Source organism: Macrotis lagotis, chromosome 1, assembly GCF_037893015.1.
Source record: "Macrotis lagotis isolate mMagLag1 chromosome 1, bilby.v1.9.chrom.fasta, whole genome shotgun sequence".
Lineage (NCBI taxonomy): Eukaryota > Metazoa > Chordata > Mammalia > Peramelemorphia > Peramelidae > Macrotis > Macrotis lagotis.
This window is the reverse complement of record NC_133658.1, coordinates 909,794,335-909,851,210: the sequence shown is the minus strand read 5'-3', so window position 1 is coordinate 909,851,210 and position 56,876 is coordinate 909,794,335. Positions and strand designations below refer to the sequence as shown.

The window sequence follows — 56,876 nt, the reverse complement described above, 5'->3', positions numbered from 1 at the left end:
AAGTCCAGTCTCCATGATTATGATCATAAGAGCTGCTACAGTGCTCTTGACCCTTTAATTTGGGTTTGCTGCTTGCTGTCTTTTTTGTTGTTGTTGTTGCTTTTGCAAGGCACTAGGGTTAAGTGACTTACCCAAGGTCACACAGCTAGGTCATTAATTATTGTGTGTCTGAAGACAGATTTGAACTCGGGTCCTCCTGACTTCAGGGTCGGTGCTCTATCCACTAACTGTACCGACTTGCTTTCTTTTCATAGAAAAAAAATAACAGCAGAGCAAGCCTAAAATTATTTTGGATACACGCATCCCCTTCAGGGAGGCAGATGGACTGAGTGCCTCACCCAATGGCTTTTAAGACAATAAAAATCCAAGGTCAGCAATACTAAATATCTATTACACATTCATTAAATGCATCATCTAGATTATGAAAAAATGAGCATATTTAAAATAAAAGGGTCTAGAAACTTACCTGGTGTTTCTAGTGACATATAGAGAAATTGGAACAGTAAGCCCTTGTGTACACACTCAAACCCAGTTTGTGAGGAACTGGGCAATCTGAGGTCAGGCACAACTTGCCATGCCTGTATATCTCGTTTTTTTCTTGTATTGAGGCAAAATAAGTAAATATTTTTTGTCTATGAAAATGACTGAAATCAAATAGAAATTATATGTATATAACTCAGAGCAGTAATCAAGTATTAATATTTACTCACTTTTGTCATTATTATTTTTAATGTTTTGTAGCCTCCCCTCCTCCCCTGATCCTATGTACCTGGAAGCAACCTATGACAGAAGATGCCTGGGAAAGTCCAGAGGGCTCAGGCCTATACTTGGGGACACACTCAAGAGACCTCTCTGAGAGCAAAGAGGATTCAAAGCAGAGGTGATAGGGACAGTTGGGTAGAGAGCCAGATGGCCCTGAAGTTAGGGTTCTTTGGTTTGAATGCTGCTTCTCCTACCTACTGCTGCAAGCACAGCATTTAGGACACATCCCTTTGTTGACAATATTATTTTATGAAAGTAAAAAAAGTGCTTATAAAAGTGTGAAATCATAAATTCTATGGTAGGAAGAAGAGTTAAATAACTAACAAGGGACAGTTTTCTATGCTCTTATGAGGGTCTTAAGGCCTAGGCAAAGGCAGAGGATGCTCCTGGAAGAAGGAATAGTGTTGACAATTAGATGGGACCATGTTGGGAAAGAGCATGCAGATTGCATATGATGATGAACCCCCCCCCCCAGCCATAACTTGGGGATGAGATTGGGCATCTTTCTTGACCTGGGGTCTAGCTCACCACTATCTTTTCTTTCCCAGCCCTGACACAGAAACCAGATATCTATGTTCCCCATGCCCTGGAACCTGGGCATCCTGTGACTTTGAACTGCACATTTCCTGGAGTCTGTAGCCGGGGACACCACCCATCTTCTCCTGGAGGGGGACAGCTCTTTTGTCCCAGAATCCTAACCACATGACCACATCTTTCTCAGAGATTTCTCTGACTCCAAAGTTCCAGGACCATGGCTTTAACCTCACTTGTCTGGTAACCTTCCGTAGAGCCAATGTGAGCACAGAGAGGATCATCCAACTCAACCTATCCTGTGAGTACAGGTGGCAGGAGACCCAGAATAGAGAGGGGGTGGTCCAGGACTTGACACAAAAAATGTCAGTGAATGACATTTGGAACCCTTTGGAGTTCAGGGAGGAAAAGGGCAAACATACTGGAAAATTCTTTCATTTCTGCCCTAGATTCTGGGGTTAAAGGTCCCTATTTCATCCCAATGCTGAGGTAATAGCATCAGATTCTTATCCAAAAGTCACCAGCAACTTTTCCTTTTAGATACCTTGAAGAATTTGACCATGGGAAAACAGACAGATGTTATCAGGGATCTGTGGTCAGGAATCTCAGCTCTTTAGTGGTCCATGGAACTGGAAGAGAGGGAAGACAGGATTATTTTTTCCAGGGTCTGGTTCTACAGATGGAGAAATGCACCTCACCATAGAATAGCAGTAATAATAATAATAATAATAATAATAATAATAATAACGATATGAATATTACCAGTCACCATGAAAATTAGCACCATGCTCATCTTATTTATTTAGCACTTGAAGATTTCCAAGTCTCTTCCCTCATCCCAGTCCTATGAGTAACTGAGCACAAGAATTATTCATCATATTTTACAGTTGAGGAAACTGAGGTCTAGTCCAAGATCTTCTACATATTAAATAGAAGAGTCTCCATTTTAACCCTAAAGTCAAGTTCATGGCTCAAATTATTTTAGTATCTTCACTTTGTCTCAGGGAGTTGTACTCATGTGCCACCTCCTACAGAAAAGCCTTCCTAGATCACCTCTTGTCATGCTCCTTCTCTTCTCAGACAAGCCGTTATTTACTTTGCTGCCTAAATGGCACATTCTTCAGGATGGTCCCTGAGGATGGAGGGTTGTTGCTCATCTTGTCTTTGTCCATCTTGGTCATAGCCTTGCCCCTAGTAGGGGGTGTGGAGTTAGGTGAGGGTATTGATAGGTGCTCATGGACATTAAATTCCACAGTAGCAAGTGGAGATGAGATGACAGATAGATATTAGCGCTGAGATTCAAACTTAGTACTTTAGAAATCAGGGGTATGCTGTTATTCTCCACATCAGGGGTTCTTAACCTGGGTCCATGGACCCAGAGGTATCCTTGGATAGATTTCAAAGGGTCTGTGAATTGAATACTAAAAAATTGCACTCTTATTTTCACTGAACATTAATTGGAATCTAGCATTTGCTTTCAGTGTCTAAAAACATGATTCTGAGAAGAAGTCCATCTTAAAATATAATTCTGAGACGTGCAAGGCTCACCATCAAACTGGCCAAGAGGTCAGCAATCCAAAAGGGGTAAACCCTGGTCAATCCCTGTGGGAGAAGCTGACTTGGGCTTATTCATTAGAGTCCAGGTGGGAACTCTCTGGAGCTGCCCAGTCTGAGATTAAGGGCCCTTGGAGAATACTCCTGCCAAGTACAACATCCCTTTGGGGCACAGTATGGCACCCTGAGCCTCTATGTTCAGAAGAACGAGTAGGGTGGTGGTGGTGGTAAGACACCTGTCTCCAGGACAGGGATGGGTTGGAGAGGAAAGAGTCAATAATTATTTATCAGAACCCTACTTCTTCCTCTCTCTGTCTTTGTCTCTCTTGGTTCTTTCTTTCTCCTTCTCTCCCATTCTCCTGCCTCAACCCTAGTGCAGAATAAGAACTCATAGCCTCTAAACTTCACTCTGCTCCAGGGAGTCCTTATGGCAAATGGTTTTCTCCTTACTTATGGCCTCACCTGGCTCTATTACTCCTGGTGAGTAGCTGCCTCTCTACCATATGACCCAGGATCCTGGCCCTTGACCCTTAGTTTATGACCTTTCCTGAGTTTTTAAAAAATTTTCCAGAACAGGCAATATAACCTCTGTGTCAGATCCCATAGTTCTATAGTTCCATCAGAAGGTTGAGAGTGGGTGGAGTGGGGAACAAGAAAATTCACCTAGGAAGGATGTCTGAGACGTCTCTACTGAACTAATCTTTCCTTTAGGCCTTGCATGTTGGACAGGACAGGACAGGACAGAGAAGATGGTGCTGATGTATATCATGGAAAGTTGGAAACCTGAGCATGGATGCTAGGGAGATACCAGGTGGGGAAAACACCCTAACTGGAGACTGGTTCAACAGGTCACAAGTACAGGACCAGAGATCCAACCTCAATGTCATTCAATCTCCTTAGAGACCACCCTATAGCCAACAAAAGTCCTAAATAATTCTTCAACCTATTACCTTATCTTACTTCAGTATGATACAGGGTCCCTATTCTCTGCCACCATTCAGCTGATAATGATGTCCTCCTGTCTCTTTCCACATGCTCCAGATGTCATTATAAGCACATGAATTGGATTTGAGTGGGGGAGTGCTGTGCTAAGTCACCAACCTCACATTCTCCTCCAGTCATCTGGCAGCTAGGTGATGCAGTGGATAGACTACTGATTTTGGAGTCCGGAAAATGAGTGTTTGAATTCAACTTCAGACACTTGCCACTGACTAGCTGAATGACCTTGGGCCAGTCACTTCACCTTGCTTGTTTCACATCCAGGTCCATATCTGGCCATCCTGATTCATATCTGGCCACTGTACTCAGATGACTGTGGAGGAGAAAGTGAAACTGATGCCTTAGCATAGCACCTCCCCCCACTCAAATCCAATTCATGTGCTTGGCATGGCATTGCCTCCTTAATGTCATGGTCTTCTTTGAGAAAGAGAGATTAAAAAAACATCACATGCTCCAGACCAAATGCAGACATCATCTTCCATTACCTTAGAGAAAGGAATAAATGGCATTTTTTTTTTCAAGAGTGCATGTTACAGCTGGAAAGGAATCACAGACCACTGGTTAGCGAATCTTCCTCCTGTAATTACCCCTCCTCCTCTGTTTCCCATGGTGTAGACAATTCCACTGTTTCTTTCATAAATCAGTAGTTGAGAAGATGCCAGGCTTCTCCATGACTAATGAGAAGTCAAAAAAGGAGTCAGGACAGAAAACCTCCACATTAATTAGAAGATGCCAAGGCAATATAGAACTGAGGGGCAAACGAAGGAGAAGAGACCCATGCCACTTAGAAAGCTCATGAATGCTCATTGTGAAAAGCAGCCACACATCTGGAGATGGATGAGGGCTAGTCTAGGAACTTCTCACAATCACAGTCATGGGACATTTGCTAAAGCAAGAACCTGAAATATTACCCAGGGAACATTGGAACTTAGAACCAAGATGAGATCCATCTACTTCTTGATGGTGGCAGCATCATTTCCTCCTCATTGATTGTTTTCCCCTTAAACTTTAGTCATACATAATTCAACTGGAACATTACATAACATAACCATGAATTTTGGTCATTGGTACATTTTAATCAGTATCATTAGAAGTTGGAGATAGGGGAAATCATGCTGATTCTGTGGCCATGACCCTTCCTGTGAATAACAGACACATTCCAATTTTTTTCCAGGGTGTATGGCACATCATAGAATGCTTCTGACTCTGGAAAGGTTACTTCTGAGAGAGACATGAAATCATATGAAAGACACAGTTTAGAAGAATATCAGAGCGTGCAGAGATATTCTCTAATTGGTTCTGGTCACCTAACCACATCATGAAGAGTGCACTCTCTGATGTTCTACGGCAGAAATGTCTTACTTAAAAAGGACAAAGGGGGCTGCTAGGTGGTACAGTGGATAAAGCACCAGCCCTGGAGTCAGGAGTACCTGAGTTCAAATCTGGTCTCAGACACTTCATAATTACCTAGCCGTGTGGCTTTGGGCAAGCCACTTTACCCCATTGCCTTGGAAATAAAAAAAAAAACTTAAAAAGGACAAAGCTTAAGAATGGGCCAAATAGATCAACAAATAATTGGGCAATGTTTAAAAGAATAAAAACATAAAGCATTCTATATGATGTTGATCTAAATTAATATGTGACCCACAGGGATCACTTTTTTAGTTTGATTCTACTGGTCGGAAGAGGCATTGTTAGTTTTCACCTAATCCCTTCAGCTCATTTGGATGGATTCCACTCATGGTATGCCCTCTGAGGCATGCCATTCTGTGTGATGGAGCTCTATCTCCTTGTCTCTGCACATGATATGCTCCATTCTTGTTAAATTAATTATCTCCAATGATGTGAGTTTTGAAAACTTGCAGGGGTGTCCCAGGTTTACAGGACTCTTATTTCTAATTAATGCAGCATCCATGTCCCTAGAAGCAGAATGATATTCTAGAATTAATTTTCCTGGACCTAGCCTAAGGGTAGATGAAATGAGGATTCCTATACCTTATCTGGACATGAACTTGGTAAAATCAATGTCAGGTAGGAACTGAGCTAGTGATGATCCTGCTCTACAAAGGGCACCAAGACGTTGTAGGGAACTGTATGCTCCAGAGCTATTTGAGGACAGATTTGTTCTTTGGTCTTGATATATCTTTCCTGTAAATAGTCTTCAGCAAAACTCAACTGATGTTAAGTCATTAAATAGAATGAGGCTACTAGTCACTAATAAAGATGCCTAATAGTGGGGGAAACATCACTTATGGAGTTCAAGTCAAAGAGAATAGAAAGAAGACAAACCCTACCCTGATCCCTCAGGCTATCCTAAAATACTGAAGGAACAGATGTAAACTTCTTGGTTCTGAGAAAGTGAGTCAGAGTGAATTCACTACATATCTAATTTCTGCTAGTAGGAGATGAAATTGGAGGATGAGTGGGAATTCTTTTGATAATTTGTCCTTTGATTCATTAATTCTATGGAATTATGATATTTAGTTTTAATTGCTTTTAAAATTATGAGTCCTTTTTTGAATATAATTTTATTGCTTTATGATCAAATTGCTCAGAATGTTTGTTTTTCTACATTTTTGTGAAGCTTTATACCTCAATAATTAGTCAGTTTTTATAAAGGTGCAAGGTACAGCTAAGTAGTAAATAATTCATTTCCATTCCAATTCCATAACCATTGGGTATTCATTATTTTTATTTTTTTAATGTTCTTTTTAGAGACATAAGTTCTTTTTTATATCTTTTTCTTATATCTGTCTAGGTCTCAAGGGATTACTTAAAAGTCACCCATCATTATATTTTTCTTACCTAATTCTCTTTCCAATTAATATCCATTTTCTTTATGCATTGTGAACCCTAAAATTATAAGAACCTCAAAAGTAAAGCATTAAAATAAATAAAACAGAAAAATACACATTATATATGAAGTTTTATTCTCTGGAATTTACCAAACAAAACCTGTAGGTAATGGAAACCATCCCATGATGGTCACCAAGAAATTGGGAAAGTAAGTAAATCTTATATGATTTGGAAAATGGGAAAAATTCTTGACCTTCTTAGTGGCTTGTGCATAGAAATTTGCACAATATCTCTAACTGAAATAGATCACAAAAATGATCATCTCTATATCTCTTTCTGAATTTTTCTCTTGTCTCTTCCAGGGAGGATGCTCCTTCCACCCTGTTCTCCTAGATTTGAGATTAAAACAGAAAGTTTAATTTCTAACTAACTAGGGAAGGTAATCTGATCCAAGCTTAGTGTTCTCTAAAGGAAATTAATCTTCTATCACAATATACTCATTATTTATTTATTCATTTATTTATTTGTTCATCCATTTATTTATTTATTTGGTTGGTTTTTTTTTTTTTTAGCATTTATTTAGTTAGTTTTTTTAGGCTTTTGCAAGGCAATGGGGTTAAGTGGCTTGCCCAAGGCCACACAGCTAGGTAATTATTAAGTGTCTGAGGCCAGATTTGAACTCAGGTACTCCTGACTCCAGGGCCGGTGCTCTATCCACTGCGCCACCTGACCGCCCCTTATCACAATATCGTAATGAGAAAGTATTATTACTTTCACAATATATAAATGCTATGCTATTGGGTACATATTTAGAGTATTGCTACTGAGCAAATTCATTTACCATAGTACCACTGAAAATAATATATTCCCCCACTTAGTTCTTCTGTATTTACATTAGCCCTAGGTGATAGTATGACTGTACCCCCTGCTATTATTTTTGGAGACCATCAAAGTCAAGTGATTTGTCCGGAGTCACACAATTAGCAAGTGCCTGGGACTGGATTTGAACTCAGGAAGATGAGTCTTTCTGACTGGAGATCTAGCACTGGATATACTAGGCTGCCCTGATTACTATAAAACTACCTCCTATGTTTATTGCTTGCTGCTGAAACTTTGCATTGAGCTTAGTAGGATGGAAGAGTTAGGATTTTTTTCTTCTTTCTGAGTAAGTTGTTTTGGTTGATTTTTAGCAACTACCCCATGGCTATCAGCGTTGGCTTCCTGACCTCATCACCCTACCAGTAATATAACAGCAACCTCTGCAGATTCTGTGCCTGCAAACCCAGGCTCTCAGGGGATCTGTGTCTTCCATGGAGAGTAGAAAGAACAAGGCTGGGGGGCGGCTAGGTGGCGCAGTGGATAGAGCACCGGCCCTGGAGTCAGGAGTACCTGGGTTCAAATCCTGTCTCAGATACTTAATTCCCTAGCTGTGTGGCCTTGGGCAAGCCACTTAACTCCATTTGCCTAGCAAAAACCTAAAAACAAAAACGAGAACAACAAAAAAAAAGAACAAGGCTGTCTCATAGGGTGTGAAGAGAAGCTCTTAGCAAAGAGCATGGGAGGAATGTGGGTATGATTTGACACGAAACCTAGGAGAAAATCTGGAAGGAGAAGACAAATTTCTAGCTAACTGGACATCCCAGATGACATATGGAAACAATTTTGAGTCATAGATGGCTGGAGAAATAAACATATAACTGGGTTTTCCGAACTTTTGCAAAATGAAAAATAAATTCATTTTTACATTAATCAACTAAAGTAGATATAAAACTGCCAAAGTTCAGGCAAAGAGAGAGTTAAGAGAGTAAGAAGCCTTGGAAAAAACTTACCCAAGGACCTGTCTTGTTCCCTCACCTCAAGTAGTCCAAGGGCAAGGTACAGAGAATAGAGGCTCTGAAATCACAAAATTCATCTATTCACTTCTTATCAACTCCCGAGACTTTCCCTTCTCTCACCAGTCCCACCTCATCCCTCTCTCAGAAATTGACTTCTGTTCTTCACAAAAGATTAAGAAATAAGTCTACTTTCCTTCTAATTAAATATACAGAGGATCACTGAAAGCAGAGTAGCTGTAAAAGGGGTTAGCAAAGAGCACTTTGGGAACAAATCATCTCTTGACAGGTATAATGATTTCAGCATATTGGGCAGGTGTTTTTATTCTGCCTGAAGGTCTTTCAAAGGAAAGGAAATTTCCTTATAGTCAGTCCTTCAGGTTAGCAATACCTAGCCTAGTGGGCAACCAGTTAGTGCAGTGGATAGAGCACCAGGCCCAGAGTCAATGGGAACTGAGTTCAAATCTGACCTCAGGCACTTGATACTTTGGCAAGTCACTTAACATTGAATGCCTAGTAACCAGAACCATCTCTAGGTATCCTGATTTATATCTGGTCATTGGATCCTGATGGTTCCAGAGGAGAAGGTGAAGCTGGTGACTTTGTACAAGTCCTCACTCAAATCCAATTTACTCACTAGTCATAGTATCACCTCCCTGAAGTCATGAACAAAGGACAAACAAAAATGCCTGGCCATTTTCAGTGCTATCAAGTTGTATAAAAGAAAAATAGAATTGAACAGGTGCAAAACGATTCTACACTTCTGCACTGAATCCTTCCCTGAAACTCTTCTAAAAATACCTTTTCTTTAATTCAATAAGACCTTTAATAGATACCTAAAATTAACTATGGCAGTCATTCTCAAACTCAGACCCATGCTCATCCTTTCTTCATCTTCATCATTCACCTAATTCCAGTCCAAATCAGTCCTCATCTTCTCCAGCATTGAAAATCCACTGGTAATGTGGGTGGGAGCCAGGACATGGTGGAGATGCACTCCTCATTACATTTGGAAGGTTCACTAACTTTTGTTGGTGATTTTATTCCCACACAGAAAAGGAAATGCTGAGAATAAGGAGTCCTAGAATGATAACTGTTAGCTGAGAAGTTAATATTCCAGTCTTACTGGGATATTTGCAAACTTTCTTGGCAAAGTCACCTTACCAGCAGTTGAGCCCAGCAGGAAGGTTCTTGGTTCCAGGGGTCCCCCCCCTTTCTGTGATTCTTTTCTCTCTTCCAACTTGCCCCTACTATAGTGGCTGCTGCAGGTTTTCTGAAGGATACCACCCTGCTGCTTGAGCACCGACCGAGCAATGGGAAAATGCCAATAGGCTTTTAAGATCTGACGAGGCCTTGTCCCAAGGCAAAGAGGACACAAATGGGCAGCTTTTGTGTAGTCTTGCTTTCCCTCCACAAAGGAAATCTGGGAGAAGGGTCCAGAGGTGTTTGGGATCACTCCTTGATCAGCAGTCAATTAAGAGTCAGCATGAGGAGGAGCAGTTAGGTGGCATAGTGGATAAAGCACTGGCCCTGGAGTCAGGAGTACCTGGGTTCAAATCTGGTCTCAGACACTTAGTAATTACCTAGCTGTGTGGCCTTGGGCAAGCCACTTAACCCCATTTGCCTTGCAAAAAAAAAAAAGAGTCAGCATAAGGGTAGCTAGGTGGTACAGTAGAGAAAGCACTGGCCCTGGAGTCAGGAGGACCTGAGTTCAAATCAGACCTCAGACACTTAATAATTGCCTAGCTAGCTGTGTGACCTTGGGCAAGTCACTTAAATACCTCTGCCATAAATACAAAAAAGATTCAGCAGGACTAACAGTAAGCATTCAGAGCTCTAAAGTCTAGAGAGGGGAAGAGAATGACCCTTTTGTCACACATTCCTAAGAAAGTTCCACATTGGGGACTCTTTTCAAAGGCAAATTGCTCATCTATGATTTTGGAAAGTATCATTCTCTTAAGACAGTCTAAAATCACTCTGTCCCACTGCTGAATGATGCTGTATAGGGAGGACCCTACAAGCCCCAGATGACTAGGCTACAACACCCAGATGTAGTTCAGACCAGCTGCATTCTAACCATAGTTCCCCTATTGTGTGTTTCTGAGGAAGTTTTTTTTTTTAACCTAAGAATAAGACTTGGAGTTGATTCCTCTTAATTTTCATATTGATTGGCTGGCCTTGTTTTTCTAGTCTTTCAGGATCTTTTTAGATTGTGTTTCTATCACCCAAAGTATCCACAGTCTCTTCTAGGTTGGCCTCATCTGCAGATCTGATTAGCCTTTATCCCTATCATTGATAAAGAGATTCAACAGCATAGTTCCGAGCACAGACTCTTGAGGCTCCCCTCTACAGACCTCCCTCCAAACTGAGCTTAAACTATTAATAACTAGTCTTCCTGGCCAGCTCCTAATCTGCTCACTTTACTCTCTTCCATCCTTAATCTCTCTGTCTTGTCCACCAGAAAAGATCAAGAAAGATATTAGAGAATGTTTTATGACACACTGGGATATTTTGGGGGCAAGGCTTTTACCGCAGTGTGGACGTAAATGAATGCATGTGATCTAAAATCCTTTTAAAAAGAAAGTAAAAGCTGGGAAAGCTATATAGAGCTCAGCCTATCTAGCAGCATTATGCATGTGGGAGCTCCTTCTTAGTCTTTTAGTGATGACTGCTTCCTTTTCCAGATGATCACTAGTCATCCTTTTGATAAAGCTTCAATCTTTCAGCAAGTCTCCAACTTCATCAATGTCAGACTTCCTGTAGATTTTAAGCCATTTCCTCCTTCTGGCTGGTGTGACTCTTGCCCATGTTGTTATGGAGAATACATGAAATGTGCTGGCAGGCTTCCTTAGGTTTCAAAATGGAGAGCACCTGCCATGTTAGAGGTTTTTTAACTTTCCAGCACTGGCTTCCTCTTTCAATTACCCTTTGGAAAGTTAAAGCTAGGTGGGGGGAGGAGACTGTAGAGCTACTACACAGAAGAAGCCTTGGGACCTTAGGAAGTAACTTGTCCATTAGCCAAGACCAAAGATGAGATTGCAGCTTCTGCTGCCCCTGTTGGTCCTCTTCTGGAGGAGTGAGTGGAATAGGGGCTTAGACTGGGAGGTCTGGTTGGAGGAAAGGGGGGACAGGAGCATTGAGTAGGGGCTGGGGCTAATTGAGGGTAGTTGGAGGAGAGGGGATCAGGAGCAGGGAGGAGAGTAGGGGCTAGGGCTGGAAGTGGATTTGGAAATATGAACAGTGAGTGGGGTGATGACTGATTTGGGGGATGTGGTTGGAGAAGGGTGGAGAGGCAGTGAGTGGAGAGAAGGGTTGAAGCTGCTGACTAAGTCTCTCTTTGATCTCAGGGATGCTGGCCCAGACACTGCCTCAACTACTAGTTCCCAGTTCAGTGACGGTGAGTGAAGGGCTGTGTGTCACGGTTCTCTGTGAGATGATCCTTTCTTCCCATTTGCACACCTTCAGTGCCAGCTGGTTCCGAGAAGGGGCAGACACTGCCAGAGACAAGCCTGTGGCTACAGATGACAAAAATCGGGATGTACAAGAGGAGACCCAAGGACGGTTCATCATCCACTGGTCCCCGTGGGGATTTCTCAGGAACTGCTCCCTGAGCATCACTGATGTCCGGAAGGCAGACAGTGGCAGATACTTCTTAGAGGTGTTCACTGAAGAGTCATTGAAGTTCAGTTACTTGGATTTACCAGTTTATGTGAATGTGACAGGTAGGCCACTCCTCACCACCAAGGTGGGTCCAGGACATCCTTGGGAAAGCGTCTCCTCTTCTGGACCTCAGAAGCAACCAGCGTGGTGGGGTCTGCGACTGGGAAGATAAGAACAATATCAGAGTCGGGATCTGTACTGTATGAGACTAACAGAGGCAACTTATATTCACCATCAATTCTAGCATCTTTTTGTGTAAGAGGTAGCGTTCTATGGTCTATAGCTCTATGATCTATGCTAGCTGGCAGGATACCCACTCCTGGTTTAGGGATCATATGTTGCCCATCTCATATCAGCTTTCTTTACATGCACAAAGAGATAAGCCTTCTGACTGATGCAGAATGTTAACTATAAGTGGAAGGAGAGGGAGAACGAGAGAGACAGAGACAGACAGACAGAGACAGACAGAGAGACACACAGACACACACAGAGACAGAGACAGACACATAGAGACACACAGACACAGACACACAGAGAAAGAGAGAGAGAGCTAAAGACTAACACAGAGGACAGAGAGAGAAATGAAATTATAGACTCCAGTGTATTCCTGGTCTTCTCTTTATTTGTAACCAAAGTCCATTCTCCATGGTGAAGATCACAAGAGCTGCTCTCTTTCTCTCTGACTCTTTAGTTAGGGCTTGCCACTAAGAGTAACAAGAGTGCACATATAAACCTGTTGGGGCCAGGGAGGTAGATAGACTGACTTTCTTATCCAGTGGATTTGGGGCAATTAAAATATCTAATGCATATGTAGGAAATGTGCCATCTAGATGAGGAAAAATGAGCAAACATTAATAAAAGGGTCTAGAAACATGTCTGTTGTTTGTAGTGACATACAGAGTAATTGCAACAGCAGGCCTTTAGTGTTCACATTCAATTCAGTTTGGGAGGGACTAGGCAATCTGAGGGGAAGCCAGCTTGCTACTCCCTCATCTCACATCTTTCTTTGTATTTGGGACAAAAATAAGTAAATTTAGGTGTTTTGTCTATTAAAATGACTGGAGTCCTATAGAAATTACATATATAACTCAGAGCAGAGAGCAAGTATTAATATTTAATTGATTTTATCATTATTTTTCATTTTTCAATAGCCTCCCCAGACCCCATGTACCTGGAGGCAACCAATGACAGAGGATGCCTGGGAAGATCCCAAGAGCTCATCCAGAGGCTCAGGGCTGCACCTAGAAACATACTCAAGAGATATCGCTGAGAGCAAGCAGAATTAAAAGCAGAGGTGATAGGGACAGTTGGGTAGAGAGTCAGCTGGCTCTGAAGGGAGAGGTCTTTGGTTTGAATGTTGCTTCTACCTACTACTGCAAGCACAGCCTTTTGGACACATCCCTTTGTTGACAATATTTTTCTTTTTATGAAATTAAAAAAGGTGCTTAGAAAACTGTGAAATCATAATTTCCATGGTATTGGAAGAAGAAATAAATAAGTAACATTCTCCTATGGGGAGAATGGGGCTTTGGGCATAGGCAAAGGCAGAGTGCTCCTAGAAGGGATAGTGTTGACCATTAGATGGGACCATGCTGGCAAAGAGCATGCTTGACCTCCAGGCCATTTACTTGGGGTTGCATTGGGCATCTTTCTTGACCTGGGGTATAGCTCACCACTATCTTTTTTTCTTTCCCAGCCCTGACAGAGAAACCAGACATCTACATTCCACAAGCCCCGAAGGCTGGGCATCCTGTGATGCTTAACTGCACATTTCCTAGGATCTGTAGCCAGGGGACACCACTCATCTTCTCCTGGAGTGGAACAGCCCTTTCCTCTCAGAACCATAAGGCAACCTCTTCCCCAAAGATCTCTCTGACTCCAATGCCCTGGGACCATGGTTCTAACATCACTTGTCTGGTAACCTTCCCTACAGCCAATGTGAGCACAAAGAGGACCATTCAACTCAATTTCTCCTGTGAGTACAAGTGACAGGAGACCCAGAAGAGAGTACAAGGGAGAGGGAGTGGTCTAAGACTTGAAACACAAGATGTCAGTGAATGACTAAGACATCTGAAGCCCCTGGGGGGGCAGGGGAGCAAGAGGTAGACATACGGGAGAATTATTTCAATTCCTTCCCTTGACTCTGGGGCTGAAGGTTACTCTGTCACCCCAATGTAAGAGAATAGCATCGGGTTCTATCCAAAAGTCACCAGCAACTTTTCCTTTCAGATACCCTGAAAAAGCTTGACTATCTATGTTTTATGGAGAAACCAGGCAGGTATTATCAGGGATCTGTGGGCAGTGATCATGGCCCATTAGTAGCCCCTGGAACTAGAGCATATGGGAGACAGGATTCCTTTTGCCAGGACCTGGAAGATGGAGAAATGTGCATCACCATTGAATAGCAATTTATAGCAATAATAATGATAACAATTTTAATATTACCAGTCAACAGCATAATTAGCACAATCCCCATCTTATTTATTTAGCACTTGAATATTTCCAAGTCTCTCCCCTCATCTCAGTCCTATAAGTAACTGAGCACAAGAATTATTCATCCTATTTTACAGTTGAGGAAACTGAGGTCTAGTCCAAGGTCTTTTGCATGTTAAATTAGTAGTCTCCATTTTAACCCGAGTTTTCTGAAGTCAAATCCACAGCCCAAACTATTTTAGCATCTTTATTTTGACTCAGGATATTGAACTCATGTGCCACCTCCTACAGAAAGCCTTCCTAGATCACCTCTTGTCATGCTCCTTCTCTTCTCAGACAAGCCGTTATTTACTTTGCTGCCTAAATGGCACATTCTTCAGGATGGTCCCTGAGGATGGAGGGTTGTTGCTCATCTTGTCTTTGTCCATCTTGGTCATAGCCTTGCCCCTAGTAGGGGGTGTGGAGTTAGGTGAGGGTATTGATAGGTGCTCATGGACATTAAATTCCACAGTAGCAAGTGGAGATGAGATGACAGATAGATATTAGCGCTGAGATTCAAACTTAGTACTTTAGAAATCAGGGGTATGCTGTTATTCTCCACATCAGGGGTTCTTAACCTGGGTCCATGGACCCAGAGGCATCCTTGGATAGATTTCAAAGGGTCTGTGAATTGAATACTAAAAAATTGCACTCTTATTTTCACTGAACATTAATTGGAATCTAGCATTTGCTTTCAGTGTCTAAAAACATGATTCTGAGAAGAAGTCCATCTTAAAATATAATTCTGAGGCATGCAAGTTTCACCAACAAACTGGCCAAGAGATCAGCAATCCAAAAGGGGTAAACCCTGGTCAATCCCTGTGGGAGGAGCTGACTTGGGTTCATTCATTAGAGTCTTTGTGTGAACTTGGTAGCAGCAGAGCTGATTAGTCCAGGAAGCTGACCATGATCATCTGAGGCCAAGGGTTGGTCCTGGGGTCTTGACACATTTCATATCGTCTTTGCATCAATTGCTAAAGAAGACTTTTGATAAATCACAACCAGTGTTGGCTAGTGTGGATGGTATGTGCCAGGACTGGGCTGAACATAGTCTGTTGGCAAAGGGAGAGAGGGAGACAGAAGGCAAAATCTAGCTTAGGGGTCATTGCAATTGATAGGAGAAACAGAGGGAAGTCTAAGTAGGCAGCTTCTTTTGCCTGTAAGTCATATTACCTTATATCAGTTTCTTCTATGTGACTGTGGAAAAGTCTCTTCTCTCCAGTCCTTGGTTTGTGTCTCAGTTCTCAAGTCAATGACCTTTTCAGTAATGATTGCAGGAGAACTGACTCTTACTTACTTGTCTGAGAGAGAGAGAGAGAGAGAGAGAGAGAGAGAGAGAGAGAGAGAGAGAGAGAGAGAGACTGCAACTTGTCTGCTGGACTTGGGAGGGTCTATCTATGAGCAGCTGTCTAGTCTCACACTACTACACTCTCTGGAGCTTCCCAGTCTGAGATTACAGGGCCGTGGGGAATATTCCTGTTAAGTCCAACACTCCTTTGGGGCACAACATACCAACCTGAACCTCTATGTTTAGAGTTGAGTAGGAGGGCACTGGTGGTAAAATACCTACCTCCAGGACAGAGTGGGGTGGAGAGATGGAGTGGAGAATTATTGAGCAGAATTCACTCTTTCTTCTCTCTTTCTCTCTCTCCTTCTCTCCCATTCTCTCTCCTCAGCTACACTGCAGAATGAGAACTCATGGGCTGTAAACTTTACCCTGCTCCGGGGAGTCCTTATGGCAACTGGTTTTCTTCTCACTTATGGCCTCACCTGGCTCTATTACTCCTGGTGAGTATAGCTGCCTCTCTACCATATGACCCAGGATCCTGGCCCCTGACCCTTGGTCTTGACCCTTCATGGATTTTTAAAAAATTTACCAAAACAAGCAATATAACCTCTGTGTCAGATTCTATAGTTCTATCAGAACACTGAAAGTGGCTGGGGTGGGAAACAAGAGAATTCACCTAGGAAGGGCTGTCTGAGACATCTCTACTGAACTACTCTTTCCTTTAGGCCTTGCCTATTGGACAGGAGGGGACAAGACAGAGAAGATGGTGCTGACCCAGATGACTCTGGAGAAGGAAGTGAGGCTGGGGACTTAGCACAGTCCCCTTTCCCTCAAATCCAATTGATATGCTTGTCATGACATCACCTCCCTGATGTCATGGTCTTCTTCAAGAATGAAGAACCAAAAAAAATACCAAAAAAATCACATGCTCCAAACCAAATGCAGAAGTCATCTTCCATTAGCTTAGAGAAAGTAATCAATGGCATTTTTTCAAGAGCACATGTTATTCAAACCTGGAAAAGAATCACAGAGCAATGGTTTTAGTATCTTCCTCCTCCTCCTCCTCCTCCTCCTCCTCCTCCTCCTGTACTACTGCTACTGTTCCTCTGGTTCTCTTGGTGTAGATCTTCCATGGTCTCTTTCAAAACTCAGTGGCTGAAAAGACCCCAGTCCTCCCCATGACCAATGAGAAACCTAGGAAAGAAGTCAGGACAAAAATTTTTCACATTAATTAAAAGATGCCAGGGCAAAGAAGAACTGGGTGGTAAAGGAAGGTGGAGAGACCCATGCCACTCAGAAAGCTCGGAGAAGTCTATTGTGATGCACAGCCCCACATCTGGAGGTCACAGTCTTGCAGCAGTGGCTAAACAGAGAACCCACAATTTTACCCAGGGAACACCATGCACTTAACAGTTAGAGTGGATGAAATTCCACTTCTGATGACTTCAGTGTCTTTTCCTCCTCATTGATTGCTTTCACCTCATATTTCAATCATACATAAACTACCTTAATATTGCATAAGGACAACCATGTTCTGTCACAATGTCCCTTCCTCAGAATAACAGACCCATTCCATTTTATTTTTATTCTAGGGGATATGGCAGGGGGTAGAATGCTTCTGATGCTGGAAAGGTTGCTTCTGAGAGAGATACGATAACATTTGAAAGACATCATTTAGAAGAACATCAGAACATGCAGAGATATTCTGTAAATGGTTCTGGTCACCTAACCACATCATGAAGAGCAGACTCTGATGCTCTAATGCAGAACTGTCTTATTAAAACTTACAAAAAGTAAGAATAGTCCAAATTGATCAAAATATGATTAGGAAATGTTTTAATAAAATAAAACAATGCAATTTATATGATATCATTCTATATTAATACATGGCCCACAGGGATCTCTTTTGATTTTGATACCATTGGTTGACAAAGGCATTTAACAAAGGTCTGTTAGTTTTAGCCTAATCCCTTCAGTTCATTTGGGTGGACTTCACTGATGGTATACCCTCTGAGGCATGTCATCCTGTGTGATGGAGCTCTGTCCTTGCCTCTGCATGTGATATGTTTTGTTCTTGTCAAGTTAATTGTTACCTACAATGTTATGAGTTTTGAAAACTTACAAGGGTGTCCCAGCTTTACAGGGCTCTGATTTCTAATTAATGCATCATCCATGTCCCAAGGAATAGATTGATGTTCAGGAATTAATTTTCCTGGATCCAGCCTAATGGTAATTAAAATGAGGACTCATATATCACATCTGGACATGAACTGGGTAGAATCAATGTGAGGTGGGAACTGAGCTAAGAATGATCTTACTTTACAGAAGGCATGGAGATGGGGTAGTGAAGTGGATGCTCCAGAGGTATTTGGGGAGATATTTGTCCTTTGGTCTTGGTTATCTGTCCTGTAAATATTCTTCAGCAAAACTCAATTGAATTAAATACATTAAATTTGTATTAAATACAAAGAGGCTGCTACTAGTCACTAATAAAGTCACACAACAGTAGGGGAAACTTTGCTGATGAGGCTCAAATCAAAGATAGTAGAAAGAAGATAAATCCTAATCCCTCAAGTGACCCTATAATCCTGATGAGACAGATATAGACCTTTCTTGGTTCTGAGAAAGCGAGTCAGAGTGAATTCACTACACATCTAATTTCTGTTGAAGGGAGGAGGCATAGAAGGATAATTTATACTTGTTTTGGTAATTTGTTTTTGATTCATTACTTCCATAGAATTATGTTATTTAGTTTCCATTTGAGTTCTTTTTTTGAATATAAATTACTTCAGATGTCTGTTTTTCTAATTTTTGTGAAACTTTATGCCTCAGTATTTGGTCAGTTTTTATAAAGGTGCATGCACAGTTGAGTGGTAACTTATTTCTTTATGCTCCAATTCCATAATCACCAGGAATTCATTATTTCTAATCCTTCTAAAGTTCTTTTTAAGTTAATTAACTTATTATAGGGGGTATCTTTTTGCTACATTTGTCTTGGTCTCAAGGGGGACATAAAAGTCACCTACGATTTTATTTTTATTTAATTCTCCAATTAAATTCCATTTTCTTTATATATTGTGAACCCTAAAATTATTAGATCCCCCAAAACATTAGCATGAAAATAAACAAAACAGAAAAATATACATTATACATGAATTTTGCTTCTCTGGAATTTTCCAAACAAAAACGATAGGTAATGGAAACCATCTCATGATGGTTACCAAGAAACTGGGAAAGCAAGTGAAATATTATACCCTTTGCAAAATGGGAGTAATCCTTAAACTACTTAGGGGTCTGTGCATAGGAATTTGTACAATATCCCTAACTGAAACAGATCCACAAAAAATGATCATCTCTCTATCTCTTCCTGAATTCTTCTCTTGTCTCTATATGGAAGAATAGTCTCCTTCCATCCTGAGCCTCTTTCTTCTAGATTTGTGGGTAACACAGAAGGGTTAATAGCTAACTAGCTAGACAAAGCTATCTGATCCAGGTTAGGATTCTCTAAAAGGAATTTATCTTCTGTCACATATAGTTATGAGAAAGTTTTATTGTTTTCACAGTACATAAATGCTATGCTATTGGGTACATATTTAAAGCATTGCTATTGAGCCATTCATTCTCCACAATGCCATTGAACATAATATATTTCCCTGCTTAGTTTTTCTATATTTACTTTAGCCCTAACTGATAGTATGATTGCACTCCCTGCTTCTATTTTTTGGAAGCAATCGGAGTCAAGTGATTTGTCCAGGGACACACAACTAGCAAGTGTCCGAGACTGCATTTGAACTCAGGAAGATGAGTCGTCTTTCTGACTCAAATCCTAGTACTGGATGTTCTGTGGCTTCCTTATTTATTATGGCACTGCCTCCTATGTTTATTTCTCAATGCTGAAACTTTGCATTGAGCTTAATAGGATGGAAAAGTTAGAATTTTTCTTTCTTGAATAAGTTGTTTTGATTGATTTTTAGACACTATCCTTCTGGCTATCATTCTCGGCTTCCCAACCCCATCACCCTACTAGCAACATGAAAGCAACCTTCTCAGGCTCTTTATCTACAAACCCAGGCTCCCAGAGGCTCTGAGTCTTCCATGGAGAGTGGAAAAAACAGGGCTGTCTTATAGGGTATGAAGTGAAACCCTTAATAAACAGCATGGAAGGAATGTGGGTATGATTTGAGATGGAACACTTAGGAGAAAGTCTTGAAGGAGAAGACAATCTCGAGCTAACTGGATATCCCAGATGACACATGGAAACAATTCTAAGCCACAACTGGCTGGAGTATCAACATATAACTGGATTTTCCAAACTTCTGCACAATTAATGATTCTACATTTCCTTACTAAGTCCTTCCCTGAAGCTCTTCTCCTAAAAATACCTTTTCTTTAATTCAATAAGACATTTAATAGATACCTACAATTACTAGACCAGTCATCCTCAAACTCAAATCCATACTCAGCCTTTCTTTATCTATATCCAATTCAAAACTAAACCCAGCCCCCATCTTCTCCATCATCGAAAATCAACTGGCAATGTAGGCAGGAGACATGACAAGGGGGAGATGTACTCCTCATTCAATTTGCAAGATTCATTCATCTGAGCACTAAGGAAGTTCTTGGAGTGGACAGAATAGGAAATTTCAACAGGGAGCCAAGACTGGAAGTTAAGAGAGGAGAATGGGAAAAAAAAAGGACTTCCAGCCACTCTAAATGAGTTCAAGTCTTGGACAAGTTCAAGACATGAGCAAATCACACTCTGGACATGGAAAGAAGCATAAAAGGAGATTGAAGACAGCCTGTCCATGCCTGTGAAGGACACAAGAGATTTGGAAAGACTCCTCATAGAGGTAAATCTGAATATAGGCTTCAAAAAAGGGAAGAGAGTAGTTTCTAATCTATAAGTTAGTGAGGGTGTCTTCTTTTGCAAATCTCAAGATCCTATCAAAAAAGGGATAATCTATTCATATTCACAAAGGAAAGAATTAAGACATATCAGAACTGGACTGGGCCCTAGAGGTCATCTAATTCGCTATTCATCTGACCAAGAGTCTCCTCTATGAGATACCCAGCAATCAGTCCACCAGTCTCTGCTTAAACATTAACAAAAATAACTGGAATTTTTGACTATAACTATTGCAAAGGCATTTAAATCTCTTATCTCATTTTCCACATAGCTCAAAGAGATAGGTCCTATTCATGTGAACACTTAACAGAGGTCAAAACTGAGGTAGAGGGTAAGACTTTCTTGGAGTCACACAGTTGATAGCTCTAAAGGACCAGGAACTCAAGGCTTCCTGACCCCTGTTCTAACACTATCCACAGTGCTGACTGCCCAACTGCTCTCCCCACCAAGAAGTTCCAATGAGGAAACCTGCCATCAGCATCAGGAACAGCTCCTTCCAAATTTGCATAGTTCCACTTATGAGGATACTTGTCACTTTGATCCAAAACCAACCTCTCTGTGATCGGCACCTATTGATAAATTCTCCTCCATCTTACAGGCTTGAGTAGAGACATCTTCCAATGTCTATCCTCCTCCAGGATAAATAAACATCCCCTGTTCCTTCCACTGCCCCTCCTAATGACTGAAGCCCAATCTCTTCACTGTTCCTGGTAAAGAACATTCTTTAGCTAAAGCTCCTCCCTGATGTCCTGCCTCACCCAGGAGCTAGCCAGGTCTCCTGTGGTTGGTGATCTTTATTAATCCTAGCTCCTGACCTTCCTTGGTGATTTACCATGAGTTCATTACTCTGGGATTACCTGTATCTTCAATAGGAAAAATAGTCTCCCAGTGTTTCAGATGCCAGAGGAATAATTCTATTTTTCACTGTGTTCTAAGGGATCTTCCAACAAAGAAAAGATGGTTAAAAAGAAAAAGAGGGCCCAGGGTTCAAGTTGCACCAAAGAAATCACTCCCACTCTTGGGTATCTTTCAAATGTCATCACATTCAGTTGCGTGAAGTTTTCTAAGTCCAAGGCAAAGTTTGTCCAGTTCTATTGACCAAGTAGAGTCTGATATGGCAAGAGTGGTCTTATTCCTACAGAGAAAAAGGACCGCTGAGAATAGGGAGTCCTAGAATGATAACTTTGGGTGAAAAGCTAACATTCCAGTCTTATTGAGATATCTGCAAAGCTTCTGTTCAAGAGTTACTCATTAGGAGTCTTTCACTGTCATCTTAGCAGTGACATTTCATGTCTCCTGAGTTGAGTCCATTCAGTACTTAGGAAGTCTCTTGTGTTGAGGGGTCTCCCCCTCTCTGTGAGTCTCTTTTCACTCTTTCAGCTTGCCCCATGCTGCAGGGCTTGCTGCAGGTTTTCTGATGGATGCCACCCTGTTATTCAAGCACTGATCTGGTATGAAGGCAAAGAGGACACAAAGGGGCAGTTGTCTCAGGCAGCTTAGCTTGCCCCCCACAAAAGAGAAGTGGAAGGAAGAAGGGTCCAGAGATGTTTGGGATCACATCTTGAGGTTCAATTCAAGCTCAACAGACAGTTAAGAGTTAGTATGACTGACAGGAAGCATTCAGAGCTCTAAAGTCTGGAGAGGGGGAGGGTAGAGGGGGAGAGAATGACTGTTCTGTCACACATACCTAAGAAGGCCATATTTAGAACTCTGTTCAAGGTCAGCATACCCAGGAATTCTCAACTATGATTATAGAAAGTATTATTCTCTGAAAGCAAATAGAATCACTCTGTCACACTGTTAAATTATACTAAATTGTCAAGAGCCTTCAACCCCCAAGTGGCTATGGTACAGCACCAATATTTTTTTCAGAAGAGCTACAGTCTAATCATAGTTCCTCCATTACTTGTTTCTCAGGGTTTTTTAATAACTAAGAATAAGATTTGGAGTCTTTTTCATTTTCATCTTGTCAGATTCACCTCATTTTAGATTTTTAGTTATACCACCCAACACATTAGTTGTCTCTTCTGGCTTTGCCTCATCTGCAAATCTGAATAGTCTTTATCCTTACTGAAAAAGAGGTCCAACAGACTAAGTAAAGATTCCTGAAATTCCTCACTAAAGACCTCTTCATACCAAATCTAAACTAGTAATAACAACACTTCCTGGCCAGCTTCTAATCTGCTCACCATACTATCTTCTTTCTTAAGTTTCTCTGTCCTGTCCACTAAAGGATCATGAGAAATATTGGCAAAGCTTTCCTACAATCTGAGTTATTTGGGGGTCAAAATTTGCCTTGTAGTGGGGAGAGAAAGGAATGCAAGTGATCTGAAATCAAAAGGCAGCAATAAAACTTTTAAAAAGAAAATAAATTCTACAGGGTTCTGCAGATCTAATAACCTTGTCAAGGGACAAGGAAGGAAGAAGGTATATGGGAATTACCTATTCTAAGAGGTTTTTTGTGATGATTGCTTCCTTTTCTAGATGGTCACTGGTCATCCTTTTGATAAGGGTTCAATATTTCAGCAGATCCCAGATCCCCAATGTCATCAAGGTCAGGTCTTCCTGCAATGATGAAGATTACAAGCCATTCACATCCCTGGTTTGGTGTGGTTCTTACCCATATTATCTCAGAGAATTCATCAAATGTGCTGGCAGTCTTCCTTAGGTTTCAAAATGGAGTGCACTTGTGTTAGGGTTTCTGCCTCCTACTCTGACCTCTTTGTCAGCACACCTGGGTAATAATTATTTTTTAAACCATTGTTTTTATACAAGTCGATTCCCTAAGAATAATATGCCACATACATCTTGTGCCCTCTTTATTATTATTGTACTCTTTTATTATTATTCGAGTCACTCATGAATTTGATTCTTTGGGGATTGGGCTATTGGCTCCTTGATCTACAGCCCATATAACCTTTCACAAAGTATCCTCCAAACTATCCTCCAAAATTTCTGAGACCGGAAATTGGGTGTATTGATTCCAGAGCAGCCGCAGAAACCCACAGCTCCCTCTACAAAGAACCACAGAGTCTGTCCTCTCAGAACTAAAAAACTTTGGAGAAAACCCAAGAATGGAAACTCATGTTCTTGGAGTTTTATTTTTTGGAATTAATCAGGGTTGTCTAGGATCACCCTGCTACTAAATGTTTAAGGTTGAATGTGAACTTGGTGGCCTCCTGACCCCAGGGAAAATGTTTTATCTACTGAGCCAACTAGGTCCCCCTTCTTGAAACTTTTATAATCTTTCCAACCTTGACTTCCTCTTTCAAGTTCCCCTTTAGACTGAGTTGGGTGAAGAGAGTCCAGAGGTACTACAGAGAAGAAGTCCTGGGGCCTGGGAAGTAATGTAGCCCTAGCTGAAGTCCAAAGATGAGGTTGCAACTTCTCTTATTCCTGTTGGTACTTTTATGGAGGAGTGAGTGGGGTAGTTGTAGCTGAGGAAGGGGGAAGTTGAGGTAGGGAGACAGGAGGATTCGGTGGTGCAGGGACAGGGAGTAGGGAGTCAGATTAGAGGAAGGGGCAGGAACAGTAAGTGAGTAGGGACTGGGGTGGGGGTTAGTGGTGGAGGAGGGACAGGAGAAGTGAGCCAGACAGGGGCTGGGAAAAGAGGGTGGGCTTGGAGGTGGAAGGACAGGCAGTGGCTAGAGAGAAGAGTTGAAGATACTAACTAAGTCTCTTTTTGAACCTAGGGACCTTGGCCCAGGTGCCTAGGCTGCAGGTTACCAGTTCAGAGACAGTGAGGGAAGGGCTGTGTGTCACTGTCCCCCGTGAGACAATCTATCCTTTGCCCTATTTTCACACCTTCACTGCCAGCTGGTTCCGAGAAGGGGCAGACACTGCCAGAGACAAGCCTGTGGCCACAGATGACAAAAATTGGGATGTACAAGAGGAGACCCAAGGGCGGTCCGCCATGCCCTGGAACAAGCAGGGATGGGTCTTGGACTGTTCCCTGAGCATCACGGACATCCAGAAGGCAGACAATGGGAGCTACTTCTTAGAGGTGCTCTTTGGTAAATCATGGAAACACAGTTACTTGGATTTACCAGTTTCTGTGAATGTGACAGGTAAGCCACTCCTCACCACCAAGGTGGGGCCAAGACATCCTTGGGAAAGCCTCTCACTCCTGGACCTAGGGGGCACCAGCGATGTGCGGTGGGCCCTGAGACTGGGGAGACACGAGCAATATCAGGGTCAAGATCTGAGCTGTATGAGCCTACTAGAGGCCTTTCTATGAACTGCAGGTGTGAAAGGGAGCAGTCTGTGTCCTATATGTTCTATGCCAATTGGCAGGGGACACATGCCTGGTTTAGTGACCATATCATGCCTATTTCATATCAGCTTTCTTTCTCTCTCTCTCTCTCTCTCTCTCTCTCTCTCTCTCTCTCACACACACACACACACACACACACACACACACACACACACAAAGAGGTAATGCAGAATGTTAACTGTATAACAGCTTGAGGAGAGATAAAAACAGAGAGAGAGAGAGACAGAGAGAGAGGCAGTCAGAGAGACATACAGAAAGACAGACAGACAGAAAGAGAGACAGACAGACACAGATACACAGACACACACACACACACACACACACACACACACACACACACACAGAAATTAAAATACAGGCTCCACAGTGTTCTTGGTCTTCCCTTTATTTATAAACAAAGTCCATTCATTTTTCCTTGTGAACAAAAATCTCTGTAACTTTGTTGTAGAAGTCCTCCATGTCTCTTTTCAGTTTTCTAATTATCTTGGTCTCCGTGGTGATGAGCACAAGAGCTGCTGTAGTGCTCTTTGCTCTTTCTTTACTTTGGACTTGCCACTTGCTGGTTCTTCATAGAAAAAGAACATCAGTGGAACAAGGCAAAAGCTGATGGGACACACACACCCCTTCAGGGAGACCAAAGGACTGAGGGCCTCACCCAGTGGTTTTTAGGATCATCAATAGTAAATACCTCTTACACATTCATCAAATGAATCCTCTTGACTAAGAAAAATGACATGTAATTAAATGATCTAGAAACATACCACCGGTGACATAAAGAGAAATGGTAACAGCAGGCCCTTAGTGTACCGCACTGTTTGCCACTGCCTCACCTCACAACTTTCCCCATATTTGAGGCTAAAATAAGCAAATTCAGCTTTGTCTGTGATAATAATACTGAAATTACATAGTCTAAATGAGTGAGCAAGTATTCATATTTATTTTGTCATTTCTTTCTTTACTTTGTGTAGCCTCCCCCCTGCTTCCCCGACCCCATATGCCTGGAGGCAATATATGAAAGGGGATGTCTGGGAAAGCTCCCAGAGAGCTTGTCCAGGAAATCAGGGCTGCAGCTGGGGTCACACTCAAGAGACCTCTCTGGGAACAAATGGGATCCAAGGTAAGGGTTATAGGGACAGCAACCAGGTAGAGAGCTGGATGGCTCTGAAGTTAGAGGTCTTTGGTTTGAATGCTGCTTCTCCTACCTCCTTCTTATAAGCAGAGTTCTTTGTCCAAATCCCTTTGTTGACAAAAAATTTATTTGTAATTTAAATATTTTACTTATTTGTTTTTTCAACTACATGCAATGGCAGTTTTTACTGACCATTTTTTTTTTTTACAAAAACTGGAGTTTTACATTTTTCTCCCTTGCTCCCTTTCCTTTCCCGCCCCTGACAGAGAGCAATCTAATATAGGTTCTACATTTAGGACAATAAATTTTTTAATGAAGTTAAAAAAAGCACTTAGGAAAATGTGAAATCTTCATTTCCATGGGACTGGAAGAAGAGCTAAATCACAGAGAAGAGACATTTTCCTATGTTCCTATGAGTGACTTAGGGCTTGGGCTAAAGCAGAGGATGCTCCTAGAAGAAGGACAGTATTGGGGATTAGATGAAAGAGCATATGGGCAGCTAAGTGGCACAATGGATAGAACACCAGCTCTGGAGTCAGGAGGCCCTGAGTTCAAATCTGACCTCAGACACTTAATAATTACTTAGCATTGTCACTATGTGCAAATCACTTAAGCCCATTGTCTTGCCAAAAAATAGAGCATGCAAGCTGCATGCAGTGCATGATCCCCCAGTCATCCCATATGGTTCCAATAGGCATCTTTCTTGACCTGGGGTCTAGCTCACCACTATCCTTTTTTCTTTCCCAGCCCTGACACAGAAGCCAGACATCTATGTTCCCCAAACCCTGAAGGTTGGGCATCCTGGGATCTGTAGTGGGGGGACACCACCCATCTTCTCCTGGAAGGGGGTAGCCCTCTCCTCCCAGGATCCTGTCCACACAACAACTTCTTTCCCAGTGATCTACCTGACTCCAATGCTCCTGGACCATGGCTCTAACATCACTTGTGTAGCAACCTTCCCTACAGTCAGTGTGAGCACAGAGAGGACCATCCAACTCAACTTTTCCTGTGAGTACTGGTGACAGGAGCCCCAGAAGAGAACTCACTGGAGAAGGGGTGGTCCTGGACTGGAGTCACAAGATGCCACTGGAGGACTAAGACATATGGGGACCCTGGAGTGGCTAGGTGGCACAGTGGATAGAACGCCGGCCTTGGAGTCAGGAGGACCTGAGTTCAAATCTGGCCTCAGACACTTAATAATTACCTAGCTGTGTGGCCTTGGGCAGGCCACTTGACCCCATTGCCTTGCAAAAAACCTAAAAAAAAAGATGGGGACCCAAGAATAGAAAGAGGGAAATAAAGGGGTAGACAGACTGGGGAATTTCTTCATTTCCTTCCCTTGTTTCTGGGGCTGAAGGTCCCCATCTCATCCCTCTGCTGAGGGAAAAGCATTGCTTTCTACCCCCAAACTCATCAGCAACTTTCCATTTCAGATACCCCGAAGAACTTGACCATCCAAGTTGCATGGGGAAACCAGACAGGTATTATCAGCAGTCTATGGGCAGAGTACTCTGGGATCTACTGTGGGACATGAGAGATAGACATCCTCTTTCCTGTTCTACAAATGGAGAAATGCCTCTCACCAAAGAATAGCAATAATGATAATGATAGTAGTAGTAGTAGTAGTAGTAGTAGTAGTAGTAGTAGTAGTGGTAGTAATAATGAATACCAGTCACCATTATCATTAGCATTATCCTCCTCTCATTTATTTAGCACTTGAAGTTTTCCAAATCTCTTTCCTCACCCCAGTCCTATGAGTGACTGAGTGCAAGATTACAAATGAGGAAACTGAGGCTCACAGCTAAAGGCCTTGCCCAGGGTCTTTTGCATCCTAAATAGCAGGATCTCCATTTAAACCCCAGTCTTCTGAAACCAAGTCCATGGCTCAGACTAAATTAGTATCTTCATTTTGTCTCAGGGGGCTGAGCTCAGTTGCTACCTCCTTCAGAAAACCTTCCTTGATTACCTCTGTCATGTTCCTTCTCTTCTCAGATAAGTTGCTATTTACATCAGTGCATAAATGACACATTCTTCAGGATGGTCCCTGAGAATGCAGAGTTGTTTCTCATCTTGTCTTTGTCCAGCCTTGTCTCTATTGGGGGGCAGGGGTGGGGGATGAGGAGGTAGGTGAGGGTATGTGATATGTGCTCATTAACATGAAATTCCACAACAGCAGAATGAGGTGTCAGATAGATGTTAGAGCTGAGATTCAAATTTAGTACTTCAAAAATCAAGGGTATCAGGGGTGGCTAGGTGGCACAGTGGATAAAGCACCAGGCCTGGAGTCAGGAGTACCTGGGTTCAAATTTGGTCTCAGACACTTAATAATTACCTAGCTGTGTGGCCTTGGGCAAGCCACTTAACCCCACTGCCTAACAAAAACCTAAAAAAAAAAAATTAAGGGTATGCTGTAATTCTCCAGATTGCCATCCAGGGGTTCTTAACCTGCTAGCCATGGACCCCAAGGAATCCTTGGCTAAATTGCAGAAGATTTGTGAATTGAATAGTAAAAACTCAGATTCTTATTTTCATTAAGCATTAATTGGAATTTAGAATTCCTTTCAAATGTTTAAAAATATGATTCTAAGAAACAGTTCATCTAAAATTTTGATTCTGAGGAGTCCAGAATTCTCCAAGGGGTCAATGGTTTTCCCTGTGAGAAGAGCTGACTTGGGGCCCATTCATTGGAGTCCATGTGTGAACTTGGTAGCAGCATAGCTGCTTAGTGCGGGAACCTGGGTCAGGACCTATCACCATATCATGATCATCATGAGACTAAGTCTTAGGATTCTGGCAGGTCCCACATATTTCCATGTCCAGGAATTTTGACACATTTCATACCATCTTTTCCTCAGTTCCTAAGGAAGGCTTTAGCAAAAAGACAACCAGTGTCTGTGGGCAAAATGGATGCATCTGCCAGGTCTGGGTAGGACATGAACTGTTGGCAAAGGGAAATAGGAAGACAGAAGGCACAATCTGGGTCTGGGATCTTTGGAATAGTTATTAGAAAGAGAGGGAAGTCTAGGTAGGGAACTTTCATTTCATTTACCTGCTATTGCCTTACATCAGTTTCCTCTGTGTGACCTTGGACAAGTCTTTTCTCTGCAGACCTTGGTTTATTTCTCAGTTCTAAAGCCAATAACCTTTTCAGTAGTGATTCCAGGAACTGGCTCTTACCTGCTTCTTCCAGAGAGAGAGAGACCCTCCTTTTTTGGTATGCATCATGGACAGCAACTTGTCGGCTGTGTCCACCTGGACTTGGGAGGGTAAACCTATGAGCAGCTCCCCAGCCTCTGACTCCCAGGCTCTGTCTCTGGAGTTGCCCAGTCTGAGAGTAAGGGACAGTGGGGAATACACTTGCCAAGTCCATCGCCCCTTTGGGACACAGAGTGCCACCCTGAACCTCCTTGTACAGAGTAAGTAGAAGTGCACTGGTAGAAAGACACGTACCTACAGGACAGGGTGTGGGTTGGAGAGATTGAGTTGAGTTGAGCATTGTTGACCAGAACACCACTTCCTCCTCTCTGTCTCAGTTTCTGTCTGTCTCTGTTCCTCTCTCCCTCCCTCCTCAGCCCCAATTCAGAATAACAGCTCATAGCCTTTAATCCTCACCCTGCTCCAGGGAGTCCTTATGGTAATTGGTTTTCTCCTCACTTATGGCCTCACCTGGCTCTATTACTCCTGGTGAGTATAACTACCTCTCTCCCATATGACTCAGGATCCTGGTCCTTAGCTCTTGGTCATGATTCTTCCTGAGTTTTTTTTTTTGTTTGTTTTTATAGGTTGTTTTTTTTTTTTTAGTTTTTGTAAGGCTATGGGGTTAAGTGGCTTGCCCAAGGCCACACAGCTAGGTAATTATTAAGTGTCTGAGGCCGGATTTGAACTCAGGTACTCCTGACTCTAGGGTCAGTGTTCTATTCACTGCACCACCTAGCTGCCCCATAGGTTTTTTTTTTTTTTTGCAAGGCAATGGGGTGCTAAGTGACTTGCCCAAGATCACACAGTTAGGCAATTATTAAATGGCTGAGGTCAAATTTGAACTCAGAACCTCCTGACTCCAGGGTCAGTGTTCTATTCACTGCACCACCTAGCTGCCCCCTTCCTGAGTTTTTAAAAAAATTCTTGGAGTAGGAGATGTAATAACTGGGACTTCCTGAGGATGGATCTATATTTTGATGAGAAGGTTGGGAGTGGGCAGGGTGGGGAGCAAGAAGAACCAGCTGGGAAGGATGTCTGAGAGCTCTGGACTAAACCACTCTTTCCTTTAGGCCTCGCAGCTTGAATAGGACAGGACAGAGAAGATGATGGTGCTGACCTTCACTTAGAAAAGCCACCAACCTGAGCATGGATGCTCAGGAGATGATAGATTGAGAAAACACTCTAACTAGAGATTCACTGAGATCCTTCAATGGATCACTAGGGCAGGACCAGAGTTCCAACCCCAATGACATCCAAGCCCTTAGAGATCACCCTGTAGCCAACAAAAATCCTAAATAAATCTTTATCCCATTCCCTTGCTTCACTTCAGTCAGATAAAGGACCCCAATTTCACTGCCAGCCTTCAGCAGATAACGCTCCTGCCCCTTTCCACAACCTCCAGCCCAGACATAAATATCCTCTTTCAAAGACATAGGAAAAGGAATCAATGGTGTTTGTTTGAAGTGTGCTTATACTCAAAACTGGAAAGAAATCACAGAACCATGATAAGAGAATCTTCCTCCTTCTGTTGCTACTCCTCCTCCTTCTCAGTTTCCCTTGTTGTAGACAATTCCAATTGTCTCTTTCATAAATCAGTGCCTGAAAAGACCCCAGACCCCATGACCAATGAGAAGCCCATGAAAGGAGTCAGGACTGAACACCTCTGCATTAATTAGAAGATGTCAAAGCAAAATAGAACTGAGGGGCAAAGGAAGGAAGAGAGACCCACACCTCTCAGAAAGCTCATGACGTCTCCCGGTCACAGTCATGGAATATTTGCTAAATAGAGAGCGTGCAACTTTAACCAGGGAACACCACACATTTACAGTTAGAGAATCAAGATGATATTCATCCTCTTCCTGGTGGCTGCAACATTATTTCCTCAACATTGATTCCTTTCCCTTCATAATTTAATCATGGAATATTGTATGAGCATAGCTATGAATTTTCAAAACAATTTGTCAATGGTACATTTTTTTTTTTTTAGTTTTTGCAAGGCAATGGGGTTAAGTGGCTTGCCCAAGGCCACACAGGTAATTATTAAGTGTCTGAGACCGGATTTGAACTCAGGGACCCCTGACTCCAGGACCGGTGCTCTATCCACTGCGCCACCCCATCAATGGTACATTTTGATCAATATTAAAGGAAGATGGAGATAGGGAAATTCAAATTGCTTCATATTGCTAGTATCTGAGACTAGATCTGAACTCAGGTCCTTCTAATTCCAAGCCCTTCCTCTGAATAGCAGACATATTGTAGACTGCCTCTGATGCTGGGAAGGCTGCTTCTGGGAGAGACATGATACTATTTCAAATGTTGTATGCTTAGAATGACATCAGAACAGGTAGAGTCATTCTGTAAATGTTTCTGGTCACCTAAGCACTTGGTGAAAAGTGAATTCTTTGATGGTCCACAGCAGAAGGGTCAAACTTAAAACTGAGAAAGCTTAAGAATGGACCAAATAGATCAAAATATAATTAGGAAATGTTTGGAAAAAATAAAAAATTAGTCCATGATGTTAATATGTGGCCCAGGTATCTGTTTCTACTTGAATTTGATAACACTGGTCTATAGAGGCATTCAAAAAAGACTTCCAGTTTTTACCTAATCCCTTCAGCTTAATTTTGGGTGGATTCCACTCATAGTATCCCCTCTGATGACATATCATCCTGTGTGATGAACCTCTGTCCTTGACCTTTGTAAGGGATATGTTTAAGTCTAGTCAAATTAATTGTTGACTCTAATGTGAGTTTTGAAGAGTTAGGAAGGTGTTCCAGCATTACAGGGGTCTGGATTGTTTTAATTAGCTCAGCATCCATATCCCAAGGAGCAAAGGAATTAACTGAAATGAGGACTCATGTATCATATCTGGATAGGAACTTGGTCGAATCAGTGTTAGGTGGGAACCAAGGTAAGAACGATCCTACTCGACAAAAGGCAGAGAGGTAGTGTAGGGAAGAGTGCTTCAGAATTATTTTTGGAAATGTTTACACTTTGACCTTGATATATCTTCCAGTAAATATCCTTCAGCAAAATTCAATTAATGTTGCCATTAAATAAAACCAGATCCTAATCACTGACATCTAACAGTAGGGAAAATATTGCTGATGGGGCTCAAACCAATGACAGTAGAAAGTAGATATATCCTAATCCCTCAGGTTAACCCTAAGATCCTGAGGGGACAGATGTGGAATTCATGCTTCTAGGAAAGTGAGTCTGAGTGAACTCATTTTTCTGTTTGTGGGAGGTTGAATAGAAGGATCGTTTGGAATTGTTTAAATAATTTGTTCTTTAAACTCATCAATTCTACAGAATTCTGTTATTTAGTCTTCAATTACTTTTAAAATTTGAGTCCTTTATTGAATATACTTTTATTGTTTTATGATTAAATGTGTTTAGTATGTCTGCTTTTTCTATATTTTTGTGAAGCTTTATGCCTCAACACTTGGTTAATTTTTATAAAGGTGCAATGCACAGCTGAGTAATTAAATTCTTTTAAATTCTGATATAGTACTCATCAGTTATTTGTGCTTATTAAGTTCTCTTTAGATATGCAACATTTATCTTTTGGCTTGATTTGTCTAGGTCTCGAAAGTTGCCCTATTATGGTTTCCTTCTCTATTTCTCTCTCCAATTAAATTAAATTTTTCTTTAAATATTTAAGATATATTTAGTATCTAAATTGGGAATACATATGTACATTTTTACATACATATATAAAGTATTGCTATTGAGCAATTAATTAGGATATTAAATGTAATCTATTCCCCTCCTTATCTCTAAGACATTTACCTTAGCCTTATCTGAAAGTATGATTGCAACTCCACTTCTATTTTTTTGTAGGCAGTCATGCGACTTGCCAAGGTCATACTGCTAGTATCTGAGACTAGATCTGAACTCAGGTCCTTCTAACTCCAAGCCCAGGGTCCTATTCACTGAACCATTTAGCTGACCCCTCCTTCTTTTTTGAATTTAACTGAAGCATAATTGATTGGAAAATGCTATCCACATCCAGAGAATTATGAAGTCTGAATGCAGATTAGCATTTTCATTTTCATTAAAATTCAATTCAATTCATTTCTTAAAAATTTTAATTAAAATTTTTTTAAAAATTGTATTTTTTCCCTTTTGTTCTCTTTCTTCTTTCACATTATTTCTAATGTGAAACTTACGTTTGGTATCTTTAGTATGATTTTATGTGTATAACTTTTATCAGACTCACTGTCATGGGTAAGAGGAAGGAAGAGAGGGAGGGAGGGACAAAAATGTGGAACTCAAAACCTTATGAAAAATAAGTGTGAAAAACTATCTTTACAAGTAATTGGGGAACAAAAGATTTTGCTCCAGCCTTCTAGCTTTAACTCTATGAGTCTTGTACTTTAGGGATATTTCTTGTAGACAGCATATTGGCAATTCTGCTTTTTTCTTTTTAAACCCTTTTTTCCTTTTTATGGGTTAAGTTCATCCCATTCATGTTCTAAATTATGATTGTTCATCATTTAATTACTTCAACCTGTCCTCATTCCTTTTTCCTCTTTTTTTGCTCCCCTTTTTTCTTTACAAATGAGATGGCTATGTAGAACGGAAGGAATTTGCCTGACATGTAGCTTTTAAATTACACTAATTAGTTTCCTCTGTCTCTACTCTTCTCTCAATTTTACCCTGCCCTTGCTCCCAGGTCTTTACTCCTTTTTACTCCTTCATGTTCCTCTTGCCCACACTTCAGATTGTTTTTGCTTATGACTATTCCCTACATATCCTACTTTCCTCCTTAAACCTTATCTATACCTCTCTTTTGCTCTTGCCCCCTCCTATTTCCTTTTGTGTCTTACTTGTAGACTAAAATCTCTACGTATTTAAATTCAATCTTCCTTTATTCAATAAAAATAAATTGCAATGCATAGTATACCCTTCCTCCCCGCCCCTTCTTTCAAGGTTGTACAGCTTTATCTTATATTCATCTATTATGAAATAGAGTTTTTCATTCTTTTTCTCCCCACAGCAAAATCCCCAGTCCCTCCCCCTTGTGCCTCTCCATAAGACTAAAACCCCAGAACAAAACCATACCCCAGTCATTTTCACCTTTCTCAACACCCTTCTAGCTATTAAGAGTTCTGAGAATACATTAATTTCCTATCCCCCATTAACATATAAACAATTCTTCAGTCATTTCACTGATGTCCAACTCTTTATGACTCCATTTAGGATTTCCATGACAAAGCTACTGGAGTGTTTTTCCATGGTATAATGGTACATACCTGGAATATTTAGTTCTGGGAAAGGATGAGGCTGACAAATACTGGAGCTAGGGAGTGATGAGCCACAATGTGTTAAACTTATTGGGGCTCCAATTACATCTAGATCCAAGGGTGAGCCCCTGGGGTAAAGAAGGGGAACCAAATTGCCAAAAAGAACTATAATTAATCCTGGGCAATAACACATTATCTCCTCCCTCCCCTCCTCCAATCCTACCTTCTTTCAATTTTTCCCATTATTTCCAAGCATTAACATACATAAGAGCCCATATGTAATGCAGTAGATTGAGTGCCAGGCTTGGAGTCTTCCAAGTTCAAATCCAGTCACAGATGCTTATTAGCTGCATGACTGTGTACAAGTCACTTAACCCTCCTTGACTCAGCTCCTTATTTGGAAAAAGTGCTGGAGAAGAAAATGGTGAACCACTCTAATATCTTTACTAAGAATATCCCAAATAGGATTAGAAAGAATCAGATAAAACTGAAAAATAACTAAACAGTTAAAAAATTATCATATGTCTTTGTAATCTCGGTTTACCAGGAGGTTGAGGTTTGGGAATCTCTTGAATGTGGGAATTTTGAATTCTGTTGTGTTATCCAGATAAGCGTCCAAGCTAGTGTCATCAGTATGGGAGGGGAAGCCATCAGGTGGTCTGTGGAGGGACAAATTGAACCAAGTCAAAGAAGGAATGGGTCAAAGCTTCCATGCCAACCAATAGTAGGTCCATGAGCAGCTTCTTTATTAGCAGGATGGACAAAATGGAGAGAACTAGTCTTTAAAACAGCAACAAAACTTTTTCCTTTGGCACCTTGAATGGTCAAGAGCACCACCCTGCTCCCAGTCATGCAGAATCTCACTTTTTTTGGTATCTTCAACACCTCTCTCCCATTCACTCCACATTTCAGATTAGCTGCTAGATATTGTCATTTGACAACAAAATGATATAATAGCCAACATTTATACAGCACTTCAAGGTTTGCCCTGTACAATTATTAGGGCATTGTCTCCTTTCCCTTAGAAAGTGAGTTCCTTGTAGACAGGAATTCTTTGTGACTTACTTTGTGTTCTGAGTCCTTAGAATAATTCCTGGTGTTGAATAGATACTTAATAAGTACTTCCTTCTTATTCACTTACTGACAGATTGGCTGCCACCCTATTTCAGTCATAGAATGGCAAAATTTCAAGATGCCTCACAAGAGAGCTCAGTACCCATCTAGCTCAAATGACACACAAAGAAACCCTACCTTTATTCCACCAGACACAGGTGCTCATCCAGTTCCTGTAAAAAGTCTTCCAAGGAGTGGAAAGCACAGGTGGACCTGTAACTTTTACAACATTTGTATTCTTTATTTACAGAAATCCAAGGGTAGCAGGCAGATTGTTCAGCTTTCAGATGACAAAAAACTTGGAAAGAAAAACATAATTCATAAACAGAGTTCAGATTCACAAAGTTCTTGACAAGCTCAAGTCTTGGTCAAATTAAATCAGATAAAAAGCATTGGCTACTAATATGAAATCTTATACTTGTATCTAAAGAATAAAACCAACTTTATAGGAATCAAATGGAGGAGACACAATTGTACAACAGTCCATGGGATAAATACCTGGGGTTCTTTTTTTTCCTTTTTGGTTTTTGGAGGGAAAACTGAGCCAACACACAATTGGAGCAGACAACGAATGGGTAGAGATCTGGTGTACAGCACTTCATTTGCTCATCTAGTCCAAAACACTGGCAAACACCAAGACTGGTTTGATGAAAATGATGGGGAAATACAAAAGTTGCTAAGTGAAAAACGAGAACTCCACAGGAAGATAGTTCATCTATTCCTAAGAAGGCAGTATTTAATTACTTTAAAAGTAAAGTCCAAGCAAGCCTTAGAGAGATGTAGGATTCTTGGCTCAGTAAAAAGGTAGATGAAATTCAATTTTATGCAAACAATAACAAACCAAAATACTTTTATGATGCTCTGAAGACTATTTATGGGTCAGAGACATATGGCGAATCTCAACTACTCAGTGCTGATTAACCACATTGATTAATCATAGGGACTTGATCCTAGAGTGATGGACTGAACCCTTCTATAGTGTTCTTAAAAGACCATCAGCAATCAATACGGAAGCCACTGACTACCTACCTCAAGTTGAAGTCAATCACTCCCTAACTTAAATTCCAACTGAGGAACAGGTTTTGAATGCCATTAGGCTCCTTTCAAAGTGGCAAAGCACCTGGTGCTGATTCTATTCCAGCTGAGATATATAAGGTGTGTGTGTGTGTGTGTGTGTGTGTGTGTGTGTGTGTGTGTGCACGCGCACATGAGCACACACACACATGAGGGGTGTCCATTTCTTATCTAAAAACTGACTGAAATTTTCCAGGTATTATGACATGAAGGGTTTCTTCCCCAAGAATTCAAGGATGACTCCATCATCCATCTCTATAAAGGTAAATGGAATAGATTGTCCTGTGACAATAATAGAGGTATTTCTCTTTTAGTCGTTGATGATAAGATTCTTGCCAGAGTGTTTCTCAATAAGCTGATCTTTCTAGAAGTCGGTTCCCTTCCTGAGAGCCAGCGTGGCTTCAGAAATGGTAGAGGAACAGTTGTTATGGTATTTTCTGCCCAATAACTCCAGGAAAAAATGCCTGGAACAAAACAGAGGTCATTTGTAGATCTGACCAAGGCCTTGGTATTGTAAATCATTAGGGTTTATGGAAAATTATGTCAAATCTGGTTGCCAAGAAAAGTTCATCAGTATGCCCAGGTTCTGGATAGTGGGCGATGTTCTTGAGATTTCCCAGTCACCAATGGAGTAAAACAGGGATGTGCCCTTGCACCCATACTTTTTTAGCATGATGCTTTCAGTCATGTTATCAAATGCCTTCAATGAGGATGAACATGGCCTCAGGGTCATCACTAAGGGCAAATTCTTTAACTTGAAAAGGCTAAAAGCCAAGACTGAAGAGGGAGGGTTTGTGCATGATCTTGTCTGTTTGCAGATGATGGTGCACTCACTGCAGCCTCTGAAACTGAGATGCAAAAAAGTATGAATCAATTCTCTGCTGCTTGTGCTCATTTTGGTCTAACAATTAATACCAAGGAAACCCAGGTGCTCCATCAGCCTGCACCATACCATCCATGTACGGAACCATAGATCACTGCAAATGGAGAAGTTTTGAGTACTGCGGACAAGTTCACTTACCTTGGCAGTGTCCTTCCTAGGTAGGTACAAAATGTTAATGAGGTTGATAACACAAATTGCCAGAGCCAGCTCAGTATTTGGTAGGCTCCAAAAGAAAGTGTGGGAGAGAACAGGTATTAGACTGACTACCAAACTGAAGGTCAATAGAGCCGTTGTGCTGACCTCATTGCCATATACTATGAACCCTGGACAGTACCAGATCCATGTCAGGAAACTGCATCACTTCTATTTAAATTGTCTGAGGAAGATTCTGAAGACCACCTGACAGGAGAAGATACTAGACAGTGAGGTCATTTATTGAACTAAACTGCCCAGCAATCCAATATTACTGCAGAGAAGCAACTGTGATGGGCAGGACACATTGTTAGAATGCCAGATGTACACTTGCCAAAAAAGCTATTTTATGGGGAACTCATACAGGGCAAGAGCTTGCAAGGGGGTCAGAAGAAGAGATACTGAGACATCATGAAGGTCTCATTGAAGAACTTTAGGATCAACTTTACAGCATGGGAGTCACTGACACAGGACCACCCAGCATGGTGTGCCCTCATCAATGAAGGGGGATGCACTCTATGAGGATGGAAGAATTGAAGCATCTCAAAGGAAACATGTCATACATAAGTTTGGAGTACCTACTCCAGGTGTTCACAAGGACTATTTGTGCCCAACTTGTGGTAGAGCCTTCCGAGCTCATTTTGGTCTGATCAGCCACAGGCAGATACACAGTAATTTATCTCAAACATAGTGATGTCATTTTGGTCTTCTTCGATAAGGAAGGACAAGAACCAACCTGGGGTTGAAAAAGGAAGGTTATTGGCCTTCAAACTCATTAGAACAAAATTCTTCTGAGGTTCAAAGGCCTTTAGAAGAGCTAATGGTACCAGCTTGGATAATGTCTATAAATGGGAGTAGAAGTTGCAAGGAATAGATATATATGTCTTTTCCTTTCCAACCAAAACCAAACCACAGGATGCTGAGAGTGACTTAAAGCTGCATGGGCAACCCCCGCCCCCCCAACTAAGAACATGGAGTTCAGATAAGGTGATTAAGCCACTTGGAGAAATAAAGAGCTTGGAGAAGGTGGGGTCAGAGTCAATAATATCATGCCCTATGAGATACTTTTATTTCCACATATGAGTATAAAACCACCCCCCAGCTCCTATAAATGCACACAGGAAAACAAAAGCATTTCAGGTAGGAGGGAACATTTATTTCACTTCACATAAAAAACAGATGGGCAGTGAGATGGCACAATAGAGTGCTGAGCCTGGACTCAAATATTTATTAGCTATGTGACCTGGGCCAATCACTATGCCTCACTTCTTATAAAATGAGCTGGAGAAGGAAACAGCAAACCACTCTAGTATCACTGCCAAGAAAACCCCAAATGTGGTTAAAGAGAGTTATACATGATGGAAAAATGACTTAACAACAGCAACAAAAAAGCAGATGAGTCAAGGAGCCCATAAATAGATACCAAAAAAAATTACACATGAAGGCTTCCCAATAGCCCATTAAATGGAAATGACTTTGGATCATTTCCAGTTGGGTAATACCCTGATATTCTGGTTAAAATTCTTTTCTCTCTCTGAGACCAGTTCCTCCAAGATTCATAAGGCCACTAAGAGGTTTCCCCATCCCTCAGAAGGCCAGCATCCTTTGGGGTTAATGGAGAGGAAATCCTTTTTTTTTTAAAATAAAGATCAAAGTTTATTACCTTCAATTTTTAAAAGTTGTCTTATGTATTAATGTCATTTCCCCCCCTAATGTTCTTCCTTCCTTTTGGATCTGATTCTCCTCTCACATGTTCAATATCAATTTATTTGTCATGGTTATAAATGTGGAGCCCATTATTAAGATTGTTTTGTTAGGGGGAGGGGCATAGGAAGGAGAAAAATTGGGTCCAAATCTCCACCCAACCTGTCTCTTCCCCTGGAGGCTCAACTGCCGAGGCTGAGTCCCCAGCTCCCAGTCTGAATGCTGTCTCCATTCCCCAGGAAATCCTTGGCATGTCTTAGATGAATTGGTTCACAAGTCTGTGGTGGAGACATTTGTTAGGTGTTATATTACTGGTCCTGAGCAGGTTAATTCTGCTACCTGCGCGACTCCCATGTATGATTCAATTAGTAACTCCAATAGTACACGAATCTATTAGTAAAATAGGATGGATACACATCTCTGGTAATGAAGTGCTAAGGATTGCAAATTAATGCTAAAGCAATTTGAGGGAAGGAAAGAACTAGTGAGGTGTGGAAACCAAACTCTTATTATAAAAGAAAATGGGGGAATTTGTGAGAAAATGCTGTTGGTTGGGTTTCCACAGATCACTATCAGAACAGTATATCACAAAAACAGGGGTCTCTGAGTGATTGATGAAGTCCAAATGGTACAGCATACATGCAGGAATGTGAAAAACAGGATGAGAAGGAAGGGGAGGGGATCAATCCTGTCCAGTCATAAAGCCAGTAGAATGCTTTTAGTTCTTCTTGAAGGTGCTGGCTCAGGTTGGATAGGTTCAAGAGATGGGCATGAACTTCTCACTAACACATATGCTTAATTAGCTTCAGGCACATTAACTTATATATCCCTTGAGGTTCAGCAGCATAGCCTGTGCAAGGGAGGAGGAACACATCAAGGAGTGATATGAGGAAGGCGTATTAGGTAGGCTGTAACCCTGAAAGGTTTAGACCATTTCTGGATGGGAGAGTTAGGGCTTTGCTGATCATATTTAAGGCTGGATCTAGTTTCTGTCCAGTGTGCTCCTCGCTGGAGGGTGCACCCACTTCTCACAAGAACCACAATGAACAATTTTTCTTTCACTCCAGATAAAGTTTCATTATTAGGAACCAGGCACTCCATTCAGCTCTACAACTGGGAAAACAGTGGTCAGTGGCAGCTCATCCCATACTAACTTCCCAACTCTGCTGAAAAGGGGTTTCTGGGGTTCTGGTTCCAACATAATCAAATGCCTTTTCTGAGGATGAACGTGACTTCTGGGTCAGCTATAGCCCTGATGGTAAATTCTTCAATTTGAAAAGGCTACAAACCAAGACCAAAGTGGAGGGAGTGTGGATGCATGATCTTCTGTTTGCAATGATTGTTCACACGATGTAGCCTTTGATGCTGAGATGAAACAAATTATGGATCAATTCTCTACTGCTTGTGCTGTCTTTGATCTAACAATTAACACCAAGAAAACCCAGGTGCTCGATCATACAACACCACACCACCCAAATGTGGAACCCTTGATTACAGCAAATGGAGAAGTACTGTGGACAAGTTCCTGTATCTTGACTGTGTTCTTTCTGGGAGGTTGATGATGAGGTTGACACTTGCATTGCCAGAGCTAGTTCCTTGTTGGGGAAGCAAAGGGTGGGAAAGAAAAGGTATTAGAAAATCTATAGAGTTATTGTGCTGACCTCATTACTATATGCCTGTGAAACCTGGATAGTCTATCAGCACCATGTCAAGAAACTGAATCACTTCCATTTAAATTGTCTTAGGTTCTGAGCATTACCTGGCAGGAGAAGATACCAGACACTGAGATCCTTTCTCAAGCTAAACTACCAAGCATTTCAACATTACTACAGAGAGTGCAACTACAATGGCCAGGGCATGTTGTTAGAATGCCAGACATATGCTTGCCAAAAAGAATATTTCATGGAGAACTCACACAGGGCAAGCACTCACAAGAGGGTCAGAAGAGGAGACACCAAGACATTCTGAAGGTGTCTCTTAGGAACTTTAGAATTCATTGTACAGCATGGGAGACACTGACCCAGGACCATCCAGCATGGTGTGCCCTCATCAGAGAGGGTATTGCACTTTATGAGGAAAGCAGAATTGAAACAACTCAAAGGAAACATGACATATGAAAGTTTACACACCCCAGGTGTTCACATAAACTATATGTGCCCAAGCTGTGGTAGAGCATTCCAAGCTCCTGTTGATGTGATCAGTCACAGTCAGACAAACCATAATTTGTCTCAAACACAGTGATGTCATTTTGGTCTTCTTCAATAATAAAGGATAAGAACCAACTAGTTGTGTGATCTTGGTCAAGTCATTTCCCCAGCTTGTCTCAATTTCCTCATCTGTAACATGAACTGGAGAAGGAAATGCATGACCATTCCGGTGTCTTTACCAAGAAAACTCAAATGGGGTCATGAAGAGTTGGATATCACTTATGAAGTAGACAACAACATATGTGGCCAAATCAACTCCCAGGTCTAGAAGCCCTTTCTTTCTTTGCAAAGTTCTCATGCATCTCTAATTAGGTGCAGTGTCTGTACTGGGTGGGCCACTTAACTGAGACTCCAGGGTAATTTTTAAAATACATACCAGGAATTCTTCTCTGCTGAGAGGGGACATGTAATTTGAAGTTTATTCCTTGGGTGACTATCTTTATCAATTCATATCTAACCTTAAGTATGTGTCATTGCTCCTGGTTCAATGCAATGTCTACAATGGATCCTGTAGTCAATTAAAAAGGAGAGAAAGTTCCATGCCACCCTAAATCCTTAGAAATGTGGACTGATTTATTATATATAGTTTCAAGAGGTATAACTCATTCATCCAATCACAAGATGCTTCCAGTATAGTGACTTTCCTTCTGTCTTTGACCAGGGTCTTATAATCCCCTGGAGCGGGGAAAATAGAAAGGAGAAAAAGAAGGAAGGAGAAAGAGGAAGAGGAAGCAGAGGAGAAGGAGGGAGGGGGAGAGAGGGAGGGAGGGAGGGGGAGAGAGAGAGAGAGAGAGAGAGAGACAAAGACAAAGACGGGGAGAGAGGGAGAGGCAGACATAGAGAGGAGAGAGAAATACAGGGAGACAGAGAGACCCAAAGACAGATAGACAGACAAACATACAAAGAGAAATAAAGAGACAGAGACAGAGCTAAAGAGAAAGAAACAGATACATTCACATATTATTGTAGGGTTGTATAAAAACCTTTAACACACCTTGCAAGGATATACTGATTCATTTACTAATTGATTGTAAGACTATATTAGCTAAGGTAGAAACAACTCCTTCCTTTAAGCTGACTACATTTTCAGCCTTCTAAGACAAAATCAATTGGTCCTCACCTTTCAAAAGGAAAAAGAACCAGCAAGAGTAAAGGTTACTCTAAACATAATTGTCCTTAACTAGAGGAACTAATCTTGAAAATAGAAATAATGGGAACTGTGAGACAAAGTAATGAATCCAACTTGGAATCTGTGAGATAGAAGGAAAGGCTAGATATTTACTAACATTCATCATCCATTTCAGGAGAACAGACTTCCAAAGTTTCAAAGAAAGGAGTCCATGACTCAAAACCCTCCCAGAGAAGGCAGTCCAAGAGCAAAAATCTCTCAAGAATCAAATTCCGAAAACAAAAAGAAATGTTTCTTCACAAGGTGCTTCCAGAAGAAAAGGAAGTTGTTGAAAGAGAGCAGTGGCGCTGAAGAGAATTTTTCAATTGGCTTAGATTTTTAAAAATTTTCTTATAAGTCTTTGTTTCTATACCAAAGTCATTTCTGGATATTTTCCCCACATCTTCACTTCAATCCGACCCATTGAACCCTTGCACACAGCTCAATAGCACAATGGATAAATGGTTGAACCCAGAGTCAGGAAGACCTGAATTAAAATTCTGTCTCAGACTCTTACTAGCTCTGTGACCCTGGGTAAATGACTTTGTGTCTGCCTCAGTCTCCTCACCTGTAAAATGATGTTAATAATAGCATCTACCTCCAAGCTACCCTGGGACAGGTTATCCTGATATCCAGTAGCTGATATCCTCAGCTACACTTAGATTTTGTTCATGCCAATGAACACTCTCAGGTCTAACCAGCAGGGGTTAGATGAAGTTTCCTCAGTAGTATAGATCAGTAATTTACTTCTGCTTCTTTTTCCTTGTTTGCCATCCTGGAAGCAGAACATCCCCAACTTCCCCATTGTGGCCTTTGGAAAGAGTCCTTTCCCTTGGATTTGGGACTGTCATAGATGAGCTTGAGAACTCCCCTCCCTAGTTCCCAGAAATTTTAGCTTCTTTAGAGGCTGGACCCCATTCCTCTTTCATCTAGTAACTTCCTTAGGCCTGTCCTTCTGAGCAGGCAGACTGACATCTTCACAGATGCTGGGGTTGGAGGAGGTCCCAGGATGGAGCTTGGATTCCTCCTCTAGTCTTATCTCTTCAGGAATGCTGGTATGCCTACTGCTGCCCGTCATCTGGGGAAGTAAGTAGTGACAGACTAAAATTGGGTGAGGACAATTGTTGAGGACTGGATGATGGGGGCTGGGACCTCAGGGCCTGGGGGAAGGCTCCTGATCTTCTCTCTCCCCATAGGACTTCCCCAAGAAGAGGCAAAATTCAGTGTGAACATCCCTGAAACTGTGATGAGCCAGGAGAACTTGTGTGTACAAATTCCTTGTTCCTTCTCTTACCTTGGGAAGGACAAAGTCAAGAACCAGATTTTCCTAAATTGGCATTGGAATGAAAGCCTAGTGGCTTCCAGTAAGCAAGGGATTCCAATATCTGAAAGATTTAAATATCGCTTCAAAATTATGGGGAATATTCAGAACCATAACTGCTCTCTGTACGTCCAGAATGCTCAGAAATTGGACACATGGAATTATATACTCAGCTTGAAGAAAAGACCATCAAGAAGCATTTCTGAAAAGAAGGTGTTTGTTAATATATCAGGTAAGTGACTCAAGGCTTACAGGCAGCTGAGGGAGCCCAGAAAAGGAGGAAGAGAGCTAGGAAGATGGGAGATAAATACAGGAAAGGATCCATTGATAACATGAAGTGATTGCACCCTTGAGGTATGATTCATTCCTCTTTTCCTCCAGAGCTGACACAGAAACCAGATATCCAAGCACCAGAGACCTTGAAAACTGGGGTCCAAGGGACTCTGATCTGCAAGATGCCAGGGGCCTGTGATGGGGAGAATTCCCTCATCTTTCTCTGGAAAGAATCTGCCCTCTCCTCCTCCAGACCTGGCACTTTGTTGTTTCAAAGGTCTCCTTTATTCTCAAACCCAAGGACCATGGCTCCAACATCATTTGCATTATAACCTTCTTTTTTCTTTAAAATTTATTTTATTTTATTTTTTACTGATGTTTTACTTTTCCAAATACATGTAATGAAAGTTTTTTTAACATTCATTCATTTGCCTATGTATATTTTTTCTAATTAAAGATTTTATTTATTTTGAGTTTTACAATGTTTACACTGTTTCCATGGTATACATTGATCCAAATTGAGTGGGATGAGAGATAAATCATGTCCTTAAGGAAGAAGCATAAAGTATAGGAGATAGCAAGATCAGACAATAAGACAGTAGTTTTTTTTTTTCTAAATTAAAGGTAATAGTCCTTGGTCTTTGTTCAAACTCCACAGTTCTTCGTCTGGATACAGATGGCATTCTCCATTGCAGACAGCCCCAAATTGTCCCTGATTGTTGCACTGATGGAATGAGCAAGTCCATCCAGGTTGATCATCCCCCCCATGTTGCTGTTAGGGTGTACAGTGTTTTTCTGGTTCTGCTCATCTCACTCAACATCAGTTCATGCAAATCCCTCCAGGCTTCCCTGAATTCCCGTCCCTCCTGGTTTCTAATAGAACAATAGTGTTCCATGACATACATATACCAGTTTGCATTGTAACTTTTAAGAACCCCTTTGTGACCTCTGAAAAATCTGTCCAACTTAATGTCACCTGTAAGTTCTGGGGCGGAAACTGAGGCCTAGAGGAGGGAAGATGGTACATAGAGGGCTGCTATTTTCTAGTAAAATCTAAAGACAGGGACCAAATTTACCCTCTCCAGAGTCTTATGTTTTCCTTACAGATACTCCCAAGAAGCTCCAAGAACCATTCAGATTCTCCAGGGAAAACAGAAAGGTAGGGAGCAAGGCCCAGGTGTTGGGAGGCAGTGAAAGAGGGCAATGTGCATCTTGGAGAAAAGATGGTACAGGGGATGTAGTGCCTGCCATCACCTCTTCTGGGGTTACTCTCTCCTCAGTCCCAAGGTCCCAGATCTTCCAGTCTTGGAGTCCCTGAATCTGAGCTGTGATGCTGACAGTAACCCAACAATCTCTCTGAACTGGATTAAAGGGAAGCAAATTCAGATCTCCCAGCTTTCAGCTACTGGGGTTGTGAGCCTGCAACTTCATTACATGGGGTCTAGTGACTCTGGAGAGTATACTTGCCAAACTCAGGGCCCACAGATGTCCAAGAAAGCCTCCCTGATGCTCTCTGTGCAGTGTGAGTGGACTGGGAGATGGGGTGGGGCTGTGGGTGGGGAAGGGTGGAGGGCAAGATGGGAGGTAGGGGTGGGAGTTGGGAACTGGGGAAGGAAGGAATGCAAAATGAGAAGTGGGGTGGGGCTGGAGAAGGGAGGAAGTCAAGATGGAAGTTGTGAATGGGAAAAGGAAGAGGGCAAGATGGGAGGTGGTGCTAAGGGTTGGGAAATGGGCAAGGGAAGAATGCAAAATGGGAGGTGTCAAGGGGTTGGGGAAGGGAAGAAGAAAAGATGGGAGGTGGGAGGTAAGGAAGGGTAGAGGGTCAGAGCAGCCTACAATAGACTCCCATCTCTTCCCTCATCCCCACTGGACCCCCCCCCCCCCAAAGCTGCTCAACTCCTCTTGCTCTTGGACTGGGGAAGGCTTGCTCTGCACCCGCTCTGTCCAGGCTGAACCAACCCCCACTCTATGCTGGTGGTTGGGGGAGAGCACTCTACAGGACAACAGCAGCAAAGGCACCCTCCATCTAGTGTCCAGCACCTTAAGGGTCTGAACCAACAGCAGCCTGAGCCTGGGGCAAAAGCTGGATCCTGCCCTGAACCTCCTCTGTGAGGGGAAGAACCAACATGAGACCCACAGTCTCAGCATCCTTCAGGTTCAAGGTGAGGATCTTGGGAGGAAAGAGGTCAAGAGGCTTAGGTCCTCCAGGGAAGAGGGCTGGGAGCCTAGATGCTTGAGTTCCTAGCACCTCATTTAGCATCTCCCACTTGGTCTCCTGTCTCTAGCCTCTCTCCCTGCTCAGCTGGCCAATTGCTATTCCTACATCATGGAGCTGATCATGTCATCATCTCCTTAAGAAACTTCAAGGACATCCCATTGTCTTAAGGATAAAATAAAATTTTTTTCTACCGGGCTTTTTATTTTTTTGTTTAAATTTGTCTTTAATTATGAACTTCAATAAAGCATTTCCATGTAAATAGGAGTGTGCAAAAAAAAAGGAATAATATATGAAATCACAAATCTTTGTTTCCCTACATCCTGCTTGGTTAAGGAATATGAGAAGTTTCTTCAAGGCTTCCTATTTGAGCATCTGTTCTCTTCCGTTTTGTTCTCTTGCTGGTATTCTGAAAGACTTTAATGACCCTCTTCCTTCTTTTTCTTCTTTTGAGGGTAGTTTAGGAGGATATACTACTATCACCTGTCAAAAAAATACTTTGTTTTAATAAGTAAGGTCCAGCAAAAGAAATAGGTATATTCATCGGTCTATTTTTATCTCATTCCCCATCTTGAGTACACTGTCCTTCTCTAAGAGGCAGCACAATGATAGAGTTCTAGGATCAGGAAGACAAGTTCAAATCCAGCCTCAGACACTTATATGCTATGTGATCTTCTGTCTGCACCAGGTTCCTCAACTATAAAATGAAGACATTAATACCACCTATTTCCTAGGGTTATTGTAAGGATAAAAATGAGATATATTTGTAAAGTGCTAAACATAGTAGTCACAATAAAATTATTTGTTTCTTTCCTTCCTCTGGAGCCTTGGTTGGTCACCACATTCTTAAGTCAGAGGTTTTAAGTCTTTCAAAGTTATTTTTTTTTTTACATTGCTGGCAATCCATCAACAATCGTTAAGCATCTACTAAGAGGTAGACATTATGTTTAGCTGTGAGCCTAGCAAAGATAGACAAAAGATAATCCCTGGTCCCAAGGAGTTCACAGGCTAATGCCATTGTTATTGCATAGGTTGTTCTCTGTCTTCTCATTTCACTCTGAATCAATTCAAAGAAGTCTTTCAAGGATTCTCTAAAAACAGTATTTTCTTATTTCTTTAGGCACCATGAGAGTTCATATTCATGTATTATGTGCAGGAGGTCTGAGGCACTACTCCCTCACTAATCTAGACCAGACTTTCTTAAGTCTTTTATTTCTCCTTTCTTGTTTTCCTCCCCAGAGTTAGAACATCCTTAGTATCGCCCATTGTGGTTGCCTTGTAGTACCTTTTCTTCTGTGTCTATGTCTGCCAAAGTTGAACCAGGTGTAGCATTCAGCAAAAACTTTCTTCCCTAGCTCCTAGTTCTAAGAGACCCTTTCTTTCTTTATGAGCATAATGATATACTCAAAGATGCTCATTCTTTAGGAAACCCTAGGACTGAGAGCTCTAGTTTCACCACTTCAGAGATACTGGTTTACCTGTTTCTACTAATCTTGTTCAACTAATAGAGGGCATAGTCAAGCATAAATGACAGTTAGGGACCTCAGGATCTGAGGAAGTACCTGAGGTTCTCACTGCCTACAGGTCTTCTCAGGAGAAAGGCAGGAATCAGTTTGGAAGCCCTTGACTCGGGGACAGCTCAGGAGGACCTATGAGTCCAAGTTTCCTTAACATTCTCTTACACCTGGAAAGAAAAAAACCAAGAACCAGTTTCTTTGCTAGTAATGTCACTTCTATTCTTATGTAACCAAAATTCCCTCAGTCATTATTCAATTAATGATCACTCTCTTTGTTTCTAGTTATTACTATAGCTAAAAGTAAATATTTTTGTACATATGGGTTCCTTCCTCCTTTATGGAAAAATATTCCTTTCTGTGGTGCATGCATAGTTTCATGATATTTGAAGTATAATTCCAAATTGCTTTCAGTTGTTGAACCGGTTCATCACTCAACCAGCAGTGCATTTGTGTGTCTGTCCTCCAATAGGACCCCTACTTCTATTGTGGTCATCTTGGCCAATCTCATAGGGGTGAGTGTAGAATCTTGAAATTATTTTAATTTGCATTTTCTTTAGTGTTAATAAGTGATTTGGAGTATTTTTCCCCTTTGACTTTTCTTTTAAAAATTTAACTTTCAGTTTATTTTCATTTATACTTTCCCTTCCCTCTTATCACTCCATTCTTCCTTTATCTTTCCCTTTCCCAGTCCCTGCCCCTTCCCTGTATATTGTTAGATTTTTGAACCCAAGTTTATTGTAAAATTCAGTCCTCTGGACTAAATCTATTGGATAGAATTTACTCAGCATTCAGTCTCCCTTCTTTCCCTCTAAAATTGTAAATCTTTGTGCCTCTTCCCTTGGTGCTCTAATGTTATTAATCAGGTATTATCAATCACAGTTCAATTATTTGATTGCTTTATAAGCTCCTATTGTTACCAAGATATCACATATTGTTTACTTGATTGCTTGATAAGCAGCAATGATTCAAATTGCATCAAATTATAATTAAAATCATTTTTTACCTTACCCTCTTTTCGAGTATCTTTCAAGTACACACAGTCCTCTTTACAAGCCATAGTATCATCCAAAGCCATATCATTTCTTGAACTATTTGTGTCCCTCCTCCCGGGCCTATTTTCTTTCTCACTTTACCCCCCCTCCCCACCCAGGGTACTTAACCCTTTGCTAAGTGAAGCACCCAATGTTGATCTAATTAACTGTAAGAATCTTGATCTCTACTGGGAGGCTCTGGAGGCTTCACCCAAGAACTTTACAAATGATTGTAAGTAACAGAGACACTGTCTTAGGTTCTTGCAGTTTATGATGCCCTCATTAGACTTAGCTTGTGATTGTGTAATTACCTTGTGATTAAAGTGAATCAAAGTAAAATGAGACATTTAAATTAAGGTTAACATCCCTGCTTTCTTTTTTTCAGGGCTTTTTATCTGAAATATAGTGATGTCATCTTGGACCTCTTCAGTTGAGAGACAAGATCCAATTATACCCATATCCTTTAGGTTCATTCTTTTCAATTATATTCTACCCTCTAATTATCCATAAAGAAGTAAAATTCTTTTTTTTTTTTTAGATTTTTGCAAGGCAAATGGGGTTAAGTGGCTTGCCCAAGGCCACACAGCTAGGTAATTATTAAGTGTCTGAGACCAGATTTGACCCCAGGTACTCCTGACTCCAAGGCCAGTGCTTTATCCACTATGCCACCTAGCCGCCCCAAAGAAGTAAAATTCTAAAGAATTATAAGTGTTATATATCTTCCCTTTTAGGGTTGTATACAATTTGATAGTCAACCAACATTTGTTTAAAACAGTTTTGTTTTTTCAGTCCTCATTTCATTTACCTTTTTTATGCAACTCTTCAGTCGTGTATTTGGTGATTGAATTCTCTATTCAGTTCTGGTCTTTGTGTCAGGAAATTATGGAAGTCTTCTCTTTTGTTGAACATTCATCTTTTTCCCTGAAAGTATATGCTGAATTTTACAATGTAGTACATTCTGGGTTGCAATTCCAGGTCCCTAGCTCTAAGAAATATATTATTGCAGTTCTTCTGATCCTTCAGTGTTGAGGCTGATAGGTCCTGTGTTAGTCTGATTGTGTTCCCTTTATATTTGAATTGTTTCCATTTTTGCTGTTTACAATTTATTTGAGGGTTCTGGGATTTGGCTGTTACAGCCCTTGGAGTTTTTATCCTGGGGTCTCTTTGTTATCTTGTTCTAGTAGATTTGGGCAGTTTTCACTTATAATTTCCTGCATGGTATTTTCCAGGCTTTTCTGTTGGTCCAGGCTTTCTGGTAGTCTGATGATTCATAGATTATTTCTCCTGGATCTATTTTCCAGGTCACTCATTTTCCCTAGTAGGTACTTTACATTTTCTTCAATTTTTTTCAGTCTTTTTATTTTGTTTGATGGAATCTTGTAGTCTTGTAGATTCATTGGTTTTTAAATTGTTCAATTCTAATTTTTAGGATTTTATTGTCTTCAATTAGATTGTGTTTCCTTTACCAGTTGATTATTTTTACTTTTAATGAAGTTGATTTCTTTGGTCAACTTTTCACAATTTTCCTGCATGACTTTCATTTCTCTTTTCCATTTTTCTTCTTCTTCTCTTTGATTTCTAAATTCTTTTTTAAGCTCTTCAATGAGCTTTTGTATTTGAGTCCAATTTATAGACTGTTTTGCTACTTCCCCTGTGAGTGATTTTTCGCTGCCTTCTTCTTCAGACATGGCATTGCTGTCATCTTTGTCTGTAAAGTAGTTTTCTATAGTGAGTACTCTTTTAGCTTTTTTGTTCATTTTTGCTGTTTTACTTCTGCTCCTGGGGTATAGGGAGTATAGATCCAAGTTTTTATTTTGTTAGGGCTGGGGTCTGATCTCTGGATATTGGCTATGCACTCCAGGCCTTGCCTTTGAAGATGCTTTTGTTTGTTGGTTTGTTTTGTTTTTCCTCCTTTATGTTCAGGTTCTAACTTAACAGAGGATTGTTCCCAACCCAGTCCTATCTTTTACGCTGGTGTTTTCAGGGTTCAGACTTTGTTTAGGTTTGGGATCCTCCCAGGATCTCTGTTATTATTAAGCTCTCGGGACCTGGATTGCACTATGGCTAAAAGCCTCCTGCTGGCTTTCTCCACTCTCCCATGTCCTGCACTTTACTTCTCCTTTTCCCCCAAAGAGACAGACCTTCACTGAAGATCCTCCATGATGTCAGCAGTTGAAAACTTCTTTGAATCTTCTCTTTTTCTTGGTGGGATTTGTAGTGTGAATGTCAGAGTAGAGGCTTCATTTATCTTTGGTAGGGAAAGATTCTAGGAGAATGTTAGCTTTGCACTGCCATCTTGGCTCTGCCCTGGAAGTCAGATTTGGAGTAGTTTTAAAAACATAGCTGATGGCAACTCTGTCTCTTCCCTCAAGAACATTCTACTCTTGCTTCTTTGAAAATTTATTTAGTGGATAATGCTATTTCCATATTTCTACTTATTCTATAGGTATATGTGACAGCTGATCTTTATCAGAGAAATTTCCCAAAATATTTGTTTTCCAGTTGTTTCCATTTTAATTTTAACTGCCTGACTTTTGTCTTTGGGGATTCACTTTCTCTCTTGTTTGGTGAGGATGCCTTGATCTATCTTTGTTTCAGTTTCATCCTTCCATTCTCCTGGAGTTTTTTCCTATGATTTTTTTTATCTTGGTGCAGTCTGCCTCAAGAAATGATTGCAGTCACAGATAAACCCCATAGCTGTCCATTCCATTGGACTTGTTCATTCCTCTTCCACCTTTCGATCTCTCCCCAACTTTGAAAGGTAAGTTCCATACATCTCCTACTCGATATCCCTTAAGTTGCTTCTTCAGGCACCTTCTAACTTAAATTTGAGGTCATGATTTTATTAATGTCAAGATCTTCTTGTGAGGAAACAATCTTTTCTAATATGACATCATCACCTGCTCTGCCACTGATAGTCCCAGAGTTGGCTGGAGCATTGAGGTCCAAGGAAGGCCAAAGGTCAAAAGAGTCATTAAGTATGAGAAGTAAGACTTAAACCCATGCATTCCTAGCAGTCAAGCTATCCCCAAATCCAATATACAATACCATCTGGATCTCCTAGCACCGTCAGAATAAACTTTCCTAGGTATGGTTCTTGGATTGCCTTTCAAGTAAACTTAAACTTCTTTGTTTGTTGGCCCTTATATTTTAGCAGCAGCCAGTCTTATTTACAGTCTTATTTTGTATCAGTTTGGTAGTGCATTGGACCAAGTTGAATTCAATCCTGCCTCAGACACAATAATTTTGTGTCCCTAGATAAGTCACTTAGTATCTCTGCCTCCATTTCTTTATCTGTAAAATAGGCATGTTAATAGGATCTACCTCTCAGGGTCTTTGTGAAGATCCAAAGAGATAATACTTATAAAAACACTTTGTAAAGCTTAAAGCACTATATGCTACTAGTGATTATTATTAGCCATTATAATTATTGTTATCATTTCTTTATGTTTCAATCAAACTGAACCCTAGTGAGCTCTGTACTCTCAAACCTCTGTGCTTTTGCTTAAGGTATTCTGTCAGTCAGTCAAAAATAATTTATTAAGTTCTTTTTATTAAGGTTTTTGCAAGGCAGTGGGGTTAAGTGGCTCGCCCAAGGCCACACAGCTAGATAATTAAGTGTCTGAGGTCAGATTTGAACTCGGGTACTTCTAACTCCAGGGCTGGTGCTCTATCCCCTGCATCACCTAGCCGCCCCAGAATTTATTAAGTTCTTAATCTCAACTAAGCATCATACTAAGCTCTCAGGATACAAAGGAAAGCAAGAACAGATCCTTCCCTCAAAGAGCTTATGTTCCAATTGAGGAGACAATGGATACATACACCAGAATATTCAGGATAAATACAGAACGGGTATAAGATTACACTAGAGCCTTCAGGAGACTGGAGGTATCCTTCCCTCTCTTCTACTCTTCTTGGTCACTGAGAAATCCTGAGGGTCTCACCCTCCCTGTTTTATTTGTTTTTTCGGTGGTCATTCTTGGCCTCTTCTCATCTCTCTGACCTAATCTTAATGACTTTGGTCAACCTATGACATGGAAAGACCTAGCTTTTAAAAGATCAACATCTCTCATTGTATCCAGGGCCATCTCCAGTTGTCCTATTTCATATTTGCTTACTGGACCCATATGGCTCTGGAGGAGAAAGGGAGGCTGATGACTTAGCACGGCAACCCCGCACTCAAATCTAATTCATGTGCATGTTATAGCATCACCTCCCTGATATCATGGTCTTCTTCAAGAAGAAAGGAAAAAGAGGCAGCTAGGTGATGCAGATGATAGAGCACCAGCCCTGGATTCAGGAGGACCTCAATTCAAATTCTACCTCACACACTTGAATTATCATACTTAACTGTGTAACCTTGGGGTAACCTTGCAAAAAAAAAGAAGAAAGGACAAACATCAGTCAATTTTTGAGTTTACCCACTTTGAGTATTAATCTTAACCTATAATTTGTTCAATCATAATACTTTGTTCTTCCCAGTTTCCAATTCTTTGTAGGAAAGATGGAAAGTTGATATGAATTTTTTTTGTGATTTTTTTTTTTACCTTTCCTTATTTCTTTGGTCTCTTTGTAGAGGGGAGAAGCCTAGTGATATTATCATGGGTTAATATCAATTAATGACTTTTGGGGTACCATTCTAAATTACCCTACATCATGGCTTGTCAACATTCATAACTCTACCAACAGTGTGTTATTAGTGTACCTGTCCTCTCATATTCACTTCAACAGTGATGATTTCTCTGTCATATTTGCCATTTGATGGATTTAGGATTGACTCAGGATAGTTTTGATTTACAAATCTCTTAGTATTAGTTATTTGAAACTATAAAATATGATTGTTGATAAGACTGACTTCATCCATCCTTTGAGAATTATCTATTCATTTCCTTTGAACATTATCTATTATGGAATGGTTCATATATTTCAATCAAGTGCACACACATATATGTATATGTCTGTAAGTTTTCCAGGATATATTACATAGTTAACTTTCTAATATCTAAATGTTTGTTTGCACTTAAAGGTTTCTACTAGGGCGGCTAGGTAGCTTAGTGGATAAAGCACCGGCCCTGGAGTCAGGAGTACCTAGGTTGGAATCCCATCTCAGACACTTAATAATTACCTAGCTGTGTGGCCTTGGGCAAGCCACTTAACCCCATTTGCCTTGCAAAAAAAAAACCTAAAAAAAAGTTTCTACTAAATCCAGATCTTGTTATCAGAAAAACTTAAAAACATTATTCAATTGAAAGTTTACTTTTTTCCTCTCCTATAATATCTTAATTTCTCTTTTATTTATTTGTTTAGTTATATCTAGCTCTTCAAGCACATTGAGATCTCCAGTTATTAAAATTTTGCTTTTGATTTTCCCCTCTGGAATCTCTCTCATTTTCTGATATGGTTCAGAGATAACCCACAAAGTTATCATTAGTCCCCTGTGCTGCTTCCTTCAGTTCCCAGGGATCCAAGATCGAGTTGGTCAGGGATTAGGATTTGAATCATTAAGGGCAGACATGCTGGCTTTTCCTCCATCTCCTCACCTGTCTTAGGTAAAGTCTAGTCAACAAGCATTTATTAAAAACCTATTAGGAGGCAGGGGGTATATCTGTATCTGCAGTGGTGGATGGTGAATTCAGAGAGGCCTAACACCTCTGGAGTGAAGGCTGTCCAGTCCTTTTCAGGGCTGCTCCTCCACCTTCTGTACCTACCTTTCACCTAATCTCACCTGCCTTTTGTCCTGCCACCAGACTTGAAGAATTGGAAGACTAAAGGATTAGAGGAGAGAGTGAGGCTGCCAACTTTGGGCAGTTCTATCTTGCTTCAATTCAACATATGCAGTAGTCAGGACATTACCCATAATGTCAGTAGTCTTCTAAATAATAAACCAGCAGCAGCATCCATGATGTCATTGGTCTTCTAATTGATAAACCTACAACCAGGTAACAGACACAGTGCTAAGTGTGGATCATAAAAAGAAGGGCAAATAACAGTCCTAGATATCATAAATATCACAGTCCACTGGGGAAACAGCAAGGAGAGAAAGTTCTATCCAGGATAAATCAGGAATTTTTGATGAACAGCACTATGTTCTTTATTTCCCTGTTAATTATTTTACTCTGTTCTTCCCAGTACAAAATAGAGAGAGAAAAGAGAAGCAAAATCATTCCTGAAAGAAACCTTAAATTTTGGAGAAGAGAGCTAAAGTTTCCCTTCTGAGTAAGAATCTCAGAGCAGAAAATGGAAGAACTCTGGACTAGAGATGATGTGAGTGGGGGTGGGGGGAAGGGTGATGAGGGTTGATGGAGTCCTTAGAATCAGGAATGTCAGAGTAAGGAGAGGCCTTAAAACACAGAATAGCTTTGTCCAAGGGTCCTTAGAATATAGCAAGACTGGGTGGGGCCTTATCAATACTATCAGGAAAGTTGACTTAAAAACACGAAATGAGCCTTGACCCTGCTGGTCAGGAGTGTCAGCCCCTTCTTCAGTCTCTACATCAGGTGGCACCACTTTCTCCAAGGCCAAAAATAATACCCATTTCTCCTCTAAGAATTTAAACACTATATCACTAGGTGCATATATACTTAATAATCATTTAGCTTCATTGTCTATGGTGCCATCGGTATCCCTTTTAATGAGATTTATTTTTGCTTTGACTGAGATCAGGATTGCTACCCCTGATTTTTTACTTCTGCTGAAGCATAATATATTTTTCTCCAGCTGTTTACCTTTACCCTGTGTGGATCTCTCTGCTTCAAATGTGTTTCTTGTAAACAACGTACTGTTGAACTATGGTTTTTAATGCATTCTGTTATCCACTTCTGTTTTTTGGGAGAGTTCATCCCATTCACATTTACAGTTGAGATTACTAATTCTGTATTTCCCTCCATACTTTCTTTCCCCATTTATGCTTTTCTTTTTCCTTTCCTCTTATTTCTCCTCCCAATGTTTTGCTTCTTTTCTCTTTTAAATTTTTCTATTACTTTCACTTTTACCTTCACCTTCCTTTTTATCCGTCCATTCGTTCCTTTTCTTTTCTTTCTCTCTTTCTCCCCCCCCTTCCCTTAAGGCTAAGATAGATTTTTAAGACCAATTGGGAATGTATGTTTGTTGAGTCCGGGGGAGGGAACTCAGTGCCAACATCAATATGATGCATAAGCTGGTTCATTTATTGATCACAGGATACATACTTTTATACTCTACATTTACGTAACCCATTACATAAGCATTTTAGCAAGCATTTTTTTCACATGCATACCTTGTGTATGTCTTAGGTGATTGTTTTGAGAACCAAACAGTGATTTGATAAACAAAGTGCAGAAGGTAATTATCTCAGAATGCGCTATCTATCTGAGCCTGGGAATACACCTTGCTAGCTCAGACATGCAGCTACTCCCTTATCTAAGCTCTGAAGTACAACTATTTCTGTGTTAACCCTTCATAGCTCTTAGCCTGGAATATATATGACACAACATAATGTTATTCCCTCTCTTAACTAAATCTACTGAGTAGGATTTGCCCAGTTTTCAAAC

General features: G+C 41.0%; 2 protein-coding genes, 1 long non-coding RNA gene and 1 pseudogene across 3 annotated transcripts; 3 read left to right on the top strand and 1 right to left on the bottom strand.

Moving 5' to 3' along the window:
- Positions 1-11,498: 11,498 nt before the first annotated feature.
- LOC141492144 (sialic acid-binding Ig-like lectin 13) lies at positions 11,499-17,709 on the top strand. The gene is made up of 5 exons (XM_074192743.1): positions 11,499-11,550; positions 11,822-12,196; positions 13,831-14,109; positions 16,283-16,394; positions 17,487-17,709. Exons 1-5 carry the CDS (start codon positions 11,505-11,507, stop codon positions 17,503-17,505), a joined length of 831 nt encoding a protein of 276 aa, XP_074048844.1. The 5' UTR covers positions 11,499-11,504; the 3' UTR covers positions 17,506-17,709.
- A 7,038-nt stretch (positions 17,710-24,747) lies between these two features.
- On the top strand, positions 24,748-27,293 carry LOC141509741 (sialic acid-binding Ig-like lectin 6). Its single transcript, XM_074219495.1, has 3 exons — positions 24,748-24,867; positions 26,042-26,190; positions 26,950-27,293. Exons 1-3 carry the CDS (start codon positions 24,821-24,823, stop codon positions 27,222-27,224), a joined length of 471 nt encoding a protein of 156 aa, XP_074075596.1. The 5' UTR covers positions 24,748-24,820; the 3' UTR covers positions 27,225-27,293.
- A 16,680-nt stretch (positions 27,294-43,973) lies between these two features.
- On the top strand, positions 43,974-46,940 carry LOC141508772 (sialic acid-binding Ig-like lectin 5; annotated as a pseudogene).
- A 134-nt stretch (positions 46,941-47,074) lies between these two features.
- On the bottom strand, positions 47,075-52,250 carry LOC141509742 (uncharacterized). The gene is made up of 3 exons (XR_012474699.1): positions 50,153-52,250; positions 48,362-48,483; positions 47,075-47,282 (listed from the first exon to the last, which is right to left on the bottom strand). It is a non-coding gene; the product is annotated as an uncharacterized LOC141509742 (long non-coding RNA).
- Between the last annotated feature and the right edge of the window lie 4,626 nt (positions 52,251-56,876).

Bases quoted from the DNA above. Each gene is read 5' to 3' on its own strand.
- LOC141492144 (XM_074192743.1), top strand. From the start codon at position 11,505: ATGAGATTGCAGCTTCTGCTGCCCCTGTTGGTCCTCTTCTGGAGGA. The intron at 11,551-11,821 runs GTGAGTGGAATA...CTTTGATCTCAG, and splicing joins GTTGGTCCTCTTCTGGAGGA to GGATGCTGGCCCAGACACTG. The intron at 14,110-16,282 runs GTGAGTACAAGT...CTCTCTCCTCAG, and splicing joins CATTCAACTCAATTTCTCCT to CTACACTGCAGAATGAGAAC.
- LOC141509741 (XM_074219495.1), top strand. From the start codon at position 24,821: ATGGAAACACAGTTACTTGGATTTACCAGTTTCTGTGAATGTGACAG. The intron at 24,868-26,041 runs GTAAGCCACTCC...TACTTTGTGTAG, and splicing joins AGTTTCTGTGAATGTGACAG to CCTCCCCCCTGCTTCCCCGA. The intron at 26,191-26,949 runs GTAAGGGTTATA...TTTCTTTCCCAG, and splicing joins GGGAACAAATGGGATCCAAG to CCCTGACACAGAAGCCAGAC.